General features: G+C 46.9%; 7 protein-coding genes and 1 long non-coding RNA gene across 9 annotated transcripts; 5 read left to right on the plus strand and 3 right to left on the minus strand.

Moving 5' to 3' along the window:
• Positions 1-5,713: 5,713 nt before the first annotated feature.
• LOC119095827 (uncharacterized) lies at positions 5,714-6,885 on the minus strand. The gene is made up of 3 exons (XR_005093936.1): positions 6,799-6,885; positions 6,333-6,533; positions 5,714-6,119 (listed from the first exon to the last, which is right to left on the minus strand). It is a non-coding gene; the product is annotated as an uncharacterized LOC119095827 (long non-coding RNA).
• Positions 6,886-11,043: 4,158 nt separating this feature from the next.
• On the plus strand, positions 11,044-26,610 carry LOC119095033 (uncharacterized). The gene is made up of 3 exons (XM_037217936.1): positions 11,044-11,072; positions 11,272-11,472; positions 26,398-26,610. Exons 2-3 carry the CDS (start codon positions 11,284-11,286, stop codon positions 26,608-26,610), a joined length of 402 nt encoding a protein of 133 aa, XP_037073831.1. The 5' UTR covers positions 11,044-11,072; positions 11,272-11,283.
• Positions 13,762-21,089, minus strand: LOC119095823 (secreted protein C-like). 2 transcript variants are annotated; one of them, XM_037218675.1, is made up of 3 exons: positions 21,026-21,089; positions 20,557-20,757; positions 13,762-14,060 (listed from the first exon to the last, which is right to left on the minus strand). In XM_037218675.1, exons 2-3 carry the CDS (start codon positions 20,743-20,745, stop codon positions 13,860-13,862), a joined length of 390 nt encoding a protein of 129 aa, XP_037074570.1. In that variant the 5' UTR covers positions 20,746-20,757; positions 21,026-21,089; the 3' UTR covers positions 13,762-13,859. The 2 variants fall into 2 exon arrangements, with proteins under 2 accessions (XP_037074570.1, XP_037074571.1); XM_037218676.1 differs by lacking the exons at positions 20,557-20,757; positions 21,026-21,089 and adding an exon at positions 14,313-14,506.
• Positions 26,611-31,949: 5,339 nt separating the features above from the next.
• On the plus strand, positions 31,950-32,894 carry LOC119095829 (uncharacterized). The gene is made up of 3 exons (XM_037218681.1): positions 31,950-31,964; positions 32,161-32,361; positions 32,554-32,894. Exons 2-3 carry the CDS (start codon positions 32,173-32,175, stop codon positions 32,752-32,754), a joined length of 390 nt encoding a protein of 129 aa, XP_037074576.1. The 5' UTR covers positions 31,950-31,964; positions 32,161-32,172; the 3' UTR covers positions 32,755-32,894.
• A 7,599-nt stretch (positions 32,895-40,493) lies between these two features.
• On the plus strand, positions 40,494-41,483 carry LOC119095830 (uncharacterized). Its single transcript, XM_037218682.1, has 3 exons — positions 40,494-40,522; positions 40,718-40,918; positions 41,111-41,483. Exons 2-3 carry the CDS (start codon positions 40,730-40,732, stop codon positions 41,309-41,311), a joined length of 390 nt encoding a protein of 129 aa, XP_037074577.1. The 5' UTR covers positions 40,494-40,522; positions 40,718-40,729; the 3' UTR covers positions 41,312-41,483.
• Positions 41,484-43,122: 1,639 nt separating this feature from the next.
• Positions 43,123-44,194, minus strand: LOC119095831 (uncharacterized). Its single transcript, XM_037218683.1, has 3 exons — positions 44,162-44,194; positions 43,693-43,893; positions 43,123-43,440 (listed from the first exon to the last, which is right to left on the minus strand). The coding sequence occupies exons 2-3, from the start codon at positions 43,879-43,881 to the stop codon at positions 43,240-43,242; spliced, it is 390 nt and encodes a 129-aa protein (XP_037074578.1). The 5' UTR covers positions 43,882-43,893; positions 44,162-44,194; the 3' UTR covers positions 43,123-43,239.
• Positions 44,195-53,017: 8,823 nt separating this feature from the next.
• On the plus strand, positions 53,018-53,657 carry LOC119095833 (nucleoporin NUP49/NSP49-like). The gene is made up of 2 exons (XM_037218684.1): positions 53,018-53,212; positions 53,405-53,657. The coding sequence occupies exons 1-2, from the start codon at positions 53,024-53,026 to the stop codon at positions 53,603-53,605; spliced, it is 390 nt and encodes a 129-aa protein (XP_037074579.1). The 5' UTR covers positions 53,018-53,023; the 3' UTR covers positions 53,606-53,657.
• Positions 53,658-58,643: 4,986 nt separating this feature from the next.
• LOC119095834 (uncharacterized) lies at positions 58,644-60,191 on the plus strand. Its single transcript, XM_037218685.1, has 3 exons — positions 58,644-58,796; positions 59,126-59,330; positions 59,621-60,191. The coding sequence occupies exons 2-3, from the start codon at positions 59,142-59,144 to the stop codon at positions 59,816-59,818; spliced, it is 387 nt and encodes a 128-aa protein (XP_037074580.1). The 5' UTR covers positions 58,644-58,796; positions 59,126-59,141; the 3' UTR covers positions 59,819-60,191.
• The last annotated feature ends 9,667 nt before the right edge of the window (positions 60,192-69,858 follow it).

Below are 69,858 nucleotides of genomic sequence, written 5' to 3' on the forward strand. Positions count from 1 at the left end.
TTGCTTGTTCGTCAAAAAGGGCATGCTATGGCTGCAGGAACAATGCCTCCTTGCCGCTGACGAAACGTGAAGCATCAAACGCCGCAAGCTCCAGACGATTTGTACTGGACCATCGGCAAGTGGTGGCGCCTGACCTCTGACCTCTGCTTTTGGAGTCGTGCGCCAACACAACTCACCGCCGCGTGGCCTATCACGGCTTGTCATCCCCCTATTTGGTGTCCACTTGATACGCGGCCAATGCAGGCGTTTGGGGAGCCATGTGCTTCTCGAGCTCTCTCACCGTGATCCGTTCTCAGTTCCTGGAATGGCATTGACTGAGCGTGCGATGGTAGCCAATTCATTGCTTAGCATCATTGGCCTGAAACCTAGTAGCCAAGGATGATTCTAGTCCTTGGCTGAGAACAGGGCTTCTCATTCAGCCACTGGCTATGCTGCACATATTTATGCTGCTTCAACAGGCCTCGACTTTAGTTGGAACGGGTGCATATGCTTACAAAGGGCTAAATTTTGTAAGGTATCTAGTATAAAATGAGAGCAGCAACTTTAGAAGCATATTTGCAAAACCAAAAGCAAAAAGGTGGCCCAGCTGGAGGCTGAAGGTTACGACCTTGCTGCTCGTTGTCATCAGTTAAATCGACCGAGTGGTGTTTATCGGCATATTCCTGTTCATTTCTAACCAAATCACAATGGCCCCAGAAATCCACAGCGTCTAGTTACCTTACACGACGCGTTATTTTCGAGAGCCAGTAAAAAAACCCAAAGAAACCTGCGTATACGGCTAACCTCACGCTCAATCGACATGTGGGGACGGAGCCTGGGTCTCGAGCTGACAGCGGGATCATGACGTGCGCGTTTTCCGTTGGGTCCTCCCCAGCCCTCCGGCCTTGTTTACCGGCGTTTGACAAGGGCCAGGTGGGGAGGGGTTTTCCAGCGTGCTGACCGCGGAAGAAAACAGATGCGTGGCCCCGGCGATTCACGTAGAGATGTGAGTGGACCTGCGCAACCCATCCAACGACGGAATGGACTCCACGTAATGGACTGATGGAAATCCAGAGCCATCACAGCCATCTTCGGCAGCGAGCTTTTTTATTTCGGTAGGTTAAGCTATATTTCCGGTCTAGCTTCCATCACTTAAAAATGTTTTTATTGAAAAAAATACTGTCATCCGGTCAATATAAAATGTCCCTTCACAACCTCACAAAGCTTCTCAACCTTTGTCACATTTAGCGAGCTCCGCATGAAAGTCGCTACACCGGGTTTCACCAGCGAAGAACTGCGCGTAAGATCACACCAGGCCTTCGCGTTGTTCTCTGGAGGTGATCAACTGAGCCGAACACAGTTTCTGCAGCGCACAGTGCAATCATTAAAGCCATTATTACAGTCCCGTGATAACGCGCTGATTCTGGCTGGCGCCAGGACGATGCGCGAAGTAACGGGGATGCATGTGGTTTTCGACCTTGACGCCGTCTCGTCGGCTGAACCACAGCTTAAGGACGTTTCGGTCGTGTTGGAAGCGCCTGGCTGCGACGCTGCTACATGGTCGTTACTTATACAAACAGGCTTTTTAGCCTTTCAGTTGTCTCATGCGCTAGTTATTTGCAATAGACTAAGGTACACCTAAAAAAAAATATTCAAAGTTGAACATAAACAGGAATCTAGAGCCAAATACGAACAGAGAAGAACCGGATTGTATATTGCAAAAATGCATCGCATGTCCTAATGGCAGCGGCGATAGAGACACTTGCCGAAGGAGGCCCGTGACGCGAAAAGGGGCTTCCTCACAGGGGCTCGTGAAGCGGGCGTTGAATGTGATTCAGCTGACATACAGTCACGTCGGTTGCACGTGATTCAGCTGACATACAGTCACGTCGGTTGCACGTGATTCAGCTGACATACAGTCACGTCGGTTGCACGTGATTCAGCTGACATACAGTCACGTCGGTTGCACGTGATTCAGCTGACATACAGTCACGTCGGTTGCACGTGATTCAGCTGACATACAGTCACGTCGGTTGCACGTGATTCAGCTGACATACAGTCACGTCGTCACAGCTGTAAGACAGATGATATGAGGTGTTAGGATGTGATAAGTCGGACATTGATGCTGCGCAGTGTCATCAGCATTTAAGGCAATGTAAAGTGTAATGAAGACTGAGGAGGATGCTTATTTTGCTAGCAAAGTGATACTGCGGCTGGTATATGGAGAACAGGAGGCTCTCTTCGTTTCAAGTGGCTTAGGACGCGGGTTCACCTCACTAGAAGACTTGCAACAAGCACAGAAGAGCACCCCCAAGCCACTATTAACCGTAATCGTCTCTAACGCGTCCCCATACATACACACACACACATCATATACTATATATATATATATATATATATATATATATATATGTGTGTATATATATATATATATATATATATATATATACACACATATACATATACATACATACATATACATATTCTCTATCACACATGACATTTATAGTTCCCATCGCAGGCACAACTACATTGTCGTCAATCGTACGGGTGAGCCACTTGCTCGCGTTTCATTGGAGCGCTTGTCTCGAATTCCAAACTAAGCCCAGAGCTGTCGCTGTCACCCCTCAGCGCCTTAAGTGTAATATAATTAATGAGAGATGCGCCTGGCCCTGCAGAGAAAGCCAGAGCATTTCACAGCGCAGGATACCAATGTACCAAAATACAAATCCGCAATCCGTGCTTCAGAGTGTGCCAGCAAAGCAGTGTGTCGTTCTCCATCCGCCTCTTTTACCACATGGCCGCGAATACCTCATCATGCTGCGGTAACTATACTCTATCCCACCGTTTGGCTGCTCGCAGGCCCGATGAAGATCCTAGCAGGCGCCCCATGCCTCGTTCTCCGAATCCCCTGCCTCGCGGCCACCCCGACCTTCTCCGAAGTCCCGTCTCGAAGCCTTTGTATGCGCTACTCTTGCTCCTTTGTCATGACCATCAGTCCCTCGACCGACCCTCTTTCAATCCATTGGAGTGCGTGCGCCTGCCGGGGGGGGGGGGGGGGGTTGGAGGGGGAGGGAGCTGGTAACACTGCCCGGAAGCGTTCATCTATTCCTGGCAGGCGGCCGAGAACGCTCATTAGTAGCGTCACGTGACGGGTGAGAGCTCACCCGCAAAAAGCGGGGGTCGTTTGCTGCCACCACGAGGGGTGGCACCTGGTTTTCCCCAGTCAGTGCGTGTTGTGAGAGAGGACATGCCAGACACCGGCATTCCAAGTAATTTTCCTCGGCTCGGTCGGGGAACGCGTCGTCCAAGCGGGTTAAAAAGCAATGGCTCGGTAAGGTGACGGACGGTGAGCCAGATGTTTTTATTCCAATCGTCCGGCGGGGATAAACTTTGCATACGTTGACCTGCAAGTGTGTTTTGTAAAACGATTAAAACTTGCACAAGTTTGAGATAGAAGACCCTGTCAATAGTGACATAAACATTTTTATTTTCCTTTTGCCAAAAACATTACTACGTAAGTATTTTTGGTATGAAACAGCGATTAGAAAAACGCTCGCAAAGTTTCGGTGGATGATAATATTGTATTTAAGGTAACCTTAGTTCAGTTGTTTGGAAATAATCAAACGAATCCGTCGGAGCAGTTCTTGTTAAACGGGCGTTTCTTGCGGACAAATTTACCTCTCCAGGTAATATCATGTCACGATCTTCTGACAGCCTGATTATTTCGTGGCCACTGGTCATCTAATCGTTTTGACAAGCCAGCTTTCCGAGGCCTTTTTACGAGACATAAGCCCACAAAGTCTTCCATTTTAGTGGCCAAATAGCCAGGGCTCTAACCATCTAATTTTCGAAGATGGCAACTCTACACGTGTTTGCGTGAATATATGAAAGAACCAATTATCACAAGTAGTAAAGTCTGTTTACTTTCCCTTTTTGTGTGAGGCTCCAGAGGTGCCAATAGGATCCTTAACTCTAAAGATGACCAATTGATTGACACGGTCATCACTGTATCATGGTTTGCGTAATGTATTGGGCCAAATCGAGCCATACCCATTACTTCATGTCATTGTGCCTCTCGAGCCACATTTCCATGTTTATTGAAAAAAGGCTTAAGCTTGGACCGTCCTTAAAGTGCATGCTTGCGCTGAAATAATTGAAGTACATCGGAAACAGCTGACGACTATCTCACATCAACATGGAACCATCGTCACCATGCTGTGAATGATTAATTTCAGTAATTATGCTGCATCATTCGTTATGAATATTTGTTATAAATATGTTAACATAAACGCTGCAATGCATAATGAACGTAAACGTAAGTACTTAAGTCAAAATGCCTACCTTAGAGAAGAGTGCGTCACAAAAGGAAAGAAAGGATTTTGCCTGATAAGAGAAGACGCGTGTCTGTCCACTGTCTGACCTCTGTCTGACAGTGGACAGATGTCGCTTATCAGTCCGTCCGTCGCTTATCAGATGAGGACAGTCCGTCGCTTATCCGCTGAGCAAACCACATCGTGGTCAGATGACACCCATTTGTCGAGCGCCACCGCCGAGCTGCTATCAGAGGTCAGCCGTTGTCGGGCGGTGAGTGAGTGGGATAAATTTGGGGATGGCTTCGCCGGTCGTGAGCATGTTAACGTTGCCATGGCCATCGCCGAAGAGAGGAATGGCTGACATGTTATGGTCAGTCGAAGTGTTGAAAGATGAGAGCATTGCTCGAGCTGGTGCAGTGCTCATGTTGCAGAGCAATTGTAAGCAAACATGAAGTGCTCGCGCGTTTCAAGGGACGTCCAATGAGCAGAAAAAACTTGTGATTTTGAGTATTTGGATGGGGAACTGGTAGACATGTGGTGTGGTCATACCCAGTTGTAGTGTATTTTACCCAGTTAAATCACTCAGTTGTAGTGTTGTAGTGCACGAGGTGTATTTTCTAATCTTGAGCCGACGGAGTGGCTGGTTCGTGGATTGGCTATTCCAAAGCGTAACAGGATTGGTGAACAGCGAAATAACTGAAGAAAAGCAATGACGTACAGAAATTGACCGTAATGGAAAACGTAAAAAAGCATGTGACGAATGGACTTCTTTCCATTCTACAATGCTACACACCACGGCAGTAACGGGTTGAATTTCCGCGATGCCACATGGACGAGAAACAGCTCATAAAACATGCGGAGGAGAAAACAGAAACAGAGGGACCAAAGGCTAGTGGACCCCATCGCTTGCTACGCACGTGTACCACCAACATTCAAACTTTTTGCGAGCCTACACGCAGCCCGCCGCACAGGGCAGCAGCTCCAATTTTATCAGCGATATAATCATCGGGGCCATGACCTATAATTGGTATATGATATAATCCAAAAATATAATCCAACACCTGCAGATTTATCAGCAATATCCAGCCGTCAGTTATCTACGAGCAACTCAGCAAGAATATACCTTCTACTTTAAATGGCATTGCTTAGGTCGTTTTAACTTACATGGCTGGCAACAGCGATACGCTTTTAACGGCCCCTTATGCAAGAAACGCATAGCATTCAGTGTTCTAGCCCGCGAGAGTTTAACAGAACTTCGCGAGGCCGTTGGCTCACATTGTGCTGCTGAATTATATTGCAATAATGGTGAACTCCAGCGATGATCGTGCTCAACTTTTGGATTCGGCTACATTAATGGACTTGGCTTTCGTTCATATGTGCAGTGTGCATTAGAAATACATGCTACCAAAAGGCGCCCATAATCAATGAAGTCAATTTATTTTAGCTGCAACGATGAAATACAAGCAAGATCATGGATGTGGTAACTATACGAAAGTCAGTACATCGGTTACGAACACTCATCTCTAATATGTCATAAGGTGCCACTTTGGTCGCGATACACAGGTCTTGCGCAATGCACAAATGCAAAACAGTTTCAGCGGCTATTAGTCTATTAAACTAACACTAGAAGAAGTTCGGCCTGCGGTACTGCCGCCGGAATTGACCGATCGGCCGCTGGTAACTTCCGCGAAGTCCACCACCGAACGTCTGCTGGTTGGAGACGGCGTTGGTGTTTGAGAACTCCTGGTTGCCAAACAGTCCCGAGGAAACAGCGTTGGTGGCGCTGGCGGAGTTGGAGCTTACAGCATTGCCTCGAGCAGAACCCTGAAACAACATGTTACTGCTGAAACTTTGCATTGATGAATTACGGTTGTGATGGGCGCACAATTGAGACATTGTATTTCTCAAACGCAGTAAATATATCACAGATGCTGCAGACGCAACCTAAGTTGTACCTTTCTATTCATGTTTAAAGAACACAATGCTGCAGCTTTTCCCGGTTTTCCCTAGATATGTATCCAGTACAGGCACACTTACTGAGGCGGTGGCGCTGACTTGCGTGATCCGGGAATTCTGGAAGGGACCACTGCTGACCCCAGACACCACATTGCCGGCGGCATTTCCGGTCGCCTGGCTGTTCTGACCAAACAGACGTCCCGGGAAAAAGCCCTGCGGCGACGCAGCGGCGCCAGCAACTACGCAGAGCAAGATGGCGACGGTCTTCATTGTTGGAGGGAGCTGGAAACGCGATGGCAGGTGATGAGAGCTGGCAATAAACATGCGTGGTATTCAAGAAACGTTTGTTTATTTTCGACAACAGGAAGCCGGCAGTGGATCCATGGAATTAACATAGATGATTGCTTCCAGATTCAACACTTTCATACTGAAAACGAGAAATTATGAACAGTTGATATAACATTTACCAAAAAGCTCCAGATCGGAGATGGTACGTGATCTGACTCCACAGGCTGCCCACGGCATCCAACGCTGCACGACCACTCACCGTAGAGAGATGATTTAGAAGGCAGGAGGGATGGAAGCTGTCTGAAGGTGGTCTTCTCCCACCCCGGCTTATATACGGTGAGCCAGGTTCGGGCCAGTCCCACCAGTGGATCTACGCATGAAATTCCCTGATCAGGTATGCCGTTGGCTGTTCGCAGAAGGCACCGGGGCTACCGACGAGTTTGATAGAGGTGCGCATGGCTAGTGTACTGTCACCATCGGTCGGGAAGAGGGACTTTCGGTGTATACGCGGCGACCCGAACGACAAAAAATCTATCCCGTCGACGTCATTCAAGACGCCATGGATAATAAAAGTAACATAGTTACTTAGCAACATAGTTGGTTGGAACTTCCATCATAACATAGTTAAGTTACTTCTGAAGCTTTTGTTTTTCGCAGCGAGCAGGAAGACAAAGATTCCACACGACACTTAGCAGAATTTCTGCTGGACTTGCAGAATCTTTTTTTCTTTCCTGATCTAAGTGGGCAGAAATGACTGTTCGTCCGCGGACGGTCATCGAACGCCCCCCGCGGGCCTGGGGGCGTTCGGCCGTAGCACCGGGGGCTGCTGTGGAGCGGCCCGCCGGGTCGCCGTACAGCGGGTGCTGTCAGCTGAGGCGGCAACTGCATCCGAGCTGCGTGCGGGAGAGTCTTCAGCTGCTAGAACCCCTGCTGAGGCGTCATCTGCGACGGGACTTTGGTTGGGGCACCGGGGGAGGCAAAGCGGTCAGCCGGGCAGTTGTCTGTCCAGCAGCTGCCTGCTGAGCCGCTGGCTGGCGAGGCTCCTTCGCCTTCCGGACTTCCTGCCGGGATAGGTCACGCAGATGAAACCAGCAAAACCGCCGGTTAGTGTCTAATGTAAGTAAACCCCAGGTTGTTGCCAAATAAAAAAGCCAAACTAATTCCCTGTATCTTGTGGGAATCTTAGTGGCTGCAGTCTAACCAAAACGTCAAATTAAAGTATTTTTCAAGTGGAAGTTTTTGTGTCATCTGTATTGTTCAATATGTAAGTGGCTTTTGCATTTTCTTAGTCACACCGCTACGGACACCCCTTAAATATCGTCAGTCAATCTTGACCAAGTGGCCTGGTACTAGTACCATTGCATATTGTGATTTTTTCGATTGTTCCGTCTACAGAGTTTTCCTTTTTTGAAACTTGTGCGCTCAGCGCCGCGGGCTGCTGCCGCTCAGACCACCGGCGGGCCAGGTCGTGCCGATATCTGTTTATGCTAGTTTTTGTTCTTTTTTGAGTGTGAAAAAAATGGTCTAGCAACTCGCGCATGTGTCTGGGTACCACACACGCTCATCGCTCTTTGTCTTATATAGAAACAGCTGATCACTATCAAGCCTCGTGCAGTTGGCATTCAGTGAGGTTTTCTGTTTTTCCAGCGCACGCAACGCACACACACACACACGCACGCACGCAAGCACACGCGCACACACACACACCTGTCCATGCGCGAGCGCACATGCACCCTTGCACCTATTTACTGTTGATGAAACCGTCTAAATCATGACTTAGCTCAGATCTATGTCTATAAACCACCGCGGTCTAGCGGAGCAGCATAAAAGACGAGATGTAAGTAACTTCGTAAAGAATTCTGGGTTTCACATCACATTTCTTCATGATACCCTCATGGTTGCACGCAACATTCCACTTTTCAACACGCCTCGGTATGGCAAAGGCTATCGTTCCTGTAAAGCATGAAAGAGCCGAGGAACTGCAATTTTGTATAAAAAACTGCGTGCATCACGAGCTGTTGCTTGAAAGATACTGTCCCAATGGGAACCTCATTGTCATAGGTTGTAAGATAAACTCGATATTTACACTTTCATTAGCATATATGGCTCGAACGAGGATGTCCCTGCGTTCTTTCAGTCAATTGATGCCGAGCTAGAAAGTGTCCCGCCGGCTAACACCGTAATTAGTGGCGACTTTAACTTCGTTATGAATCATAGACCGGGCTCAAATTACGTACATGAATAAACGTAAATGGAAAAACTCCATTTCCGGAAGTTGCCATTGCGTAAGCGAGCGACCTGCGAGCGACCAGTTGAAAGGGACCATTTATTTAATTACACCACAAGCAATGCGATTTAAACAGGCTATAGAGCAAATCATAACATAGAAACATTTAAACTAAAAGAACCTTAGTAACAAAGAGGACCAGGATCGTGGAAGTGCAATGATTCATTGTTAATAGATGGTAACTTTGTAGTGACCGTTAAATGGTGCACAAGTAATGTAATCAAGCAACATGCTGTTCCATTCTATGGCGAAACTTACTTGGAAAATCCGCTTAATTTCGAAAATGTCAAGTTCATAGTAGATATAGCTGTGTTAAAACACGCTGTTGCTGGTTCGAGGCGAAACCGTAAAATACTCTAAATGAGAACAAATCGTGAAAGAGAGCAATATCAGGTAATCGTCATCGAACTGAGCGGTTTACATAAAAGGTTCTCAACCACTAAATCAGAACAAGACGTTAACTTGAATACATACGCGCAAACCAACCAGGAGATCTTTAGGAAGCCGAAACTTCAAGGCGTAATAACCAGGTCTAGAGCAGCATGGCACGATCACGGTGAGAAAAACACATAGTATTTTCTATCTTTAGAAAAAAAGAAGTAAAACTCAAAAATATATTCAGTGTCTGAGTCTGGGCATCCAAATCATTAAAAATAAAGGGCAAATATTAAATGAATTCACATCTCACCTGTCATCAAAGTACCGCGAGAGAAGCGATGGGACGGACTGCTCCGCATGTTTAAAAAAGTACCCCTGCGCTTATCTGCGGGGATCAGCCAATGCTGGCTGAACCTGCGCTCATGCCCGTTACCCGTAATTTTCCAATTGCACCCTGGCCTGATCCGAAACTGTCCAGCTAATGCACCGAGTCACAAACTCAAAAGGGTTTTCGTACTAGCGACAGTCAACTTTTACTTTGCCGTGCTCATTGAAATAATGTTTGCTCCAGACCATTGCTCATGCATTTATGACCTGAATGGTAAAACTGGAGAAATTTGGCATTAATATCAAATTCAAAAGCATGGTCAAGTAAAACCTGTTGGCGTATTTGTGTAACACTCTCCGCAAGGGCTTAGGTCATTAGCTTAGGTTTCGCGACATTGAGCATAACGCTTCAAATGCATGAACCGTTAATGCTTCACAGCAGCCCACATGTCTATATCTGTGTTTGTTCCAGAAATCAGTCATCCTATAAAAATTCGCGTATCGTTTTTTCAGGATTGCCTTATCCGCGTCCAATGATGAAAAAGGACAAGGTGGACAATCTACCCGTAGCACATGTGGCTGTGCCCACATCCACACGCTACCAATTCTTAATATTGTGAAATGGGAGTTCTTATCCTGACGAAAATCGACAATGAGTTTACGAGATTGTGCAAAGGTAAAAGCAGCGCGAGCAGTAACATTTTTGAATATTTTTTGAAGTGTCTACCCGACATTTTGCACCATTGCACCTATACCAACACCCATATCACTAATTTTCCCCAAATTTGCTGGCAACGTAACCTGTCATACATTATGTATTGGTCGGTACCCACGATTTTATTCAACCAGTGAGGCCTTTTAATTTACGGCACAACCTTGTCTTTTGTATTTTATGACAAATGCGAATAAGAAAGTTGGCAGATTAAAACAAGCTGATGACAAATGATTGATAGATAGTGACCGATAAGACGGGCCAAGACCCTCAAAGGACCTCCTGCGGAAATGCTTTGATATAGGTTTAGACAAACCGATTATAAAACATAGTGAATGTCCTCAAGTAACAACAATAAACTTGTCTAATAAACGCTCGCAATGACCTGGTGTGTGCACTCCATATCATTGTGTTGCCCTGCTGGACGTTAAACATTGGTTTTCAAACGTATGAATCGTCATAACCTTACAGCAACGAGTTTTTTGACATTCATGGGCAACAGTAATTTGCAACGCAGACATCCATAAAGTGCGTATCCGCAAATACAGTCGCTGCAAGAGTAAACCAAGCTTCACTGAAGTGCAGGTACCGGGACTACTCCCGATGGGTGATGGTAAGCTGGTCCATGCGCACCTCTAGCGGAAGCCTTCGGCCGGGCCGTGCGTTTTCTCTATATGATCCGCGACACGCTCCGGTCAGGGAATCCCGCCTACACGCCCAATCAGTGGAACAGGCCCGAATCAGGCCCCTGGTATATAAGCCAGGTTGGGAGGAGGGCAGCTTCAGACACTTCCCACTTCTTCAGGACAGCACAACTACCTTTCCTCCGGTGAGTGATCCATATCCTAAAAACAGAAAACTCACAGCTTTGGAGTGGCCCGTCCCCCGAGTTCATCAGTTTTGAAATGGCGCGCTTACACCGACGTAAGTCATCCGGTCATTGGTGGTTGGCACGTCCACAATTATGTCTTGCACGCTTTCGACCGATGATAGTTTCCGCATCTTAACATCCGCCGTCACATTTCCAGTTCCCTTCAGAGATGAAGACCGTTGCCATCTTGCTCTGCGTGGCTGCTGCCGCCGCTGCATTGCCGCAGGGCTTCTTCCCAGGTGGTCTGTTTAGTCAGAACGGCCAGGCGACCGGCAGTGCCGCCGGCAATGTGGTGTCCGGGGTCAGCAGTGATCCCTTCCAGAACTCTCGGATCACACAAGTCAGCGCCACCGCCTCGGTAAGTGTCCCTGCTACTGGGTACATCGCTAGAGAGTGTTACAATAAGAGCTTCGGCGTAATGGTCTTTCAACAGATACGGACACTCCCTTAAATGTCATCCACGTCATCCGAGTTTTTACATCAGTCACAGGAGTCATTACTTTGGTTTTGCAAATGTGTATCTGCCGTTTCAGGGTTCAGCCAGAGGCAATGCTGTAAGCTCCAACGTCGCCAGCGCATCCAACGTCGTTTCCTCGGGGTTGTTTGGCAACCAGGAGTTCTCAAACACCAACGCCGTCTCCAACCAGCAGACGTTCGGTAGTGGACTTAGCGGAAGTTACCAGCAGCCGATCGGTCAATTCCGGCGGCAGTACCGCAGGCGGAACTTCTACTAATCATGATCTAGCTGGTCCAGCGTTCGGGGAGTTGTTAGGGCATCTGTTAATAGTGTGTAGCGATGTGCGTGTCACGGATAAAAGAGCATTCCGTTTGTAATAATTGCATTCGTACTCCTCGTCGTTTTCAAACTCACATGACCCTAATTGTGTTCCATTGTCATAGCATGAAATAAATGAACTATCTGACGAATTTGGATGTTTGGAGCTAACTGATCCCAGGCTAGCTGCAAACATAGGGGTGCCACTTCTATCTGCAGCAAGTATGTAAGAACGGCGCAGTATGTGCAAATATGTATGCAAGTATGTATGAATGGTGTAGAATGGCAAGTCTGTAAAAAGCAGTTGAAATGAGCCATTATTAAATGCTCGAACTAGTCTGCTTCAACGACACTTATACGATATAGTTTATTTCGCCCTCACTCCTTTTGACCAGACCTCGTTGGTCAATTTCAGTCATTCAGAATCGCATTTGTTGATATTCACCAGTGGCGATCTCGGGGCGATAGCAAGATCCATTCCGCTTTGAGATAGCATGCGGACTCTACAAAGAGCTAATTGAAGGTCGTGGCCTCATATGGCCGGTCAAATATTGCATTCACTATCGTTTGGTCATATTTTTCTGGTGCGGCTTGACGGGATCTGCCAAATGCCACCACCCTGTGGCTCTAGCGTGCTGAGTCTTGGAAGGGAGAGGTGATGGTTGTGCTGACATCCATATGAGCACTGCATGAAATGTTTTGTAGATATCACTTTAGGATCACAGTCCATGCCAAGCAAATTTTGCTACAAAGATGCTGACGACTGCAGCGGAGTAATTTTGGTTCAAGCAGTTCAATGGACAATTTTGTGACCCGACCTTACTTCGCAACGCCATGCCGTGATTTGGTCGATACCAGCCTAATCCTCCCATGACCCGCCTGCATTTGACTGCCCTTAGTAGGTCAAAGTTTTGAAAACTAACTTCTCAGACGTGAGCTCACTTAGTCGATCACTCTTGTGGTAAGATGTCCAGGACCAATGCTATATAGGCCACGGACGCGACAACGTCATTCGTTTTCGTCAGCTTGAAATCAGGAAGGAGTTGACAACTGTACAAGTAGTAGCTTGCTTTCCCTTACGTGTGTGCTGGGCTTCAAAAGCACTAGCAATACCATCAGGTTTAACAATGATGAAATCGTTGAAAAGGTAACCATCATATCAAGCCTGAACGAATCCTTTGCTCCAATTGCATCAGATCGGTTGCCTCATGCCAAATGTTTTTCTCTCATGTTCTTTGCTTCTGGCAATGGAAATAAGGTAAAACGCGAAGGCCATACCGACGAGGAACAATTCAGAGAACATACGGAGGACTATACAAAAGCGGACAGGCCAAACTTGTATTTATGCACCGGTATCATTAAATGCGAACTGTAAATGGGATCGAATGTAAACCGTTTCTGGTGTCGATTTGACCACCGACACATTCATTTTGGTAATAACCTATCAAGTGCCACCTTGCTAGTCAACAAGACACATCTGTCAATTATTCAAAGCACCACGGCAAACTAAATGCCTACTTTATCCACCAATCCTGAAACTCTCTTCACGAAGCGGGTGGCAACAATTTTGCTCCCCCTGCTTATAACTATTCAGTTATGACAGATGCATAGTGGTCTGTATCTTATCTTATCAGGGCTTTGAAAAATGTTAGCGAACGTTGATTCACATTGCTGTGCTCAAATGCTTCGTGCTAATGGGGAATCTATGAATCATTCGCGTGCGTGTTTTGCATCTCAGCTAGGTGTGGAAGTGTCTTTTCAATGCCCATAGCTGACACCAAAAATGCATGGTTTCAAAAGGCATCAGTTAGATATTGTGTATATTTGTTTATATTTATTGTGTATATTTCGTGAAGGTGAAACACAGCCATGATCATGCATCTAGTCATTATGCGAATGTCGATACATTATGTACGCGAGTAACATATATCCTGGCGACTTCCCGAACACTAGGCCAAGCTAGATCATGACTAGTAGAAGTTCCGCCTGCGGTACTGCCGCCGGAATTGACCGATCGGCCGCTGGTAACTTCCGCTAAGTCCACCACCGAACGTCTGCTGGTTGGAGACGGCGTTGGTGTTTGAGAACTCCTGGTTGCCGAACAGCCCCGAAGAAGCGACGTTGGAGGCGCTGGCGACGTTGGAGCTTACGGCGTTGCCACTGGCTGAGCCCTGAAACAACACGTGAGTTTTTATGTAAGATACAGCTGGCATACACCAATGGAGGTGATGACAACTATGTCAATTCAGATACTGTGATTCTTGGATTATGCAATTTCATCATAAGTGTCCTGAGGTTCAATCAACAGTATATCGTCCACAGCTACATGAAGAACATTATACCGACATTGCTTAGCTCAACCAGTCTACTGGGGCTAACTTCATGTAATCCCTAGTGGTATCACCAATAGCAGGTCAGCTTACCGAGGCGGTGGCGCTGACTTGCGTGATCCGAGAGTTCTGGAAGGGACCGCCGCTGACCCCGGACACCACATTGCCGGCGGCACTTCCGGTCGCCTGGCCGTTCTGACTGAATAAACCACCTGGGAAGAAGCCCTGCGGCAACGCAACGGCGCCAGCAACCAGGCAGAACAAGATGGCGGCGGTCTTCATTGTTGGATGGAGCTGAAAACGTGACGGCGGATCATAAGATGACGAAATTCACATGCATGTTTTCTGTAAGTCATTTCAGTGTCAAGCGATAAAGTACCATGCAATTACCGAATACACCACACGGTGCCTTTGTAAGCAATTTGATCGTTGCCAGGCATGCATTTATTTACGAGCAACACCAAGCGGCTTTAAGTCAGCAAAATCTCCATTCAAATTCGGGGAAAGTACGTCAGCTGACGTCATTGACCTCAACTGAGTTCATCGAGTCCTGCTCACTAGCCGTGAGGAGTTAGTGTGCTCAGCGGTAGAACGGAATAGCTTCTGAAGCTGCTCACACAATTTCCTGGCTTATATGCGACCAAACGGGTTTGGGGTGGTCCCACTGAACGGGCGTATACGTGGGATTCCCTAGCCAAGGTACGCCGCTGGCTGTTGGCGGAAGACTCGCTGTGCGGCCTTTGGCTCTGTTTAGAGGAGCGCATGGCTCATCCGTGGCGCCAGTCATTTCAGTGACTGAGGAGATGATGGCGGGGGTGTCGGGTCGAAATATTATATCATCTACCCATGGACCCGCGTCACTTGCTGCTGTCCCAATATGACATGTTTCGTGCTGTGTTTATGGTGACGATTCTAGTCACGAGCAAGGGCTTGTCGCGACGTGCTCGAGCACAACCTGAAACGTTGAGCTTGATTAATAAAGCAACGTGTTCTTTGCTAGCATCGTGAAACCAGCGCCAACCGAAATGTAAGAGTGAACATTGTGGTTGGATTTGGATGAGAAGAAGAACTTTGAGCTAGTAATGCCAACAAATATGAGCTTAAAGCACTGTTTCTGCATCAAGCCTTGCTCATCAATCATACGCACTCTGTAGCCTCGCGTTTGGGCCTCCCAGGCTCTTTTGCTCTTGCTGAAAACTTACTCTCATAGCCTTGATTACTGAAAACCAGAGCGTACTGTGAGTGATGTAATCAACGTTAAAAAAGCAGCACATACAGTAACATTTTGAAGCATTCTTTGGAAGCGTCTACCCGATATTTGCGCCATAGTGCTTATCGCATCACCCATATCAATCATTTTTCGAAAGCTGGGTCTAACTTAATCCGTTATACAAATTAGATTGGTATGTACCTATAATTTTACCCAACCAAAGAGTCTTTTATGCTGCGGTGCAACCTTCAATCAACATACGACAAATGCGTATAATAAATGTGTTCAGAGGACAGAAAGCTTATGACAAAGGAAACATTGATAAGGCATGCCAGCGGAGTTACACAATATAATGACGGACAATATTTTGGGATTAGCTTATGAAAACTTATTCAAAAGCATAGTGCTTGCTCTTATTTAAGATACAAACACCTTGTATTCACTTACAATTGCAAACGTAAAGCAGACAGTCCACAACCAAAGGAATTGATCTTTAAAAAAGGCGCCAGTTGATCTTTCCAACAATTTGCATCACAACCTTGCATTACGCAACAGCTGTAAAGGTGAAGAAGCCTTCTCTCACTCTCTAAGAACGCACACGGTATCTGGAGCCGACCAACGTGCGGCGAGCCGACGCATGACTGTGGAAGACCAACATCCGTCTTAAGCACACGACGGAGTCGTGATGATGGTCGAGTTGTGCACGGTGGTGATGTCCTGCTCATAGGCAGCGAATGCGTGGTGCGCGGTTTCAAACGGACGAGCAGTGGCGTAAGTTGTTCTCTGGGACTCAACCCGCAACTACTCGTGGGCCTTCGCTTAATACCTTTCCAATTGTGTGTGGTGTCTTTGGATGCATTCACCCACACTGCAGTGCAGAAGACGGGGAAGTCAAACTATCGAATGTTGGTGGAGAACATCAGCCCGTTTGAAAACGTGGGGAGAGCTGCAGTTTTGTTGCGGCTGCGACGTTTTGCTGCATATGCACACACCTCTGAAGGTGTTCCAAACACGGTAGTATATGTCCAACATTGTAAACATGCATGACACTCTAATCCATTCACCACGTGATGTGACGAACACATAGAATAGAAAACAGAAAGCAGATGCGATAAAATTGTTCTACTTGGCCTCGGGCATATGGATTCAATTTTTGCCGCACTTATCTAAAACCGGTGTGACTATAGGGTTGTATGGTGCAACTGTGCGGGTTGTGCGCCCTCGCCCTCGCTCTCTTCCGAGCTCTGTATCTGACTGGGTGTCGGGGGGCGTCACGTGACTGTGGGTCTTCCGATTCGCCCGGGGTCAAGGGTCGGCCGCTGAGGCGGCGGCAGGGACCCGAAGCTCGCAGGTGCCAGTCGGATTTTGGACGAGTCTAGGCGGATACATCGCTACGTTCTCTTACATGTCCTTCAACCACAGTCGTTTCAACTTTGCAGTTCAAAACGCCACACAAACTGTCCTTGACGCACTTTATCAAGGACTGTTGTTCATATACATGACCAACAGTCAACAACAGCGCACACCCGTCATCACATTACGTACCTGCAATGACAGTCGTCTATAAGAGCAAATTGAGCTTCATTGAAGTGTAGAGACCGGACCGGCGCCCGGTGGGTGGTGGTGAGCTCGACCATGCGCTCCTCTAACGGAACTCGTCGGCCGGATCGTGCGTTTTCTCCTTACGTCCCGCGACACGCTCCGGTCAGGGAATCCCGGGTACATGGCCATTCAGTGGGACTTGCCCGAATACGGCTTTTGGTATATAAGTCAGAATCGGAAGAGGGCAACTTCAAACACTTCCCAGCTCTTCTGTACAGCACAGCTACCTTTCCCCCGGTAAGTGACCAGTATGCTAAAAACGGATAACTTGCAGTTTTGGGGTGACCCGTCCACCGAGAGCATCAGTTTTGAAGTGGGACGCTTATACCGATATGAATCATCCGGTCAATGGTGTACATCAGCCATTATGTCTTGCACGCTTTCGACCGATGAGACAGTTCCCGCATCTTACCTTCCGCCATCACGTTTCCAGCTCCCTTCAAAGATGAAGACGGTCGCCATCTTGCTCTGCGTGGCTGCTGGCGCCGCTGCGTTGCCGCGGGGCATTTTCCCAGGTGGGCTGTTCAGTGAGAACGGCCAGGCGACCGGAAGTGCCGCCGGAAATGTGGTGACCGGGGTCAGCGGCGGACTCTTCCAGAACTCCCGGATCACGCAAGTCGGCGCCACTGCCTTGGTAAGTATGCCTGCTACCGGATCTACCGCTAGAAAGAGTCACAATAAAAGCTTCAGCTTAATGTTTTTTGATCAGGCATAGACCCTCTTGCTTTGCTTAAACGACTCCGTTATCTGGATGTCTACATCAGTTACAGGAGTCATCCATATACTCACGTTATGTTTGCTTGTAAATATCCATGTGGTGTTTCAGGGTTCAGCCAGCGGCAACGCCGTAAGCTCCAATGTCGCCAGCGCCTCCAACGTCGCTTCTTCGGGGCTGTTCGGCAACGAGGAGTTCTCAAACACCAACACCGTCTCCAACCAGCAGACGTTCGGTGGCAGACTTAGCGGAAGTTACCAGCGGCCGATCGGTCAATTCCGGCGGCAGTACCGCAGGCCGAACTTCTACTAGTCATGACCTAGCTGGCCCTGTGTTCGGGAAGTTGTTATGGTATCTGTTAATAGTGTGTAGCGATGTGTGTGTGTAGCGGATGAAGAACCATTCAGTTTGCAATAGTTGCATTCATACTCCTCGTCTTTTTCCAACTCACATGACCCTAGTTGTGTTCCATTGTCATAGCATGCAATAAATGAACCATCTGACGAATTTGGATGTTTGGAGCTATCTGATCCCAGGCTAGCTGCAAACATAGGGGTGCCACTTCTATCTGCAGCAAGTATGTAACAATGGCGCAGTATGTGCAAATATATATGAAAGTATGTATGAATGGTGTAGAATGGCAAGTATGTGAAAAGCAGCTGAAATGAGCCAGTATTAAATGGTCGGAATATTCTGTCTCATTTTCAACTGCTTCAACCACACTTGTACGATATGGTTTAATTCCTCCTCGCTCTTTTTGACCAAAGACCTCCTTAGTCAATTTCAATAATTCAGACTCGCATTTGTTGGTGTTCACGAGAGGCGATCTCGGGGAGATTTCTAAGATGCATCCAGCGCCATCTTTCTCAATGTCGAGGCATATTATTTTCTGAGATAACAGGCGGACTCTACAAAGTGCTAACTGAAGGTCATGGCCTCACATGACCGGTCAAATATCACGTTCACTATCGTTTAGTCATATCTTTCTGATGCGGCTTGACAAGAGCGGCCAAATGTCATTATCCTGTGGCTCCAGCGTGCTGGGTACCTGAAATGAAAGGTGATAGTTGTGCTGACATTTCTATAAGCACTGTATGAAATGTTCTGTAAATCTGACTCTGGGATCATAGTCGCTGCCAAGCAAATCTTGCTGCAAAGATGCTGACTACTGCAGCGGAGTAATTGCGGTTTAACAAGTTCGATGGATAATTTTGTGACCCGACGTTACCTTGTGACGTCATACCGTGATTTGGCCGATACCAGCCAGATCCGTCCGTGACCAGCCTGCATTTGACTGTCCTTAGAAGGCCAAATTTTTGAAAACTATTTTCTGGGACGCGAGCTCACTTTGTCGATCACTTTTGCCGTAAGATGTCCATGACTAATGCTATATAGGCCACGGACGCGACAACGCCTTCCGATTTGGTCAGTTTGAAACTAGGAAGGAGTTAACAACCGTACAATTAGTAACTTACTTTCCCTTACATGTGTATTGGGCTACAAAAGTTCTAGCAACGCCATCAGGTTTAACAATGATGAAATCGTTAAAAAGGTAACCATCATAACAGACCTGAACGAATCCTTTGGTCCAATTGCATCAGATCGGTTGCCTCATGTCAGTTGTTTTTATCTCATGTTCTTTGGTCCCGGCAATGGAAATAAGGTAAAACTCGAAGGCCATACCGACGAGGAACATTTCAGAGAACATACGGAGGACTATACAAAGGCGGACAGGCCAAACTTTTATTAATGTACCGATATCATTAAATGTGAACTGCAAATGGGATCGACTGTAGACCGCTTCTGGTGTCGATTTGACCACCGACACATTCATTTTGGTAATAACCTATCCAGTGCCACCTTGCTAGTCAACAGGACACATCTGTCAAATATTCAAAGCACCACGGCAAACTAAATGCCTAGTTTATCCACCAATCCTGAAACTCTCTTCACTAGGCGGGTGGCAACAATTTTGCTCCTCCTGCTTGTAACTATTCAGTTATGACAGATGCATAGTGGTCTGTATCTTATCTTATCAGGGCTTTGGAAAATGTTAGCGAACGTTGATTCACATTGCCATGCTCAAATGCTTTGTGCTAATGGGGAATCTAAGAGCCTTTTGTGTGCGTTTCTTGCATCTCAGTTGCATGGGTGAAAGTGATTTTTCACTGTCTCCAGCTGACACTAGAAATCTATGACTTCAAAAGGCGTCCTTCAAGTACTGTATATATTTCATCTCATGACGATGAAACACAACCATGATCATGAGTATAGCCACAATGCAAATGACGATACATCGCGTGCGCAAAGAACATATGCCTTAACAATATCCTGAACGCAGGGCGAGCTAGATCATGACTAGTAGAAGTTCGGCCTGCGGTACTGCCGCCGGAATTGACCGATCGGCCGCTGGTAACTTCCGCTAAGTCCACCACCGAACGTCTGCTGGTTGGAGGCGGCGTTGGTGTTTGAGAACTCCTGGTTGCCGAACAGCCTCGAGGAAGCGACGTTGGAGGCGCTGGCGACGTTGGAGCTTGCGGCGTTGCCACTGGCTGAGCCCTGAAACAACACGTGATTTTTTTGTAAGATACAGCTGGCATACACCAATGGAGGTGATGACATCTATGTCACTTCAGACACTGTGTTTCTTGAATTATGCAATTTCATCATAAGTGTCCTGAGGTTCAATCAGTAGTATATAGTCCACAGCTGCATGAAGAACATTATACCGACATTGCTTAGCTCAACCAGTCTACTGGGGCTAACTTCACATAATCCCTAGTGGTATCACCAATAGCAGGCACACTTACCGAGGCTGTGGCGCTGACTTGCGTGATCCGAGAGTTCTGGAAGGGACCACCGCTGACCCCGGTCACCACATTGCCGGCGGCACTTCCGGTCGCCTGACCGTTCTGACTGAATAAACCACCTGGGAAGAAGCCCTGCGGCAACGCAGCGGCGCCAGCAACCAGGCAGAACAAGATGGCAACGGTCTTCATTGTTGGATGGAGCTGGAAACGTTACGGCGGATCATAAGATGACGAAATTCACATGCATGTTTTCTGTAAGTCATTTCAGTGTCAAGCGATGAAGTACCATGCAAATACCGAATACACCACACGGTGCCTTTGTAAGCAATTTGATCGTTGCCAGGCTTGCATTTGTTTACGAGCAACACCAAGCGGCTTTAAGTCAGCAAAATCTCCATTCAAATTCGGGGAAAGTACGTCAGCTGACGTCATTGACCTCAAATGAGTTCATCGAGTCCTGCTCACTAACCGTGAGGAGTTAGTGTGCTCAGCGGTAGAACGGAATAGCTTCTGAAGCTGCTCACACAATTTCCTGGCTTATATGCGACCAAACGGGTTTGGGGTGGTCCCACTGAACGGGCGTATACGTGGGATTCCCTAGCCAAGGTACGCCGCTGGCTGTTGGCGGAAGACGCGCTGTGCGGCCTTTGGCTCTGTTTAGAGATGCGCATGGCTCATTCGTGGCGCCAGTCATTTCAGTGACAGAGGAGATGATGGCGGGGGTGTCGAGTCGAAATATTATATCATCTACCCATGGACCCGCGTCACTTGCTGCTGTCCCAATATGACATGTTTTATGCTGTGTTTATGGTCACGATTCTAGTCACGAGTAAGGGCTTGTTGCAACGTGCTCGAGCACAACCTGAAACGTTGAGCTTGATTAATGAAGCAACGTATTCTTTGCTAGCATCGTGAAACCAGCGCCTACCGAAATGTAAGAGTGAACATCGTGGTTGGATTTGGATGAGAAAAAGAACTTTGAGCTAGTAATGCCAACAAATATGAGCTTAAAGCACTGTTTCTGCATCAAGCCTTGCTCATCAATCATACGCACTCTGTAGCCTCGCGTTTGGGCTTCCCAGGCTCTTTTGCTCTTGCTGAAAACTTACTCTCATGGCCTTGATTACTGAAAACCAGAGCGTACTGTGAGTGATGTAATCAACGTTAAAAAAGCAGCACATACAGTAACATTTTGAAGCATTCTTTGGAAGTGTCTACCCGATGTTTACGCCATAGTGTTTATCGCATCACCCATATCAATCATTTTATCGAAAGCTAGATCTAACTCAATCCGTTATACAAATTAGATTGGTATGTACCCATAATTTTACCCAACCAAAGAGTCTTTTAAGTTGCGGTACAACCTTCAATCAACATACGACAAATGCTTATAATAAATTTGTACATAGGTCAGAAAGCTTTTGGCAAAGGAAACATTGATAAGGCATGCCAGCAGAGTTACACAATATAATGACGGACAATATTTTGGGATTAGCTTATGAAAACTTATTCAAAAGCATAGTGCTTGCTCTTATTTAAGATACAAACACCTTGTATTCACTTACAATTGCAAACGTAAAGCAGACAGTCCACAACCAAAGGAATTGATCTCTAAAAAAGGCGCCAGTTGATCTTTCCAACAATTTGCATCACAACCTTGCATAACGCAACAGCTGTAAAGGTGAAGAAGCCTTCTCTCACTCTCTAAGAACGCACACGGTAGCTGGAGCCGACCAACGTGCGGCGAGCCGACGCATGACTGTGGAAGACCAACATCCGTCTTAAGCACACGACGGAGTCGTGATGATGGTCGAGTTGTGCACGGTGGTGATGTCCTGCTCATAGGCAGCGAATGCGTGGTGCGCGGTTTCAAACGGACGAGCAGTGGCGTAAGTTGTTCTCTGGGACTCAACCCGCAACTACTCGTGGACCTTCGCTTAATACCTTTCCAATTGTGTGTGGTGTCTTTGGATGCATTCACCCACACTGCAGTGCAGAAGACGGGGAAGTCAAACTATCGAATGTTTGGTGGAGAACATCAGCCCGTTTGAAAACGTGGGGAGAGCTGCAGTTTTGTTGCGGCTGCGACGTTTTGCTGCATAGGCACACACCTCTGAAGGCATTCCAAACACGGTAGTATATGTCCAACATTGTAAACATGCATGACACTCTAATCCATTCACCACGTGATGTGACGAACACATAGAATAGAAAACAGAAAGCAGATGCGATAAAATTGTTCTACTTGGCCTCGGGCATATGGATTCAATTTTTGCCGCACTTATCTGAAAGCGGCGTGACTAAAGGGTTATGTGGTGTGATTGTGCGTGGTGTGCGCCCTCGTCCTCGCTGTCTTCCGAGCTCTGCATCTGACTGGGTGTCGGGGGGCGTCACGTGACTGTGGGTCTCTCGATTCGCCCGGGGTCAAGGGTCGGCCGCTGAGGCAGCGGCAGGGACCCGACGCTTGCAGGTGCCAGTCGGATTTTGGACGAGTCCAGGCAAATACATCGCTACGTTCTCTTACATGTCCTTCAACCACAGTCGTTTCAACTTTGCAGTTCAAAACGCCACACAAACTGTCCTTGACGCACTTTATCAAGGACTGTTGTTCATATACATGACCAACAGTCAACAACAGCGCACACCCGTCATCACATTACGTACCTGCAATGACAGTCGTCTATAAGAGCAAATTGAGCTTCATTGAAGTGTAGAGACCGGACCGGCGCGCGGTGGGTGGTGATGAACTGGTCCATGCGCTCCTCTAACGGAACTGGCCGGCCGGACCGTGCGTTTTCTCCTCACGTCCCGCGACAGGGTCCGGCCAGGGAATCCCGCGTACACGCCCAATCGGTGACACAGGCCCGAATCAGCTCCCTGGTATATAAGGCCGATGCATGATACATACATGTATATGGCTAGTCAAAGATCGCATTCACTTCTGTTTAGTCATGTATTTCTGATGCCGCTTGACGATAGCTGCCCAATGCCCGTACCCTGTGACTCTAGGTTGTTGAGTTCTGAAGATTACGCTGAAGGTTGTGCTGACATTTCTATGGGCACTGTATCACATGTCTTGTAGATATGATTGTGAGATCATGGTCCCCACCAAGCAAATATTGCTGGCAAGATCCTGACAGCTCCAGCAGAGTAATTTTGGTTCAGCCAGTTCGACGGATCATTTTGTGGCCCGACTGCATCTTGCTACGTAGTGTTATGATTCAGCTGATACCAGGCTGATACTTCCGTGACCAGCTGACAATCGATTGTATTGAGTAGGCCAAATTGGTGGAAACACTTCTGAGATGCGAGCTCACATAGTCGACGACTCTTGCGATCCGGTGTTCATGATTACTTCTATCTGAGCTGCGCAAGCGGAAACGTCTTTTCTTGCCGTCAGTTTGAGATAAGGAAGCAGGTAATAATCGTAAGAGAATTATCTTGTTTTCCTTTGCGTGCGTGTGTTAGCCTTCAAATGTACTAGCAGTGCTATCAGGCCTAAAATGACTAAATCAACAACTAGTCAACCATTTTATCAGACATTGCCGAATCCATTTCGCCATGTTGCACCAGAGCGGTTGCCTCATGCCCATCGCTTTTTTGGATGGTTTTATCTCCCGGTAGTGAAAATAATGTAAACTTTGAAGGCAATTCCATATCAATGGCAAACACCTATGTTAATATACTTGAGAGTAAAAAATAGCGGACAGACAGGGTGTGTTGGCATGCACATGAACTCACTTAATTCAAAAGTTTGAGGTTCCTATTGCACGACTTTCAGGTTAAATAAAGTCAAACAATGTCAAACTCCAGCTTGGTGTCCGAAGTGGCTCCATAACCTAAATGCATGTTCTAAGCAAAAGGTCACATCCTCATTTCGAACCAGTAGCCTTGTTGGACTTCTCGGAAATAATGGTGACCGAAATCATGCAAGAATACTTTGAGTTTTGCATTTGAATAGCCCACAAAGGTGACGCTAGGCAGTATGCCCCTAAAAACAAACGGTTGATCTGGGCCATTTTTGGTCAGTGAAATATTCTGACTCAAAAGATGTTCATGGAAGATGTATAATGCGGTCCTTTCTATCAATCAATTCGACATGAGCACTAGAAACTACCCCATGCAACAGCCCCTAATGTAATAGCACAGTTTGGTTTTGACCTTTGTCTGAATTTCGTACCTGACCCTCAGTCAATGTGATTTGCTTATTCAGGTGCTGTATTGGCCAATAAAGTATCTCAGAGATGTATGGTTTCGTGTAACACTCCGTTGTTGTATTAGATTGAGCGATTCCCTAGCAATTAACTTCGCTGAATCGATGCCTGATTTTGACCTGCCCTAGGTCAATGACTTTACAAGGTCAATCTAATTTTTCAGAAAAAATCAAGCTACACGCTATTCAATTGTGTATGAATATGCAAACTTTGGCATTTCAACACCTCGTCGTTCGGAAACCATTTTGGGAAAACCTTCGGACGTGTTAATTTGAACTTTACCAGAGCGTATGTTAAATGTTTTGTGGAGCACAGCAGTATGTGCAAAAACAAAAAACATGAGGTGGGCTGCAGTTGTGCTGCAGCAGCCACACTTGGCTGCCGAAGCGCACACCTCTGAACGTGTCCCAAACTAAGCAGTCTAAGCCCAAAATTATAACCATTAAGGACACCTTAATATTCTGAATCACTATAAGTGATTAAGAATATTAAAGTGTCCATTTACCACACCTTGCGACGAACAAATGTAAACGAAAGCAGAAAACTGTAATGCATCTGACTTAAGTCGCACTCATCTTAAAGCAGTCTGACTTCAGAATTGTTCAGCCATGGTTGGACCAAACTTGACAGTTTGAAACGCCACCGAAACGGTCCTTGACGCACGTTGTCAGTGACGATTGTTCGCATATATGAGCAACAGCCATTAACTCTGCAGACACGTCGTATCAATTGCGTATCTACGTATGTAAGTGACAATCATCTGTAAGAGAAAATTAGCTTCAATAAAGTGCAGGTATCGGGACTACTCCCGATGGGTGATGGTAAGCTGGTCCATGCGCACCTCTACCGGAAGCCTTCGGCCGGGCCGTGCGTTTTCTCCAAATGCTCTGCGACACGCTCCGGTCAGGGAATCCCGCGCACACGCCCAATCAGTGGAGCAGGCCCGAATCAGCTCCCTGGTATATAAGTCAGGTTGGGAGGAGGGCAGCTTCAGACACTTCCCAGCTTCTTCAGGACAGCACAGCTACCTTTCCTACTGTGAGTGACCCATATCCTAATAACATAAAACTCACAGCTTTAGAGTGACCCTTCCCCCAAGCACATTACTTTCGAAATGGCGCGTATACCGACATAAATCATCCAGTTAGTGGGGTTCGTACATCACCAATTATGTCGTGCACGCTTTCAACCGATGATAATTTCTGCATCTTACAATCCGCCGTCGCGTTTCCAGCTCCCTTCAGAGATGAAGACCGTCGCCATCTTGTTCTGCGTGGCTGCTGGAGCCGCTGCATTGCCGCAGGGCTTCTTCTCAGGTGGTCTGTTCAGTCAGAACGGTCAGGCGACCGGAAGTGCCGCCGGCAATGTGGTGTCCGGGGTCAGCGGCGGTCCCTTCCAGAGCTCTCGGATCACGCAAGTCAGCGCCACAGCCTCGGTAAGTGTGCCTGCTACCGGATCCACCGCTAAAAAGAGTCGCAATAAAAGATTCAGCTTAATGCTCGTTGATCAGGCACGGACCCTCCTGCTTTGCTTAAACGACCCCGTTATCTGGATGTCTACATCAGTTACAGGAGTCATTCATATACCCACGTTATGTTTGTTTGTTAATATCCATGTGTTGTTTCAGGGATCAGCCAATGACAACGCCGTAAGCTCCAACGTGGCCAGCGCCTCCAACGTCGCTTCTTCGGGGCTGTTCGGCAACCAGGAGTTCTCAAACACCAACGCCGTCTCCAACCAGCAGACGTTCGGTGGCGGACTTAGCGGAAGTTACCAGCGGCCGATCGGTCAACTTCCGGCGGCAGTACCGCAGGCCGAACTTCTACTAGTCATGACCTAGCTGGCCCTGTGTTCAGGAAGTTGTTATGGTATCTGTTAAAAGTGTGTAGCGATGTGTGTGTGTAGCGGATGAAGAACCATTCAGTATGCAATAGTTGCATTCATACTCCTCGTCGTTTTCAAACTCAGCATGACCTTAATTGTGTTCCATTGTCATAGCATGAAATAAATGAACCATCTGACGAATTTGGATATTTGGAGCTATCTGATCTCGGGCCAGCTGCAAACATGGAAGCACCGCTTCTATCTTTACCAAGTGCGTAGAAATGGCGTAGGATGTGCAAGCACGTATGCATGGCGTACAACGGCAAATATGTAAAAAATACAGTTGAAATGAGCCTATTATGAACTGCTCGAAATAGTCTGCTTTAACCACACTTGCACAATATAGTTTATTTTGCCCTCGCTCCTTTTGACCAAAGACCTCCTTGGACAATTTCATAGTCATTCAGGCTCGTGTGTGTGTGTGTGTTCACGAGGGGCGATCTCGGGGAGTTTTCCAGGAGCTAATCAACGCCATCTTCATCAATTTCAAGGCATTTTATTTTTTGAGAGAACAGCAAGACTCTACAAAGTGCTAATTGAAGGTCGTGGCCTCATATGACCTGTCAAATATCGCATCCACTATTGTTTAGTCATATCTTTCTGGTGCGACTTGACGAGAGCCGCCAAATGCCATTACCCTGTAGCTCTCTCTAGCGTGCTGAGTGTTGGAATTAAAGATGATGGTTGTGCTGACATCTCTAGTGAGCATTGTATCAAATGTTTTGTAGATATGACTTTGGGACCACAGTCCCTGCCAAGCAAATCTTGCTGCAAAGATCTTGGCCACTCCAGTGCGATAATTTCGATTTAAACAGTTCAATGGATCATTTTGCGACCCAACCTTTCTTTGTTACGTCATATCATGTCTTCGCCGATACCAGTCTGATCCTTCCGTAACCAGCCTGCATTTGACTGTCCTTAGGAGGCCAATTTTTTGAAAACTTACTTCTGGAACGTGAGCTCACTTAGTCGATCACTCTTGTGGTCAGATGCTCATGACTAATGCTACGTAGGCCACGGACGTGACAACGTCTTTCGTTTTCGTCAGCTTGAACTTAGGAAGGAGTTGACAACCGTACAAGTAGTAACTTGTTTTTCCTTACATGTATGTTGGGCTTGCAAAGTATTCGCAATGCCATCAGGTTTAGCAATGATGAAATCAATAAAAGGGTAATCATCATATCATACCTGGCCCAATCCATTTGGTCCAATTGCATAAGATCGGTTGCCTTATGCCAATTGTTTCCTCCCATGGTCTTTGTTCCTGGCAATGGAAATAAGGTAAAACTTGAATGCCACATCGACGTGAAACGTTTCATAGAACATAAAGAAGACAGGCCAAACTCGTATAGATCCACTGCTATTACTAAATGCGAACTGTTTATGATCTCTAAACGGGATCGACTGTAAAATAACTACCTAAACGAACTAAATGTCTAGCTTATCCACGGATCCTGAAACTGTTTTCACTAGGCGGGTGGTAACAATTTTATCTTCCTATTTATAACTATCCAGCTATGACAGATGCATAGTGATCTGTATCTTATCTTACCAGGGCTTCGAAAAATGCTAGCGAGCGTTGATTCACATTGCTGTGCTCAAATGCTTCGTGCTAATGGGGAATCTATGAATCATTCGCTGTGCGTGTTTTGCATCTCAGCTAGGTGTGGAAGTGTCTTTTCAATGCCCATAGCTGACACCAAAAATGCATGGTTTCAAAAGGCATCAGTTAGATATTGTGTATATTTGTTTATATTTATTGTGTATATTTCGTGAAGGTGAAACACAGCCATGATCATGCATCTAGTCATTATGCGAATGTCGATACATTATGTACGCGAGTAACATATATCCTGGCGACTTCCCGAACACTAGGCCAAGCTAGATCATGACTAGTAGAAGTTTGGCCTGCGGTACTGCCGCCGGAATTGACCGATCGGCCGCTGGTAACTTCCGCTAAGTCCACCACCGAACGTCTGCTGGTTGGAGACGGCGTTGGTGTTTGAGAACTCCTGGTTGCCGAACAGCCCCGAAGAAACAGCGTTGGAGGCGCTGGCGGAGTTGGAGCTTACGGCGTTGCCACTGGCTGAGCCCTGAAACAACATGTGAGTTTTTCATGTAAGATACAGCTGGAATATACTAATGGGGGTTATGTCAACTATGACACTTCAGACACTGTGATTCTTGGATTATGCAATTTCATCATAAGTGTCCTGAGGTTCAATCAATAGTATATCGTCCACAGCTGCATGAAGAACATTGTACCGACATTGCTTAGCTCAACCAGCCTACTGGGGCTAACTTCACACAATCCCTAGTGGTATATCTAGTAGCCGACACACTTACCGAGGCGGTGGCGCTGATTTGCGTGATCCGGGAGCTCTGGAAGGGACCACCGCTGACCCCGGACACCACAGTTGCCTGCGGCACTTCCGGTCGCCTGGCCGTTCTGACTGAATAAACCACCTGGGAAGAAGCCCTGCGGCAACGCAACGGCGCCAGCAACCAGGCAGAACAAGATGGCGGCGGTCTTCATTGTTGGATGGAGCTGGAAACGTTACGGCGGATCATAAGATGACGAAATTCACATGCATGTTTTCGGTAAGTCAATTCAATGTCAAGCGATAAAGTATCATGCAAATACCGAATACACCACACGGTGCCTTTGTAAGCAATTTGATCGTTGCCAGGCTTGCATTTATTTACGATCAACACCAAGCGGCTTTAAGTCAGCAAAATCTCCATTCAAATTCGGTGAAAGTACGTCAGCTGACGTCATTGACCTCAAATGAGTTCATCGAGTCCTGCTCACTAACCGTGAGGAGTTAGTGTGCTCAGCGGTAGAACGGAATAGCTTCTGAAGTTGCTCACACAATTTCCTGGCTTATATGCGACCAAACGGGTTTGGGGTGGTCCCACTGAACGGGCGTATACGTGGGATTCCCTAGCCAAGGTACGCCGCTGGCTGTTGGCGGAAGACGCCCAGTGCGGCCTTTGGCCCTGTTTAGAGAAGCGCATGGCTCATCCGTGGCGCCAGTCATTTCAGTGACTGAGGAGATGATGGCGGGGGTGTCGAGTCGAAATATTATATCATCTACCCATGGACCCGCGTCACTTGCTGCTGTCCCAATATGACATGTTTTATGCTGTGTTTATGGTCACGATTCTAGTCACGAGTAAGGGCTTCTTGCAACGTGCTCGAGCACAACCTGAAACGTTGAGCTTGATTAATGAAGCAACGTATTCTTTGCTAGCATCGTGAAACCAGCGCCAACCGAAATGTAAGAGTGAACATTGTGGTTGGATTTGGATGAGAAGAAGAACTTTGAGCTAGTAATGCCAACAAATATGAGCTTAAAGCACTGTTTCTGCATCAAGCCTTGCTCATCAATCATACGCACTCTGTAGCCTCGCGTTTGGGCTTCCCAGGCTCTTTTGCTCTTGCTGAAAACTTACTCTCATGGCCTTGATTACTGAAAACCAGAGCGTACTGTGAGTGATGTAATCAACGTTAAAAAAGCAGCACATACAGTAACATTTTGAAGCATTCTTTGGAAGTGTCTACCCGATGCTTACGCCATAGTGTTTATCGCATCACCCATATCAATCATTTTATCGAAAGCTAGATCTAACTCAATCCGTTATACAAATTAGATTGGTATGTACCCATAATTTTACCCAACCAAAGAGTCTTTTAAGTTGCGGTACGACCTTCAATCAACATACGACAAATGCTTATAATAAATTTGTACATAGGTCAGAAAGCTTTTGGCAAAGGAAACATTGATAAGGCGTGCCAGCAGAGTTACACAATATAATGACGGACAATATTTTGGGATTAGCTTATGAAAACTTATTCAAAAGCATAGTGCTTGCTCTTATTTAAGATGCAAACACCTTGTATTCACTTACAATTGCAAACGTAAAGCGGACAGTCCACAACCAAAGGAATTGATCTTTAAAAAAAGGCGCCAGTTGATCTTTCCAACAATTTGCATCACAACCTTGCATAACGCAACAGCTGTAAAGGTGAAGAAGCCTTCTCTCACTCTCTAAGAACGCACACGGTAGCTGGAGCCGACCAACGTGCGGCGAGCCGACGCATGACTGTGGAAGACCAACATCCGTCTTAAGCACACGACGGAGTCGTGATGATGGTCGAGTTGTGCACGGTGGTGATGTCCTGCTCATAGGCAGCGAATGCGTGGTGCGCGGTTTCAAACGGACGAGCAGTGGCGTAAGTTGTTCTCTGGGACTCAACCCGCAACTACTCGTGGGCCTTCGCTTAATACCTTTCCAATTGTGTGTGGTGGTCTTTGGATGCATTCACCCACACTGCAGTGCAGAAGACGGGGAAGTCAAACTATCGAATGTTTGGTGGAGAACATCAGCCCGTTTGAAAACGTGGGGAGAGCTGCAGTTTTGTTGCGGCTGCGACGTTTTGCCTGCATAGGCACACACCTCTGAAGGTGTTCCAAACACGGTAGTATATGTCCAACATTGTAAACATTTATGACACTCTAATCCATTCACCACGTGATGTGACGAACACATAGAATAGAAAACAGAAAGCAGATGCGATAAAATTGTTCTACTTGGCCTCGGGCATATGGATTCAATTTTTGCCGCACTTATCTGAAACCGGTGTGACTATAGGGTTGTATGGTGCAATTGTGCGGGTTGTGCGCCCTCGCCCTCGCTCTCTTCCGAGCTCTGTATCTGACTGGGTGCCGGGGGGCGTCACGTGACTGTGGGCCTTCCGATTCGCCCGGGGTCAAGGGTCGGCCGCTGAGGCGGCGGCAGGGACCCGAAGCTCGCAGGTGCCAGTCGGATTTTGGACGAGTCTAGGCGGATACATCGCTACGTTCTCTTACATGTCCTTCAACGACAGTCGTTTCAACTTTGCAGTTCAAAACGCCACACAAACTGTCCTTGACGCACTTTATCAAGGACTGTTGCTCATATACATGATCAACAGTCAACAACAGCGCACACCCGTCATCACATTACGTACCTGCAATGACAGTCGTCTATAAGAGCAAATTGAGCTTCATTGAAGTGTAGAGACCGGACCGGCGCCCCGGTGGGTGGTGGTGAGCTCGACCATGCGCTCCTCTAACGGAACTCGTCGGCCGGATCGTGCGTTTTCTCCTTACGTCCCGCGACACGCTCCGGTCAGGGAATCCCGGGTACATGACCATTCAGTGGGACTTGCCCGAATCCGGCTTTTGGTATATAAGTCAGAATCGGAAGAGGGCAACTTCAAACACTTCCCAGCTATTCTGTTACAGCACATCTACCTTTCCCCCGGTAAGTGACCAGTATGCTAAAAACGGAAAACTTGCAGTTTTGGGGTGACCCGTCCACCGAGCGCATCAGTTTCGAAGTGGGACGCTTATACCGATATGAATCATCCCGTCAATGGTGTACATCAGCCATTATGTCTTGCACGCTTTCGACCGATGAGACAGTTCCCGCATCTTACCTTCCGCCATCACATTTCCAGCTCCCTTCAAAGATGAAGACGGTCGCCATCTTGCTCTGCGTGGCTGCTGGCGCCGCTGCGTTGCCGCGGGGCATTTTCCCAGGTGGGCTGTTCAGTGAGAACGGCCAGGCGACCGGAAGTGCCGCCGGAAATGTGGTGACCGGGGTCAGCGGCGGACTCTTCCAGAACTCCCGGATCACGCAAGTCGGCGCCACTTCCTTGGTAAGTATGCCTGCTACCGGATCTACCGCTAAAAAGAGTCACAATAAAAGCTTCAGCTTAATGTTTTTTGATCAGGCATAGACCCTCTTGCTTTGCTTAAACGACTCCGTTATCTGGATGTCTACATCAGTTACAGGAGTCATCCATATACTCACGTTATGTTTGCTTGTAAATATCCATGTGGTGTTTCAGGGTTCAGCCAGCGGCAACGCCGTAAGCTCCAATGTCGCCAGCGCCTCCAACGTCGCTTCTTCGGGGCTGTTCGGCAACCAGGAGTTCTCAAACACCAACGCCGTCTCCAACCAGCAGACGTTCGGTGGCAGACTTAGCGGAAGTTACCAGCGGCCGATCGGTCAATTTCGGCGGCAGTACCGCAGGCCGAACTTCTACTAGTCATGACCTAGCTGGCCCTGTGTTCGGGAAGTTGTTATGGTATCTGTTAATAGTGTGTAGCGATGTGTGTGTGTAGCGGATGAAGAACCATTCAGTTTGCAATGGTTGCATTCATACTCCTCGTCGTTTTCCAACTCACATGACCCTAGTTGTGTTCCATTGTCATAGCATGAAACAAATGAACCATCTGACGAATTTGGACGTTTGGAGCTATCTGATCCCAGGCTAGCTGCAAACATAGGGGTTGCCACTTCTATCTGCAGCAAGTATGTAAGAACGGCGCGGTATGTGCAAATATGTATGAAAGTATGCATGAATGGTGTAGAAGGGCAAGTATGTGGAAAGCAGCTGAAATGAGCCATTATTAATGGTCGGAATATTCTGTCTCATTTTCAACTGCTTCAACTACACTTGTACGATTGTAGTTTAATTCCTCCTCGCTCTTTTTGACCAAAGACCTCCTAGTCAATTTCAATAATTCAGACTCGCATTTGTTGGTGTTCACGAGAGGCGATCTCGGGGAGATTTCTAAGATGCATCCAGCGCCATCTTTCTCAATGTCGAGGCATATTATATTTCTGAGATAACAGGCGGACTCTACAAAGTGCTAACTGAAGGTCATGCCTCACAATGACCGGTCAAATATCACGTTCACTATCGTTTAGTCATATCTTTCTGATGCGGCTTGACCAAGAGCGGCCAAATGTCATTATCCTGTGGCTCCAGCGTGCTGAGTACCTGAATGAAAGGTGATGGTTGTGCTGACATTTCTATAAGCACTGTATGAAATGTTCTGTAAATCTGACTCTGGGATCATAGTCGCTGCCAAGCAATCTTGCTGCAAAGATGCTGACTACTGCAGCGGAGGTAAGTAATTGCGGTTTAACAAGTTCGATGGATGATTTTGTGACCCGACGTTACCTTGTGACGTCTATACCGTGATTTGGCCGATACCAGCCAGATCCTTCCGTGACCAGTCTGCATTTGACTGTCCTTAGAAGGCCAAATTTTTGAAAACTATTTTCTGGGACGCGAGCTCACTTTGTCGATCACTTTTGCAGTAAGATGTCCATGACTAATGCTATATAGGCCACGGACGCGACAACGCCTTCCGATTTGGTCAGTTTGAAACTAAGAAGGAGTAACACCGTACAATTAGTAACTTACTTTCCCTTACATGTGTATTGGGCTACAAAAGTTCTAGCAACGCCATCAGGTTTAACAATGATGAAATCGTTTAAAAGGTAACCATCATAACAGACCTGAACGAATCCTTTGGTCCAATTGCATCAGATCGGTTGCCTCATGTCAATTGTTTTTATCTCATGTTCTTTGGTCCCGGCAATGGAAATAAGGTAAAACTCGAAGGCCATACCGACGAGGAACATTTCAGAGAACATACGGAGGACTATACAAAGGCGGACAGGCCAAACTTTTATTTATGTACCGATATCATTAAATGCGAACTGTAAATGGGATCGACTGTAGACCGCTTCTGGTGTCGATTTGACCACCGACACATTCATTTTGGTAATAACCTATCCAGTGCCACCTTGCTAGTCAACAGGACACATCTGTCAAATATTCAAAGCACCACGGCAAACTAAATGCCTAGTTTATCCACCAATCCTGAAACTCTCTTCACTAGGCGGGTGGCAACAATTTGCTCCTCCTGCTTGTAACTATTCAGTTATGACAGATGCATAGTGGTCTGTATCTTATCTTATCAGGGCTTTGGAAAATGTTTAGCGAACGTTGATTCACATTGCCATGCTCAAATGCTTCGTGCTAATGGGGAATCTAAGAGCCTTTTGTGTGCGCTTCTTGCATCTCAGTTGCATGGTGTGAAAGTGATTTTTCACTGTCTCCAGCTGACACTAGAAATCTATGACTTCAAAAGGCGTCCTTCAAGTACTGTATATATTTCATTTCATGACGATGAAACACAACCATGATCATGAGTCTAGCCACAATGCAAATGACGATACATCGCGTACGCAAAGAACAGATGCCTTAACAATATCCTGAACGCAGGGCGAGCTAGATCATGACTAGTAGAAGTTCCGCCTGCGGTACTGCCGCCGGAATTGACCGATCGGCCGCTGGTAACTTCCGCTAAGTCCACCACCGAACGTCTGCTGGTTGGAGACGGCGTTGGTGTTTGAGAACTCCTGGTTGCCGAACAGCCCCGAAGAAGCGACGTTGGAGGCGCTGGCGACGTTGGAGCTTACGGCGTTGCCACTGGCTGAGCCCTGAAACAACACGTGATTTTTTTTGTAAGATACAGCTGGCATACACCAGTGGAGGTGATGACATCTATGTCACTTCAGACACTGTGTTTCTTGAATTATGCAATTTCATCATAAGTGTCCTGAGGTTCAATCAATAGTATATAGTCCACAGCTGCATGAAGAACATTATACCGACATTGCTTAGCTCAACCAGTCTACTGGGGCTAACTTCACGTAATCCCTAGTGGTATCACCAATAGCAGGCACACTTACCGAGGCTGTGGCGCTGACTTGCGTGATCCGAGAGTTCTGGAAGGGACCGCCGCTGACCCCGGTCACCACATTGCCGGCGGCACTTCCGGTCGCCTGGCCGTTCTGACTGAATAAACCCCTGGGAAGAAGCCCTGCGGCAACGCAGCAGCGCCAGCAACCAGGCAGAACAAGATGGCAACGGTCTTCATTGTTGGATGGAGCTGGAAACGTTACGGCGGATCATAAGATGACGAAATTCACATGCATGTTTTCTGTAAGTCATTTCAGTGTCAAGCGATAAAGTATCATGCAAATACCGAATACACCACACGGTGCCTTTGTAAGCAATTTGATCGTTGCCAGGCTTGCATTTGTTTACGAGCAACACCAAGCGGCTTTAAGTCAGTAACAGCTCCATTCAAATTCGGGGAAAGTACGTCAGCTGACGTCATTGACCTCAAATGAGTTCATCGAGTCCTGCACACTAACCGTGAGGAGTGTGCTAGTGTGCTCAGCGGGAGAACGGAATAGCTTCTGAAGCTGCTCACACAATTTCCTGGCTTATATGCGACCCCAAACGGGTTTGGGGTGGTCCCACTGAATAGGCGTATACGTGGGAATTCCCTAGCCAAGGTACGCCGCCGGCTGTTGGCGGAAGACGCGCTGTGCGGCCTTTGGCTCTGTTTAGAGATGCGCATGGCTCATCCGTGGCGCCATTCATTTCAGTGACTGAGGAGATGATGGCGGGGGTGTCGAGTCGAAATAGTATATCATCTACTCATGGACCCACGTCATTTACTGTTGTCCTCAATGTGACATGTTTTCATGCTGTGGTTTATGGTCACGATTCTAGTCACGAGCAAGGGCTTGTCGCGACGTGCTCGAGCAGAACTTGAAACGTTGAGCTTGATTAATGAAGCAACGTATTCTTTGCTAGCATCGTGAAACCAGCGCCTACCGAAATGTAAGAGTGAACATCGTGGTTGGATTTGGATGAGAAGAAGAACTTTGAGCTAGTAATGCCAACAAATATGAGCTTAAAGCACTGTTTCTGCATCAAGCCTTGCTCCTCAATCATAAGCACTCTGTAGCCTCGCGTTTGGGCTTCCCAAGCTCTTTGCTCTTGCTGAAAACTTACTCTCATGGCATTGATTACTGAAAACCAGAGCGTACTGTGAGTGATGTAATCAACGTTAAAAAAGCAGCACATACAGAAACATTTTGAAGCATTCTTTGGAAGTGTCTGCCCGATGTTAACGCCATAGTGTTTATCGCATCACCCTATCAATCATTTTATCGAAAGCTAGATCTAACTCATTACGTTATACAAATTAGTTTGGTATGTACCCATAATTTTACCCAACCAAAGAGTCTTTTAAGTTGCGGTACAACCTTCAATCAACATACCACAAATGCTTATAATAAATTTGTACATAGGACAGAAAGCTTTTGGCAAAGGAAACATTGATAAGGCATGCCCGCAGAGTTACACAATATAATGACGGACAATATTTTAAGACAAGTTTATGCGAACATATTTAGAAGCATAGTGGCTTGCTTTGATATAAGATACAACCACCTTGTATTCACTCACAATTGTAAACATAAAGCAGACAGTTCACAACCAAAGGAAATGCTCTTCAAAAAGGCGCCAGTTGATCTTTCCAACAATTTGCATCACAACCTTGCATTACGCAACAGCTGTAAAGGTGAAGAAGCCTTCTCTCACTCTCTAAGAACGCACACGGTAGCTGGAGCCGACCAACGTGCGGCGAGCCGACGCATGACTGTGGAAGACCAACATCCGTCTTAAGCACACGACGGAGTCGTGATGATGGTCGAGTTGTGCACGGTGGTGATGTCCTGCTCATAGGCAGCGAATGCGTGGTGCCGCGGTTTCAAACGGGCGAGCAGTGGCGTAAGTTGTTCTCTGGGACTCAACCCGCAACTACTCGTGGGCCTTCGCTTAATACCTTTCCAATTGTGTGTGGTGTCTTTGGATACATTCACCCACACTGCAGTGCAGAAGACGGGGAAGTCAAACTATCGAATGTTTGGTGGAGAACATCAGCCCGTTTGAAAACGTGGGGAGAGCTGCAGTTTCGTTGCGGCTGCGACGTTTTGCTGCATAGGCACACACCTCTGAAGGCATTCCAAACACGGTAGTATATGTCCAACATTGTAAACATGCATGACACTCTAATCCATTCACCACGTGATGTGACGAACACATAGAAATAGAAAACAGAAAGCAGATGCGATAAAACTGTTCTACTTGGCCTCGGGCATATGGATTCAATTTTTGCCGCACTTATCTGAAAGCGGCGTGACTAAAGGGTTATGTGGTGTGATTGTGCGTGGTGTGCGCCCTCGTCCTCGCTGTCTTCCGAGCTCTGCATCTGACTGGGTGTCGGGGGGCGTCACGTGACTGTGGTCTCTCGATTCGGCCGGGGTCAAGGGTCGGCCGCTGAGGCAGCGGCAGGGACCCGACGCTTGCAGGTGCCAGTCGGATTTTGGACGAGTCCAGGCAAATACATCGCTACGTTCTCTTACATGTCCTTCAGCCACAGTCGTTTCAACTTGCAGTTCAAAACGCCACACAAACTGTCCTTGACGCACTTTATCAAGGCCTATTGTTCATATACATGACCAACAGTCAACAACAGCGCAGACACGTCATCACATTACGTACCTGCAATGACAGTCGTCTATAAGAGCAAATTGAGCTTCATTGAAGTGTAGAGACCGGACCGGCGCGCGGTGGGTGGTGATGAACTGGTCCATGCGCTCCTCTAACGGAACTGGCCGGCCGGACCGTGCGTTTTCTCCTCACGTCCCGCGACAGGGTCCGGCCAGGGAATCCCGCGTACACGCCCAATCGGTGACACAGGCCCGAATCAGCTCCCTGGTATATAAGGCCGATGCATGATACATACATGTATATGGCTAGTCAAAGATCGCATTCACTTCTGTTTAGTCATGTATTTCTGATGCCGCTTGACGATAGCTGCCCAATGCCCGTACCCTGTGACTCTAGGTTGTTGAGTTCTGAAGATTACGCTGAAGGTTGTGCTGACATTTCTATGGGCACTGTATCACATGTCTTGTAGATATGACTGTGAGATCATGGTCCCCACCAAGCAAATCTTGCTGGAAAGATCCTGACAGCTCCAGCAGAAGTAATTTTGGTTCAGCCAGTTCGACGGATCATTCTGTGGCCCGACTGATATCTTGCTGCGTGGTGTTATGATTCAGCTGATACCAGGCTGATACTTCCGTGACCAGCTGACAATCGATTGTATTGAGTAGGCCAAATTGGTGAAAACACTTCTGAGATGCGAGCTCACATAGTCGACGACCCTTGCGATCCGGTGTTCATGATTATTTCTATCTGAGTTGCGCAAGCGGAAACGTCTTTTCTTGCCGTCAGTTTGAGATAAGGAAGCAGGCAATAATCGTAAGAGAACTATCTTGTTTTCCTTTACGTGCGTGTGTTAGCCTTCAAATGTACTAGCAGTGCTATTAGGCCTAATATGATTAAATCAACAACTAGTCAACCATTTTATCAGACATTGCCGAATCCATTTGGCCATGTTGCATCAGAGCGGTTGCCTCATGCCCATTGCTTTTTTTGATTGTTTTATCTCCCGGCAGTGAAAATAATATAAACCTTGAAGGCAATTCCATATCAATGGCAAACACTTAAGTTAACATACTGGAGAATAAAAAATAGCAGACAGACAGGGTGTGTTGGCATGCACATGAACTCACTTAATTCAAAAATTTGAGGTTCCTATTGCACGACTTTCAGGTTAAATAAAGTCCAACAATGTCAAACTCCAGCTTGGTGTCCGAAGTGGCTCCATAACCTAAATACCTGTTCTAAGCAAAAGGTTACATCCTCACTTAGAACCAGTAGTCTTGTTGGACTTCTCGGAGGTAATGGTGACCAAAGTCATGCAAGAATACTTTGAGTTTTGCATTTGAATAGCCCACAAAAGTGACGCTAGGCAGTATGCCCCTAAAAACAAACGGTTGATCTGGGCCATTTTTGGTCAGTGAAATATTCTGACTCAAAAGATGTTTATGGAAGATGTATAATGCGGTCCTTTCTATCAATCAATTCGACATGAGCACTAGAAACTATCCCATGCAGCAGCCCCTAATGTAATAACACAATTTGGTTTTGACCTTTGTCTGAATTTCATACCTGACCCTCAGTCAATGTAATTTGCTTATTCAGGTGCTGTACTGGCTAAGAAAGTATCTCAGAGATGTATGGTTTCGTGTAACACTCCGTTGTTGCATTAGATTGAGCGATTCCCTAGAAATTGACTTCGCTGAATCGATGCCTGATTTTGACCTGCCCTAGGTCAATGACTTGACAAGGTCAATCTAATTTTTTAGAAAAAAATCAAGCTACACGCTATTCAATTGTGTATGAATGTGCAAAATTTGGCATTTCTACACCTCGTCGTTCGGAAACCATATTGGGAAAACCTTCGGACGTGTTAATTTTAACTTCACCAGAGCGCATGTTAAATGTTTTGTGGGGCACAGCAGTATGTGCAAAAAACAAAAAAAACATGAGGTGGGCTGCAGTTGTGCCGCAGCAGCCACACTTGGCTGCCGAGGCGCACACCTCTGAACGTGTTCCAAAATAAGCAGTCTAAGCCCAAAATTATAACTATTTAGGACACCTTAATATTCTGAATCACTATAAGTGATTAAGAATATTAAAGTGTCCATTTACCACACCTTGCGACGAACAAATGCAAACGAAAACAGAAAACTGTAATGCATCTGAATTAAGTCGCACTCATCTGAAATCAGTCTGACTTCAGAATTGTTCAGCCATGGTTGGACCAAACTTGACAGATTGAAACGCCACCGAAACGGTCCTTGACGCACGTTGTCAGTGACGATTGTTCACATATATGAGCAACAGTCATTAACTCCGCAGACACATCGTATCAATTGCGTATCTACGTATGTAAGTGACAATCATCTGCAAGAGCAAAATTAGCTTCAATAAAGTGCAGGCATCGGGACGGCGCCCGATGGGTGATGGTAAGGTGGTCCATGCGCACTTCTACCGGAAGCCTTCGGCCGGGCCGTGCGTTTTCTCTATATGCTCCGCGACACGCTGCGGTCAGGGAATCCCGCGTACACGCCCTATCAGTGGAGCAGACCCGAATCAGCTCCTTGGTATATAAGTCAGGTTGGGAGGAGGGCAGGTTCAGACACTTCCAGCCCTTCAGGATAGCACAGCTACCTTTCCTACTGTGAGTGACCCATATCCTAATAACATAAAACTCACAGGTTTAGAGCGACCCTTCCCCAAGCACATTAGTTTTGAAATGGCGCTTATACCGACATAAATCATCCGGTTATTGGGATTCGTACATCACCAATTACGTCGTGCACGCTTTCAACAGATGGTAATTTCTGCATCTTACAATCCGCCGTCGCGTTTCCAGCTCCCTTCAGAGATGAAGACCGTCGCCATCTTGCTCTGCGTGGCTGCTGGCGCCGCTGCGTTGCCGCAGGGCTTCTTCCCAGGTGGTTTATTCAGTCAGAACGGTCAAGCGACCGGAAGTGCCGCCGGCAATGTGGTGACCGGGGTCAGCGGCGGTCCCTTCCAGAGCTCTCGGATCGCGCAAGTCAGCGCCACAGCCTCGGTAAGTGTGCCTGCTACCGGATCCACCGCTAAAAAGAGTCACAATAAAAGATTCAGCTTAATGCTCGTTGATCAGGCACGGACCCTCCTGCTTTGCGTAAACAACCCCGTTATCTGGATGTCTACATCAGTTACAGGAGTCATTCATATACCCACGTTATGTTTGTTTGTTAATATCCATGTGTTGTTTCAGGGATCAGCCAATGACAACGCCGTAAGCTCCAACGTGGCCAGCGCCTCCAACGTCGCTTCTTCGGGGCTGTTCGGCAACCAGGAGTTCTCAAACACCAACGCCGTCTCCAACCAGCAGACGTTCGGTGGCGGACTTAGCGGAAGTTACCAGCGGCCGATCGGTCAATTTCGGCGGCAGTACCGCAGGCCGAACTTCTACTAGTCATGACCTAGCTGGCCCTGTGTTCGCGAAGTTGTTATGGTATCTGTTAAAAGTGTGTAGCGATGTGTGTGTGTAGTGGATGAAGAACCATTCAGTATGCAATAGTTGCATTCATACTCCTCGTCGTTTTCAAACTCGCATGACCTTAATTGTGTTCCATTGTCATAGCATGAAATAAATTAACCATCTGACGAATTTGGATGTTTGGAGCTATCTGATCTCGGGCCAGCTGCAAACATGGAAGCACCGCTTCTATCTTTACCAAGTGCGTAGAAATGGCGTAGGATGTGCGAGCACGTATGTATGGCGTACAACGGCAAATATGTAAAAAATACAGTTGAAATGAGCTATTCTGAACTGCTCGAAATAGTCTGCTTTAACCACACTTGCACAATATAGTTTATTTCGCCCTCGCTCCTTTTGACCAAAGACCTCCTTGGACAATTTCATAGTCATTCAGGCTCGTGTGTGTGTGTGTGTGTTTACGAGGGGCGATCTCGGGGGGAGTTTTCCAGGAGCTAATCAACGCCATTTTCATCAATTTCAAGGCATTTTATTTTTTGAGAGAACAACAAGACTCTACAAAGTGCTAATTGAAGGTCGTGGCCTCATATGACCTGTCAAATATCGCATCCACTATTGTTTAGTCATATCTTTCTGGTGCGACTTGACGAGAGACGCCAAATGCCATGACCCTGTAGCTCTCTCTGGCGTGCTGAGTGTTGGAAATTAAAGATGATGGTTGTGCTGACATCTCTATGAGCATTGTATCAAATGTTTTGTAGATATGACTTTGGGACCACAATCCCTGCCGAGCAAATCTTGCTGCAAAGATCTTGGCCACTCCAGTGCGATAATTTCGGTTTAAACAGTTCGATGGATCATTTTGCGACCCAACTTTTCTTTGTAACGTCATATCATGTCTTCGCCGATACCAGTCTGATCCTTCCGTGACCAGCCTGCATTTGACTGTCCTTAGGAGGCCAAATTTGTGAAAACTTACTTCTGGAACGTGAGCTCACTTAGTCGATCACTCTTGTTGTCAGATGTCCATGACTAATGCTACGTAGGCCACGGACGTGGTAACGTCTTTCGTTTTCGTCAGTTTGAACTTAGGAAGGAGTTCACAACCGTACAAGTAGTAACTTGCGTTTCCTTACATGTATGTTGGGCTTGCAAAGTATTCGCAATGCCATCAGGTTTAACAATGATGAAATCAATAAAAGGGTAATCATCATATCAGACCTGGCCCAATCAATTTGGTCCAAATGTATCAGATGGGTTGTTGTATGCCAATTGTTTTTCTCTCATGGTCTGCTCCTGGCAATGGAAATGAGGTACAACTTGAATGCCATATCGACGAGAAACGTTCCAGACAACATAAAGAAGACAGGACAAAATTGTATAGATGCAATGATATTACTAAATGCGAACTGTTAACGAGTCTAAACGGGATCGACTGTAAAACAACTACCTAAACGAACTAAGTGTCTAGCTTATCCACGGATCCTGAAACTGTTTTCACTAGGCGGGTGGTAACAATTTTATCTTCCTATTTATAACTATCCAGCTATGACAGATGCATAGTGATCTGTATCTTATCTTACCAGGGCTTCGAAAAATGCTAGCGAACGTTGATTCACATTGCTGTGCTCAAATGCTTCGTGCTAATGGGGAATCTATGAACCATTCGTGTGCGTTTTTTGCATCTCAGCTACGTGTTGAAGTGTCTTTTCAATGCCCATAGCTGACACCAAAGATGCATGGTTTCAGAAGGCATCAGTTTGACATTGTGTATATTTCATTTCGTGAAGGTGGAACACAACCATGATCATGCATCTAGTCATCATGCGAATGTCGATACATTATGTACGCGAGTAACATATATCCTGGCGACTTCCCGAACACTAGGCCAAGCTAGATCATGACTAGTAGAAGTTTGGCCTGCGGTACTGCCGCCGGAATTGACCGATCGGCCGCTGGTAACTTCCGCTAAGTCCACCACCGAACGTCTGCTGATTGGAGACGGTGTTGGTGTTTGAGAACTCCTGGTTGCCAAACAGCCCCGAGGAAGCGACGTTGGAGGCGCTGGCGACGTTGGAGCTTACAGCACTGCCCCTGGCTGAGCCCTGAAACAACATGTGAGTTTTTATGTAAGATACAGCTGGCATATACCAATGGGGGTGATGACAGCTATGTCACTTCAGACACTGTGATTCTTGGATTACGCAATTTCATCATAAGTGTCCTGAGGTTCAATCAATAGTATATCGTCCACAGCTGCATGAAGAACATTATACCGACATTGCTTAGCTCAACCAGCCTACTGGGGCTAACTTCACGTAATTCCTAGTGGTATATCTAGTAGCAGACACACTTACCAAGGCGGTGGCGCTGACTTGCGTGATCCGGGAGCTCTGGAAGGGACCACCGCTGACCCCGGACACCACATTGCCGGCGGCACTTCCGGTCGCCTGGCCGTTCTGACTGAATAAACCACCTGGGAAGAAGCCCTGCGGCAACGCAGCGGCGCCAGCAACCAGGCAGAACAAGATGGCGACGGTCTTCATTGTTGGATGGAGCTGAAAACGTTACGGCGGATCATAAGATGACGAAATTCACACGCATGTTTTCTGTAAGTCATTTCAGTGTCAAGCGATAAAGTACCATGCAAAAACCGAATACACCACACGGTGCCTTTGTAAGCAATTTGATCGTTGCCAGGCTTGCATTTGTTTACGAACAACACCAAGCGGCTTCAATTCAGTAACAGCTCCATTCAAATTCGGGGAAAGTACGTCAGCTGACGTCATTGACCTCAAATGAGTTCATCGAGTCCTGCTCACTAACCGTGAGGAGTTAGTGTGCTCAGCGGGAGAACGGAATAGCTTCTGAAGCTGCTCACACAATTTCCTGGCTTATATGCGACCAAGCGGGTTTGGGGTGGTCCCACTGAATGGGCGTATACGTGGGATTCCCTAGCCAAGGTACGCCGCTGGCTGTTGGCGGAAGACGCGCTGTGCGGCCTTTGGCTCTGTTTAGAGATGCGCATGGCTCATCCGTGCCGCCATTCATTTCAGTGATCATCTACTCATGGACTCGCGTCATTTATTGTTGTCTTAATATGACATGTTTCATGCTGTGTTTATGACCACAGTTCTAGTCACGAGTAAGGGCTTGTCGCAACGTGCTCTAGCACAACTTGAAAACGTTGATATTGATAAATGAAGCAACGTCTTCTTTGCTAGCATCGTGAAACCAGCGCCTACCGAAATGTAAGAGTGAACATTGTGGTTGGATTTGGATGAGAAGAAGAACTTTGAGCTAGTAATGCCAACAAATATGAGCTTAAAGCACTGTTTCTGCATCAAGCCTTGCTCATCAATCATACGCACTCTGTAGCCCCGCGTTTGGGCTTCCCAAGCTCTTTTGCTCTTGCTGAAAACTTACTCTCATGGCCTTGATTACTGAAAACCAGAGCGTACTGTGAGTGATGTAATCAACGTTAAAAAAGCAGCACATACAGTAACATTTTGAAGCATTCTTTGGAAGCGTCTGCCCGATATTTACGCCATAGTGCTTATCGCATCACCCATATCAATCATTTTATCGAAAGCTAGATCTAACTCAATCCGTTATACAAATTAGATTGGTATGTACCCATAATTTTACCTAACCAAAGAGTCTTTTAAGTTGCGGTACAACCTTCAATCAACATACGACAAATGCTTATAATAAATGTGTTTAGAGGACAGAAAGCTTATGACAAAGGAAACATTGATAAGGCATGCCAGCAGAGTTACACAATATAATGACGGACAATATTTTGGGATTAGCTTATGAAAACTTATTCAAAAGCATAGTGCTTGCTCTTATTTAAGATACAAACACCTTGTATTCACTTGCAATTGCAAACGTAAAGCAGACAGTCCACAACCAAAGGAATTGATCTGTAAAAAAGGCGCCAGTTGATCTTTCCAACAATTTGCATCACAACCTTGCATAACGCAACAGCTGTAAAGGTGAAGAAGCCTTCTCTCACTCTCTAAGAACGCACACGGTAGCTGGAGCCGACCAACGTGCGGCGAGCCGACGCATGACTGTGGAAGACCAACATCCGTCTTAAGCACACGACGGAGTCGTGATGATGGTCGAGTTGTGCACGGTGGTGATGTCCTGCTCATAGGCAGCGAATGCGTGGTGCGCGGTTTCAAACGGACGAGCAGTGGCGTAAGTTGTTCTCTGGGACTCAACCCGCAACTACTCGTGGGCCTTCGCTTAATACCTTTCCAATTGTGTGTGGTGTCTTTGGATACATTCACCCACACTGCAGTGCAGAAGACGGGGAAGTCAAACTATCGAATGTTTGGTGGAGAACATCAGCCCGTTTGAAAACGTGGGGAGAGCTGCAGTTTTGTTGCGGCTGCGACGGTTTGCTGCATGGGCACACACCTCTGAAGGCATTCCAAACACGGTAGTATATGTCCAACATTGTAAGCATTTATGACACTCTAATCCATTCACCACGTGATGTGACGAACACATAGAATAGAAAACAGAAAGCAGATGCGATAAAATTGTTCTACTTGGCCTCGGGCATATGGATTCAATTTTTGCCGCACTTATCTGAAACCGGTGTGACTATAGGGTTGTATGGTGCAATTGTGCGGGTTGTGCGCCCTCGCCCTCGCTCTCTTCCGAGCTCTGTATCTGACTGGGTGTCGGGGGGCGTCACGTGACTGTGGGGTCTTCCGATTCGCCCGCGGTCAAGGGTCGGCCGCTGAGGCGGCGGCAGGGACCCGAAGCTCGCAGGTGCCAGTCGGATTTGGACGAGTCTAGGCGGATACATCGCTACGTTCTCTTACATGTCCTTCAACCGCAGTCGTTTCAACTTTGCAGTTCAAAACGCCACACAAACTGTCCTTGACGCACTTTATCAAGGACTGTTGTTCATATACATGACCAACAGTCAACAACAGCGCACAACCCGTCATCACATTACGTGCCTGCAATGACAGTCGTCTATAAGAGCAAATTGAGCTTCATTGAAGTGTAGAGACCGGACCGGCGCCCGGTGGGTGGTGGCGAGCTCGACCATGCGCTCCTCTAACGGAACTCGTCGGCCGGATCGTGCGTTTTCTCCTTACGTCCCCGCGACACGCTCCGGTCAGGGAATCCCGGGTACATGACCATTCAGTGGGACTTGCCCGAATACGGCTTTTGGTATATAAGTCAGAATCGGAAGAGGGCAACTTCAAACACTTCCCAGCTCTTCTGTACAGCACAGCTACCTTTCCCCCGGTAAGTGATCAGTATGCTAAAAAACGGAAAACTTGCAGTTTTGGGGTGACCCGTCCACCGAGAGCATCAGTTTTGAAGTGGGACGCTTATACCGATATGAATCATCCGGTCAATGGTGTACATCAGCCATTATGTCTTGCACGCTTTCGACCGATGAGACAGTTCCCGCATCTTACCTTCCGCCATCACGTTTCCAGCTCCCTTCAAAGATGAAGACCGTCGCCATCTTGCTCTGCGTGGCTGCTGGCGCCGCTGCGTTGCCGCGGGGCATTTTTCCCAGGTGGGCTGTTCAGTGAGAACGGCCAGGCGACCGGAAGTGCCGCCGGAAATGTGGTGACCGGGGTCAGCGGCGGACTCTTCCAGAACTCCCGGATCACGCAAGTCGGCGCCACTGCCTTGGTAAGTATGCCTGCTACCGGATCTACCGCTAAAAAGAGTCACAATAAAAGCTTCAGCTTAATGTTTTTTGATCAGGCATAGACCCTCTTGCTTTGCTTAAACGACTCCGTTATCTGGATGTCTACATCAGTTACAGGAGTCATCCATATACTCACGTTATGTTTGCTTGTAAATATCCATGTGGTGTTTCAGGGTTCAGCCAGCGGCAACGCCGTAAGCCCCAATGTCGCCAGCGCCTCCAACGTCGCTTCTTCGGGGCTGTTCGGCAACCAGGAGTTCTCAAACACCAATACCGTCTCCAACCAGCAGACGTTCGGTGGCGGACTTAGCGGAAGTTACCAGCGGCCGATCGGTCAATTTCGGCGGCAGTACCGCAGGCCGAACTTCTACTAGTCATGACCTAGCTGGCCCTGTGTTCGGGAAGTTGTTATGGTATCTGTTAATAGTGTGTAGCGATGTGTGTGTGTAGCGGATGAAGAACCATTCAGTTTGCAATAGTTGCATTCATACTCCTCGTCGTTTTCTAACTCACATGACCCTAATTGTGTTCCATTGTCATAGCATGCAATAAATGAACCATCTGACGAATTTGGACGTTTGGAGCTATCTGATCTCAGGCTAGCTGCAAACATAGGGGTGCCACTTCTATCTGCAGCAAGTATGTAAGAACGGCGCAGTATGTGCAAATATGTATGAAAGTATGTATGAATGGTGTAGAATGGCAAGTATGTGAAAAGCAGCTGAAATGAGCCATTATTAAATGGTCGGAATATTCTGTCTCATTTTCAACTGCTTCAACCACACTTGTACGATGTAGTTTAATTCCTCCTCGCTCTTTTTGACCAAAGACCTCCTAAGTCAATTTCAATAATTCAGACTCGCATTTGTTGGTGTTCACGAGAGGCGATCTCGGGGAGATTTCTAAGATGCATCCAGCGCCATCTTTCTCAATGTCGAGGCATATTATTTTCTGAGATAACAGGCGGACTCTACAAAGTGCTAACTGAAGGTCATGGCCTCACATGACCGGTCAAATATCACGTTCACTATCGTTTAGTCATATCTTTCTGATGCGGCTTGACAAGAGCGGCCAAATGTCATTATCCTGTGGCTCCAGCGTGCTGGGTACCTGAAATGAAAGGTGATAGTTGTGCTGACATTTCTATAAGCACTGTATGAAATGTTCTGTAAATCTGACTCTGGGATCATAGTCGCTGCCAAGCAAATCTTGCTGCAAAGATGCTGACTACTGCAGCGGAGTAATTGCGGTTTAACAAGTTCGATGGATAATTTTGTGACCCGACGTTACCTTGTGACGTCATACCGTGATTTGGCCGATACCAGCCAGATCCGTCCGTGACCAGCCTGCATTTGACTGTCCTTAGAAGGCCAAATTTTTGAAAACTAGTTTCTGGATCGCGAGCTCACTTTGTCGATCACTTTTGCAGTAAGATGTCCATGACTAATGCTATATAGGCCACGGACGCGACAGCGCCTTCCGTTTTGGTCGGTTTGAAACTAGGAAGGAGTTAACAACCGTACAATTAGTAACTTACTTTCCCTTACATGTGTATTGGGCTACAAAAGTTCTAGCAACGCCATCAGGTTTAACAACGATGAAATCGTTAAAAAGGTAACCATCATAACAGACCTGAACGAATCCTTTGGTCCAATTGCATCAGATCGGTTGCCTCATGTCAATTGTTTTTATCTCATGTTCTTTGGTCCCGGCAATGGAAATAAGGTAAAACTCGAAGGCCATACCGACGAGGAACATTTCAGAGAACATACGGAGGACTATACAAAAGCGGACAGGCCAAACTTTTATTTATGTAGCGATATCATTAAATGCGAACTGTAAATGGGATCGACAGTAGACCGCTTCTGGTGTGGATTTGACCACCGACACATTCATTTTGGTAATATCCTATCCAGTGCCACCTTGCTAGTCAACAGGACACATCTGTCAAATATTCAAAGCACCACGGCAAACTAAATGCCTACTTTATCCACCAATCCTGAAACTCTCTTCACTAGGCGGGTGGCAACAATTTTGCTCCTCCTGCTTGTAACTATTCAGTTATGACAGATGCATAGTGGTCTGTATCTTATCTTATCAGGGCTTTGAAAAATGTTAGCGAACGTTGATTCACATTGCCATGCTCAAATGCTTCGTGCTAATGGGGAATCTAAGAGCCTTTTGTGTGCGTTTCTTGCATCTCAGTTGCATGGGTGAAAGTGATTTTTCACTGTCTCCAGCTGACACTAGAAATATATGACTTCAAAAGGCGTCCTTCCAGTACTGTATATATTTCATTTCATGACGATGAAACACAACCATGATCATGAGTCTAGCCACAATGCAAATGACGATACATCGCGTACGCAAAGAACAGATGCCTTAACAATATCCTGAACGCATGGTGAGCTAGATCATGACTAGTAGAAGTTCGGCCTGCGGTACTGCCGCCGGAATTGACCAATCGGCCGCTGGTAACTTCCGCTAAGTCCACCACCGAACGTCTGCTGGTTGGAGACGGCGTTGGTGTTTGAGAACTCCTGGTTGCCGAACAGCCCCGAGGAAGCGACGTTGGAGGCGCTGGCGACGTTGGAGCTTACGGCGTTGCCACTGGCTGAGCCCTGAAACAACACGTGAGTTTTTTTTGTAAGATACAGCTGGCATACACCAATGGAGGTGATGACATATATGTCACTTCAGACACTGTGTTTCTTGAATTATGCAATTTCATCATAAGTGTCCTGAGGTTCAATCAATGGTATATCGTCCACAGCTGCATGAAGAACATTATACCGACATTGCTTAGCTCAACCAGTCTACTAGGGCTAACTTCACGTAATCCCTAGTGGTATCACCAACAGCAGGCACACTTACCGAGGCTGTGGCGCTGACTTGCGTGATCCGAGAGTTCTGGAGGGGACCACCGCTGACCCCGGTCACCACATTGCCGGTGGCACTTCCGGTCGCCTGGCCGTTCTGACTGAATAAACCACCTGGGAAGAAGCCCTGCGGCAACGCGGCGGCGCCAGCAACCAGGCAGAACAAGATGGCAACGGTCTTCATTGTTGGATGGAGCTGGAAACGTTACGGCGGATCATAAGATGACGAAATTCACATGCATGTTTTCTGTAAGTCATTTCAGTGTCAAGCGATAAAGTACCATGCAAATACCGAATACACCACACGGTGCCTTTGTAAGCAATTTGATCGTTGCCAGCCTTGCATTTGTTACGAGCAACACCAAGCGGCTTTAAGTCAGTAACAGCTCCATTCAAATTCGGGGAAAGTACGTCAGCTGACGTCATTGACCTCAAATGAGTTCATCGAGTCCTGCTCACTAACCGTGAGGAGTTAGTGTGCTCAGCGGTAGAACGGAATAGCTTCTGAAGCTGCTCACACAATTTCCTGGCTTATATGCGACCAAGCGGGTTTGGGGTGGTCCCACTGAATGGGCGTATACGTGGGATTCCCTAGCCAAGGTACGCCGCTGGTTGTTGGCGGAAGACGCCCGGTGCGGCCTTTGGCTCTGTTTAGAGATGCGCATGGCTCATCCGTGGCGCCATTCATTTCAGTGACTGAGGAAATGATGGCGGGGGTGTCGAGTCGAAATATTATATCATCTACTCATGGACCCACGTCACTTACTGCTTGTCTCAATGTGACATGTTTCATGTTGTGCTTATGGTCACGATTCTAGTCACGAGTAAGGGCTTGTCGCGACGCGCTCGAACACGACTTGAAACGATTGAGATTGATTAATTAGGCAACGTCTTGTTTGCTAGCATCGTGAAACCAGCGCCTACCGAAATGTAACAGTGAACATTGTGGTTTGATTTGGATGAGAAGAAGAACTTTGTGCTAGTAATGCCAACAAATCTGAGCTTAAAGCACTGTTTCTGCATCAAGCCTTGCTCATCAATCAGACGCACTCTGTAGCCTCGCGTTTGGGCTTCCAAAGCACTTTTGCTCTTGCTGAAAACCTATTCTCATGGCTTTGATTACTAAAAACCAGAACGTAGTGTGAATGAGATAATCAACGTTAAAAAAGCAGCACATGCAGTAACATTTTAAAACTTCTTTTTTGAATTGTCTTCCCGATATTTGCGCCACAGTACTTGTCCCATCACCCATGTCAATCATTTTCTCGGAAGCTGTATCTAACTGAATCCGTAACACAAATTATATTGGTATCTAACCATAATTTTGCCCAGCCAGTGAGGTCTTTTAAGTTGCGACACATCCTTCAATCAACTTACGACAAATACGTATATTAAATTTGTGCAGAGGACAGAAAGCTTATGACAAAGGAACGTCCATAAGGCAGGCCAGCACAGTTACACAATCTGATGACGGACAGTATTTCAAGATGAGTTTATGGGAACATATTGAAAAGCATAGTGTTTGCTCTGATATAAGAGCCATAAGAATGTCTAGTCAACGCTCGCAAAGACCTCGAGCATGGATTCCATAACATTGTGTCACTTCAGGCTTTCAGGCATTTAAGATTATTTTGCAAACGCATGAATCGCCATAACATTGTAGCAACAAGAAATAATCTGACCTCGAAAATACATGGCATGTACAACCACCTCGTGTTCACTTACAATAATTGTAAACGCAAAGCAGACAGGCCACCGTTTAAGGTATTGCTCTTTATAAAAGGTGCGAGTTGATTTTTCGAACAAACAATTTGCAGCAAATTCTTGTATTAAACAACAGCTGAAAAGGTCAAGAAGCCTGCTCTCACTCTCTAAGCGCACACACGGGAGCTGGAGCCGACCAACGTGCGGCGTGCCGACGCATGACTGTGGAGGACCACCATTCGTATGAGCCACACGACGAAGTTGTGATTGTGTGGATGTTTGTGGATGGTGATGATGTCGCACTGACAGATAACGACTACGTGGTGTACGGTTTCAGACGGGCGAGCAGTGGCGTAAGTTATTTTCTGGGGTTCAGGCCGCAGCAGTCTGTGGACCTCGTCTTAATACCTTTCCAATCGTGCGTCGTGTCTTTGATTGCATTCACCCACGCTGCAGTGCAAAAGACGGGAGAAGTTAAGCATCGATTATAGAATGTTTGGTGGAGCACATCAGCCTGTTCAAAAACATGGAAAAAGCTGCAGTTGTGTTGAAGCAGCGACGCTTTGCTTCAGAGGCGCGCAACTCTGAACGTGTTCCAAGCTGAGCAGTCTACGCCCAACATTGTAATAATTATGACACTGTAATCCATTCACCACGGAATGTGAAAAACACATAGAATAGAAGCAGAGAGCAGAAGCAGTACAATTGTTCTACTTGGCCCCCATCATAATAACTTGGATTTTTGCCACGCTTATCTTAAAGCGGTTTGACTACAGGGTCATATCAATACGGTTGGATAAAACTTTGCAGCTCAAAACGCCACACAAACTGTCCTTGATGCACTTTATCAACGACTTTTGTTCACATATATGAGCAACAGTCAACAACAGCGCAGACATGTCATTGCGTTACGTATCTGCAATGACAGTCGTCTATAAGAGCAAAATGAGCTGAGTCATCGAACTGTACAGACGGGAACGGCACCCCGTTGGTGGTGGTGAGCTGGTCCATGCGCACCTCGACCGGAAGCCCTCGACCGGACCGTGCGTTTCTCCCTATGCTCCGCGACGCGCTCCGGCCAGGGAATCCCGCCTACGTGGAACAGGCCCGAATCAGCTCCCTGGTATATAAGTCAGGTTGGGAGGAGGGTAGCTTCAAACACTTCCCAGCTATTCTGGACAGCACAGCCACCTCTCTTTCGGTGAGTGATCCATATCCTAAAAACAGAAAACTCACAGTTTTGGAGTGGCCTGTCCCCCAGCACATCAGTTTTGAAATGGCACGGTTATACCGACGTAAATCACCCGGTCATTGGGGTTCGTACATCACCAATTATGTCGTGCACGCTTTCAACCGATGATAGTTTTCGCATCTTACAATCCGCCGTCGCGCTTCCAGCTCCCTTCAAAGATGAAGACCGCCGCCATCTTGCTCTGCGTGGCTGCTGGCGCCGCAGCGTTGCCGCAGGGCTTCTTCCCAGGTGGACTGTTCAGTGAGAACGGCCAGGCGACCGGAAGTGCCGCCGGCAATGTGGTGACCGGGGTCAGCGGCGGTCCCTTCCAGAACTCTCGGATCACGCAAGTCAGCGCCACAGCCTCGGTTAGTGTGCCTGCTACCGGATCTACCGCTAAAAAGAGTCACAATAAAAGCTTCAGCTGAATGTTCTTTGATCAGGCATAGACCCTCTTGCCTTGCTTAAACGACTCCTTTGTCTGGATGTCTTCGTCAGTTACACGAGTCATTCACATACCCACGTTTTGTTTGTTTGTAAACATCCATATGTTGTTTCAGGGTTCTGCTCGAGGCAACGCCGTAAGCTCCAACGTCGCCAGCGCCTCCAACGTCGCTTCCTCGGGGCTGTTCGGCAACCAGGAGTTCTCAAACACCAACGCCTTTTCCAATCAGCAGACGTTCGGTGGTGGACTTAGCGGGAGTTACCAGCGGCCGATCGGTCAATTCCGGCGGCAGTACCGCAGGCCGAACTTCTACTAGTCATGATCTAGCTCGCCCTGCGTTCAAGATATTGTTAAAGCATCTGTTCTTTGCGTACACGATGCATCGTCATTCGCATTGTGGCTAGCCTCATGATCATGGTTGTGATTCATCGTCATGAAATGAAATATATACAGTACTTAAAGGAAGCCTTTTGAAGTCATAGATTTCTAGTGTCAGCTGGAGACAGTGAAAAGTCGAGGAGTTTTCCAAGATGCATTCCGCTTTGAGATGACATGCGGACTCTACAAAGAGCTAATTGAAAGTCGTGGCCTCATATGGCCGGTCAAATATCGCATTCATTATCGTTTAGGTCATATCTTTCTGGTGCGGCTTTACGAGGGCTGTCAAATGCCACCACCCTGTGGCTCTAGCGTGCTGAGTCTTGGAAGGGAGAGGTGATGGTTGTGCTGACATCTTTATGAGCATTGTATCAAATGTTTTGTAGATATCACTTAAGTCCGTGCCAAGCAAATTTTGCTGCAAAGATCCTGACGAATCCAGTGGAGTAATTTTTATTTAAGCAGTTCAAGGGATCATTTTGCGACCCAACTTTACCTTGCAACGTCATATCATGACTTGGCCGATACCAGCCTGATCCTTCCGTGACCAGCCTGCATTTGACTGTCCTTAGAAGGCCAAAAATTTTAAAAACCTATTTCCTGGGACGTGAGCTCACTTAGTTGATCACTTTTGTGGTAAGTCGTTGATGACTAACGCTATATAGGCCACGGATACGACAACGTCTTTCGTTTTCGTCAGTTTGAAATTAGGAAAGAGTTGACAACCGTGCAAGTAGAAACTTACTTTCCCTTACGTGTGTGGTAGACTTGAAAAGTATGTGTGTATGTATGTATGTGTGAAAAGCGTGCTGGACCTGGCCGAATCAATTTGGTCCAAATGCATCAGATAGGTTGTTTTATGCCAATTGTTTTTCTCTCATGGTCTTTGCACCTGGCAATGGAAATAAGGTACAACTTGAATGCCATATCGACGAGAAACGTTCCAGACAACATAAAGAAGACAGGACAAAATTGTATAGATGCAATGATGTTACTAAATGTGAACTGTTTACGAGTCTAAACGAGATCAGCTGTAAACTACCTACCTAAATGAACTAAACGTCTAGCTTATCCACGGATCCTGAAACTGTTTTACTAGGCGGGTGGTAAAAATGTTATCTTCCTTTTTATAGCTATCCAGTTATGACAGATGCATAGTGGTTCGTATCTTAACATATCGGGGCTCAGAAAATGTCAGCGAACGTTGATGCACATTGCTCTGCTCAACTTCTTTGTGCTAATGGCGAATCTAAGAACCTTTCGTGTGCGTTTCTTGCATTTCAGCTGCATGTGTAAGAAGCGACTTCAGCGCTCATAGCTGACACCAGAAATGCATGGTTTCAGAAGGCAGCAGTTAAATATTGTGTTATTTCATTTCATGAAGGTGAAACACAACCATGGGCATGAATCTAGTCACTATGCGAATGTCGATACATTATGTACGCGAGAAACATATATCCTGGCGACTTCCCGAACACTAGGCCAAGCTAGATCATGACTAGTAGAAGTTCGGCTTGCGGTACTGCCGCCGGAATTGACCGATCGGCCGCTGGTAACTTCCGCTAAGTCCACCACCGAACGTCTGCTGGTTGGAGACGGCGTTGGTGTTTGAAAACTCCTGGTTGCCAAACAGCCCCGAGGAAGCGACGTTGGAGGCGCTGGCGACATTGGAGCTTGCGGCGTGGTCACTAGCTGAACCCTGAAAGAACGGGTGAATTTGATGTAAGATACAACTGGCATATACCAATGGAGGTGATGATAAATATGTCCATTCGGACACTGTGATTCTTGGATTGTGCAATTTCATCGTAAGCATTCTGAGGCTCAAGCAGTAGTATAGCGTCCAAAACTGCTTCAAAAACATGATACCAAAATTTCCGTGCTTTCCCAGTTTACTGGGACTAACTTTCAGTATTTTTTGCGGTTTATCCGGTAGCAGGTACACTTTCCGAGGCTGTGGCGCTGACTTGCGTGATCCTAGAGTTCTGGAAGGGACCGCCGCTGACCCCGGACACCACATTGCCGGCGGCACTTCCGGTCGCTTGGCCGTTCTGACTGAACAAACCACCTGTGAAGAAGCCCTGTGGCAACGCAGCGGCGACAGCTACCACGCAGAACAAGATGGCGACGGTCTTCATTGTTGGAGGGAGCTGGAAACGTGGCGGCGGATCATAAGATGAGGAAACTCGCACACATATTTTTGCAAATCAATTCAGCAACAATTGGTAAAACATCATGTAAATACCGAACAGAATACATGGTACCTATGAAAGTAATTTGATCATTGCTAGGATTGCGTCTGCTTACGACTAACGCCACATGCCCTTAAGGCAGTAGCGGTTACATTGAAAATCGCGGGAAGCATATTGGCTTACGTCATAAGCATTAAAGGGAGCTCATCGAGTTCTGGTCACTAACCGTGAGGAATTAGTGTGCTCGGCGGGAGAGCTGAATAGCTTTTGAAGTTGTTCAGACGCTTACCTAGCTTATATGCGACGAAACGGGTTGGGGGGGGGGGGGTGGTCCCACTGAATGGGCGTGTACGTGGGATTCCCTAGCCAGGGTACGCCGCTGGCTTTTGGCGGAAGACGCCCGGTGCGGCCAGTCGTTCGGACTAGAGATGCGCATGGCTCATCCGTATCGCCATTCATTTCGGTGACCGAGGGCATAATGGTGACCATTGGTTTCGAGCCTAGATGTTATGCACTCATGGACTCGCGGCCAGTGATAGTGTAGTATGGCGTGAACTGTCGTGATGAAATATTTCGTGGAAGGTTATTACAAGTGCCCATATGTTAACAAGCTCAAACTTCAGGTTGGTGGCCAAGCTTTCCTCAGAGCTCCTCATGCATTTACCTTTAGCCTAGATACCTGTACTCATCAAAAATTACTGGAATGCATTTGATGTTAGTGACCTTATTTGACCAAAAACTGTGAGATTGTTTATATTTTTAACTTCACTAAACGTCTAGGATTGGGCCAGACGGTATGCTGTTAGAAACAAAGGATTTATTGGGGTCATTCTAGGCCAGTGACCACCTATGATCTGTATGAAGTTCAAAAGCACAGTTTCTGACCTCCCTGTGATCCATAAATCAAAGTGAGCGTCAGAAACTACCCGAAATGGTAAGGTTTTGACGGAAATGCAATTTTAAACTCGACCTGGCCTTCATACCTTGTTCGAGATCAATGGAATAACCCGCGATTTTTAATTTCATTGTCTGATATTCAGAGAAACCACCTCAAAGATGTATGACTTCCACAAAGACCCTGCTGTCGTATCCGATTGAACGATTTCTCTAGGCATTGCCGTCCTTTAGAGCCGTGACCTGACTTTAATCCGCCATAGGTCAGCGAACTTGCAAGGCACATCTAACTTTCTACATCACACGATTGGTTATTTAATTGGCTACAGTACTGCAAAATTTGGCGTGACCATGCTGCATCATTCGGAACTTAGTTTTGAGAAGCAGCCGGGGGCCCAAATTTCCCCCCAGCGCGTGTTAATGCTGCTGCGTCGCTGTTTCCGTGCGCTTGCAGCGTCTCTAGGGCTTCGGTTATGCAGCAGCCTTGCAGGCTATGTGGTGATACCACACCTTTGGCTATCGGTGCAGATTGCGCCGCACTGCTCAGTTTTATTTTGGCGCATTTATTACCATTCACTTAATCTATTCACGTGGCTTATGGTTACATTGTTAGATGCACCGCTTGTCCTCGAATTGGTGGACCTCGACTCTTAGTGATAACAAAGTGCTTCTGATTGTATTTTTCCCAAGATGAGCGGAAAACACGGACACCAAAAAGATGTTTTCAAATCACCCGTGCCACATGTGCGAAGATATCGCCGCTTTTATACCGTCTCCATACCACTACGTGTGTGATGTCCGACTTTCATTAACCCCCTACTCAGACCCACACTCTCAAAATTTTGGCGGCCGAAGAAAGCATCGTGGCAAAGAAAAGCGTGCCAGATGAATCAGGAAAGCATAATGCGCATCACCCCAAAGTTCATTTTGATAAATTACTCTGTAGACCCTCCTCTCTAATACCCTGGACTCTAGCTATCCTTTTTATTGCACAGTCACAGTGCCATTTCTTAATACCTTCCTTTTGTGATTCTTGACTTTCGCTGATCACACTTGCTCTGCTTCCTAAGCTCCATCGGCTATCGCCCAAACCCATTTTGTTTTCATTTAAAATACTGCCGTCGGAATATCCATGATAAACATTGTAGCATTCGCGGGTTTTGCATCAAATTCACCCTGACTCCCAAGTTTTTGGAAACGGAAATGCTTTGTTTTGTGAATCGGATTTGTGGGTCGGGTGATGATCGGTCGCAAAACACAATGGTTTTGTGACGATTTGATCAAACATAAATTACGCCAGGAATGGGTTGACGGCGCCTAGAGGTCTACAAAGAGTAGAATATGTCTGTTTATTTGAGGACATGAGTTGTTTGTTGAAAAGGATAAGGTGATTGTCACCGAGCAAAAGGGGTAGTGTAAGCGGAAAACAACGTTTTACAGCGTGTCGCGTAAGGGACCACACTGGGATTAAAACAGGGCCAGGCAATGCGCATGCATGCTTAGTGAGAAACGGCAGTGGAATGGGGGAACATAATGGAGGAGGGCCGTCCTTCTTCACTTCGTTTTTCATGTTGACTTCTGACTGCGCTTGCGTGCGCAAGAATGCTGCTGCGCTGCAGTTCCTGCGCGCTGAGTGCGTGTATAGGAGCGGTATTTCGCTGTTGTGGTACTACACTGCGAGTACATCTGACGCGTCGGTCAGTTGACGTGACTTGTCATTTGATCGTGAGCTATTTCAAATAGAACTAAACATTAGTTAAAGAATGTGAAAATTCTTCTGAATGTAAAATGGCTCCGTTTCCGCTTCGTGGGGTACGCTGTGAGCAGTGCGCATGGACCATGCGCACCTCTAACGGCTACCGCCGGCCGGCGCACCCGTCTTCCACTTGATGGCCCGAGGCACGCTCCGGCCAGGGAATCCCGTCTTCACACCCACTCAGTGGGACTTGGCCGAATCAGGATCCTGGCATATAAGTCAGGATGGGGAGGGAGCAGCATCAGACACTTTCCAGCTCTCCTGGCCTGCGAAGCTACCTCCTCACGGTGAGTTCTTCAAAGCTCGACGTGACTTTCAAATGCGGGAGCCATCTTGAGCATTGGCAGTGTTTAGAGCCGCTCCCGGAGCTTATGCTGTCATTCTGCTGAAACGTAACAGACTTGATCAGACACCATATCCTTCAGGCGTTGTTTATCCTGCGGCACACGCATTTGGTGACAAGCAGGCGATTTTTGCCAAACGAGCACCCTAACGCACGTGCTCCACATGCAAGCTTTTAGTAAACCTCATCATGTTTACAGCTCGCCAGCCATCTAAATGACCTTATCAGGTCTACAGCTCTCCAGCCATCAAAATGACCTTATCATGTTTACAGCTATCCAAGCATCAACATGAAGACCTTTGCCATTGTGCTCTGCCTGGTTGCTGGTGCCGCTGCGCTGCCACGGGGCTTCTACTCAGGTGGTCTGTTTGGCCAGGGAGGTCAGGCGACCGGAAATGCTGCTGGCAATGTGGTGTCCGGGGTCAGCGGTGGTCCCTTCCAGAACTCCCGGATCACACAAGTCAGCGCCACCGCCTCGGTAAGTGCAGATAGGTAGAGATTGCTTGGATACAAATTGTGGACTAATACTGTTAAAAGGCTGCAGGCTGAACATTACCTTGACTTCATCAATTGCCCAAATTACATGTAACCATCCATATATATATACTTTTATATACCTATTGCATAGCGTGGACAAAGAACACAATACTTCTGTGCTGTTCTTTTTCTATGATTCCACCTGGCATACCGAGAGGCAAGAACCACTGTGTTTCATTCTGCGTGACAATCACATTCGTTCATATTAATAACGGCGATGTGTCGTTTCAGGGCTCAGCGCGAGGCAATGCCCGGAGCACCAACTCAGCCAGCGCCACTAACTTCGGCTCGTCGGGACTGTTCGGAAACCAGCAGTTCTCCAACACCAACGCCGTCTCCAACCAGCAGTCGTTTGGCGGCGGCTTCGGTGGTTACCAGCGGCCGGCTGGCTTCGGCTACCAACAGTACCCCAGGCGGGGCTACTACTAGTGGATGCCCTGCGCCTTTCTTTTAGTGGCGTGTGTGATGGATTATCAGAAGCTCAGTTGTTGATCTGTTCATAAGACGTATGAACATAACGTGACGTCGTCATCGTTCATATCCTTGAGCGACCCGAATATGGCGGTAATGGAAGGCATTGATCCACCACTGGCATAGTTTGGGATGATTTTTTCATCTCATGGAGGGCGGTGTATAGTACACGCAAATGGCGGAATGCTTTATTTATCCCCGATGCGTCTGAGCTAGCTGTCTCCAATGACGCGTGCTGATGTCTGATCGAGACAGGCGAGGCAGCATTGATCATCTGTTGCTCGATCTCACCTGTGGTGTGGTGTTAGGTGAATAAACGCCCATACGACTGAACAAAGTTTTCTGTCGCCTCCATGGCCAACCACGTCCACTGCTGATGCCGGGTAGAGAGTGAGGAAGCTCAGAAAATGTGCAGAGTGCAGCGTGCTCAGCCACAGCGGACACCAAAATGAGAGCATTGATCATTCACTTGGGTATGAGTTCAGACGCATGCATCATCATGCTGACCTGCGACATTCAGCTGGCGCTCTGCCATGGTGAGCGAATCAGACAAAACTGCAATCTTCGGTATCTTAAATCGCAGCTTGAGAACATAGCAGGCAGAAAGAAGCTAGTTTCGCTTCTGGGCTTGACCTTTTTGGTGGATGAATAAGACAAGCATGCAAGTGCATACGGAGATGCCCCGAATCTGAGAAGACGGTGACGGGAAAACGATATCCGAATAATGAATGATTCAAGCTCGCTGATCCTGTAGCCCAATTCACTATATGGTGCGTATTCACTAATTCACTATATACGTCTGATGCGTATTATGATGATTGTGGGAGTATGTACAAATGTGGCGCTGTGCGCACTTTGTGCGCCACGATTGAACAGCAGGTTGGAATGTCTGCATTCTGAACTGCCCCCCCCCCCCCCCCACACCCTCCCACCACCTTTCCGTGGCTGGGTGAGTTCGAGCCGCCTTAAGCGCTCGCTTTTTTGTCCCTGACTGGAATGGCTGCCGTGGCCGGTGGCAGCGGACGCACCAAAGGTCAGGTGGCTTCAGAACGCAGGATATGAGTAGTGCCTACCGCTGCGGCACGCTAAGCTTTCGTCACAAAATCGTGCCTTTGGCCCGACATTTCACGATCGAATGGTAGAGCTGACACAGGGCTCAGTGGAGTTGACACAGTTGACACAGGGCCCACGCCTCAGGCTCGTGAGATTTGCTATCGCTCTAGCTATTCAGGTCCCAGATATTCTCAAATTGCGGATCTTTTCACAAGGATAACTCGATTCGGGTGGGCCTGGGCCCACTCTGAAATGTGAAAAATCCGCGGCGATGTTGACAAGAAATAGATCCTTATTTTAACAGATTATAAGATATATTATATTATTTATATTATCTAGATTATAAGAGATTGTTCCACATTTGAAGATATTGATGCAAACATCAGACATGACGTTGGAAAAGGCTGCTCTAGACAACGCCATTTCTCCTATGGGTAAATATGCCCTTAAAAACTTCATTGTTTGATTGCGTCATCATACCTTGCATAACAATAATTGAAAGTTATTGGAAGGCCGATATATCTGGAAATCGTGCTCACAAACACCAGATATGGAAAACTGGATATTTATATTTTCTTAGCCTTGATCAGCACATGGCCAATGGAATGACAGAACGTGACTGATTTTATTATGGCGTGATGGATGCCTGGGTGACCTTTAAAAACTCTTCCCGAAATACTGTGCAGATCTTTGGGGACGTATAGCTCAGAAATTAGAGGGCTTTCGTCTTAAAGGCAGGGATGTAAACTGCAGCGAATGATCTCCAAGATGGCTGTTTTAGTTCAAAACCCCATGCAATTGTCGAGCACTCCTTAACTGCAGCATAGTCGGCAGAGCCGCGGCTGAGCTACATATAAAATCACAACCGACGCATGCTGAAAACGAGAGATTTTCTCGCAACCAACACCAAGCTAAGCCAATGAGTAATGCAACCCACAAGTCTTGCGAGTGCAGACTGGAGGTGTGCTTCCAAAACCAAAATGATTTTCGTTTTGATTTTCGTAATATGCCGGCAAGAGAGCCAATGCTCGCGCCTGTTACAACTGCTGCTGTTCCGCTTATTAGTCATGCCATGCCACTCAGCTGTTTGTCCTCTGGTCGCGTTTCAAAGATGCCCCGGGCCCACAATACGTACGTGTGATGCCAAAGAATTGGTACTTAGGGTGCGTTTTTTTAGTGCGCACGGTCAGAAAATGTTTGCATGAACTGGGAATAGTTCTTTTGAACTCACAAGGCAAACTTCCATACGTTCGAAGCTAATCGCCGACAATCGGACAGCCCGTGTCGCATCAAAGGTACGCAACAAACGGAACACATAGGCTCGGTATGAAGCATGGATCTTACTGAAGGTCTTAGTGGTGTACCCCTGACTGCAAACCGTTACCTGTATACAGAATAAATGGTGCCGGATTCAGTTGTATACTATTCCTGCATCGAACGAAACAAATTTATTTCGTGATGCCATAGTTGTGTCAGCCGATACACAGAGTTATTCCACGTTCGAGGAATTATGGAATGCAGGATCTCAGTTCACGACACTCTCATTTACTAACATAAGTACCAGAGGTGCCGTTTTATGGAAGTTCTTGATTAAAGTCCAATCCATAGTCCAAGGATGAACAATTGTCCGTCCAAAAGGCGTGTAAATGATCAAGTTCCTCAAAATTTTGAAATTCGTCATATCAAATAACTCTTACCCTATCCACTTACCCCAATCACTACTTGTGCCGTTGCATTCACTCACGAAAATGGAATGAATAGAAAAGAAATATCGTGCGTAAGTGACGTGTATCTGCTTAAACAAGTCAAGGTGCAAAACACTGCAACGCGAGAGAACAATATTGGCTGTGCGCAAAATCCCAAGGATTGTCCGTCCATGCCCTTTCCTGCCCGTCCAATCTCCAAAATGAGTTTTGGAAATTTTTAGCGGCTTCAAAATTTTTGAATCCGCTAGATACCTCTACTTGGTACGACATAAAACCCCTTACAAATCAATCGGGTTATTTACGTGCATTACGGGCGCTTTATAACCATACTGGCATCAAATCACATAGCATCATCATGCCGTAAATTACACACACACAAACACAACCCACACACACACACACACACACACACACACACACACCCACACACACACACACACACCACACACACACACACACACACACACACACACACCCACACACCACCACACACACACACATACACGCTCACACATATAAATGTATATATATATATATATATATATATATATATATATATATATGTCACACACACATATTATGCCGCGAAGATTAGGTCTTTGCTTTTCCGTTCCCATATCGGTATAATCAAGACATGCGCCGGGCGTTCATTTTCTGATTCACTCCAAACTGGAGGTCTACCCCGGCTAGCCAAGCCCGTAGACATTGCGTGACCAGAAGACCAGCCTTGCACCGGCCCGTTGCTCATCGATTTTCTCCCCCGTGGTCCAGTCACGAGGATTTCTAACGTTCCCGCCCTTCGACTGAACGCCTCCTACAGCTCAGGCCCACTCACGCTGAGGCCTGAAGAGTTGACTCTGTGACCGGCCGGGCCGCTCGTGTGTGCGCCTTTCGCTCAGCCTCGAGTCAATAACCTCTGGAAAACCCGGCGCCGGCCCATACAGGCCAATAGCCCCAGGCTGTTTACCTCCGGATCACTCCTGGCCGGTAAGATCTGTTGCCACGCCGGGGAACGGCAGCAGAGTCAAGGCAGCCGACTGTGAACTCCGCCATCGCTCGGGTCGGAGAGGCGGCATGGCGCAAAAACCGCGCTGGTGAGTGGTAAACAGCTCTGGCCTCCGGCAGTTGATGCGCAGAATGAATGTGTAATGCCTGGTACCATTCGAGCAAATGACTCATGCGAATACTTGCTTAAAAAACGCGCCCAAGTGAGATCAGTTTTCCACCCAAAGGTTTCTCAACATAATTGCCAAAACTTTTCATAGCTTTAGCCAATTAAAATACCTGATGTTTTTGGCTTAAAAATGGAATTATCTTGTATAGTCGCTGATCTATGGAAGGTCAAGGTCAACCCATGCTGTCAGCGAATGCAATCCCAAAGATATCGGTTAATCTGATGCGACAACGGAGTGCTGGACATAGCAGTACGTCTCTGAGACGGGTTCCTTCTAACCATACGATTGAATTTAGGATTACCTCCTAACTTTGTTACCTTGGGTCAGGCATGAAAGTCAGGTCGAGGTCAAAACCCTATTGTTTTCTTAAAGAGACCTTACGTAGTGGGGGTTGTTTTTGACGCTCATTTTGAAGTTCTTGCTGACGGAAGCCACAAATGTGTTATTTGAGCTTGATCAAGGTTAGAAGAGCTCACTAAGCTAGAGTGACCCAGATCATCTTTTTTGGACTGGCGTGATCCTTGACGCTGATTGAGATGAAAAAATCAGAACAATCTCGCAGGTTTTGGTCATCATGACCTTCTGAAGTTTTAATACAGTCACATACCTGAAATGAACACCAATGGCGTTTTGCTTAGTAAAGGTGTCCAGCTTCAAGTTGGTTGCGTAAAGTCTTAGCGAAAGCTGGACCATCGATCTGGAGTTTGACTTTGACCCCCACCCGAGAGACGTCGTATTCAGCCGGACGCCTTGGTGCGTGTTAAAAATCGTTGTCACGTTGGCGCAGCCTATTCAGTGACTTACTTAGAGCAAACGTGTTGACAAACTCATCCGGGCAGAAGTTTCGAATCACTTGTGGATAAGATTCGATGAGGCTGAAAATAACTGCTGGCGCGTTTTAAGCCGTTGCATGTCTTGACCTCGGACGGAAGCGATGCATTGGGACTTGGGAGTCCCATGATAACATGATATCACATGCTAACATGAGCTCCAATCGAAACTTAGCACTGACTGCCTTCTGCGGAAGGCGACTTGTCTGAATCATCTTGCAGTGGCTGACAGTCACTGTATTTTGCGGGAGCTGATTTACATTACACCTGTTCATATTCGCCAACTTGAAAACATAACACATGCTTGCATTGAGCGTATGTGCTTCATTCGAGATTTGTTTATATATGTTAGGTACATAGCTGGCAGTGACTCAAAATCACCGCTAAAGGCCCAAGTTCCACCTTAATTTTGTTCTGATGCAATCGGCTTATGTTTTTTTTTGCTGGGACCTCTAGTGCCTTGTGTCTTGTGTAAGTTATAATTATCCTGTTCTAGAGCTAAGTCACCGTATGATTGTGTTTACAGTTGCGGCGTACAGATTTCTTCAGTGTGTTGGGCGTGAGCTAAAAGCCGTGCTCATCCCGCGATTTCTCTCCACTGAAACTAGCAAGTTTACAACGGGATTGTCTCTCCGCGAAACTATGAGCTTGTATCTCGAGCGCCCTGCAGCCTACTCCATACCCTATCAAAAAACTGCTCGTATGGCATGGGCCAAAATAAAAAAATGCAGGTTTATCTTATCTGGCGACTACTTGTCTCGCAAACCTTGCATCGCGGCTTGCGCATCATCCTTTCATTCGTCCTTGCCCCTCTCATTCGTCCAAACCTTGTCATGCCCTTCTCGCCACAAGATCACTGTGGCAGCTTGGCGATATTTCGGTCGTTGAAGACTCATCACGATGAGTCAGCATGCTAAAACATGTACACCGGTGGATCCAGACTGAGCGCGTTCGCCCCGATTCCCCCTCGCTCCCCTTCGCTCACTCCGTTTCCTCCCTTCCCTGACCTCGGGAAAATCCGCCCAGCCTCGCCAGCGTCCGCTTATCGTGACATCTGCTTTTCGCTTCGTAGAGCTACACTCTCCATTCCCCCTGATGGCCCCACGCTGCTTCCGAGGACGATGGCAATCGGCAAGTCGTGACCTTGGGTCACGCGGGATCGTAGCGAGACAAACGCCCGCGAACCAAACCGTTACCTTGAATCTAGAATCATAATTATGTCCCACGTATTCGCCTTTGTTACGGATGCAGCAAACATAAGCGACTTGTGCAGCAATTTTTTGGGTAATCTAGACGGGGTATTAGTATAACGAACGTGATGTTTAACATATGTACAAGCACACAAGACAGTTCTTGTGGCAGATATTGACACACACCGAGGGAGGATAGCCCGGAGAGCTATCTCAGCCGAGTTATGTAAGTATGGTCAAGTAGACCTAGAGTATGGTGCACAAAAATATGCCGCACGCAGATAAACAAAATCTGAGAGAATATGATTTGTGCTGCACATCCTTCACCTCTTCGGTGACAGCGATCGCCTACGGAGGGGGGAGGAGGACCACCCATTGCCCCGTATCCTATCATCGCCGGCGCTGCTCCTGTGGCTCCTCGTCTATGGCCGTATGCGGGGGCATGGCGCAGAGGAAACATCCCCAGTTAAGGTGCATCCGACCAGCTGTGTGTAGACTGGATCACGGTTTCAGTTTTCCGCCAGGTAAACTTATCGCCTATATCATTTTTGGTCGAAGGATTAAGCATTTTACAGTGGTGATCGAAATGTGTCAAGGGAGCTGGTGTCAATTGGTGAAGACCACTTTGGCAAAAACGTCAGCTTTTTTCTTCCCGGCCGTGTTTTCCCCGTGAAGAAGTTTTGGATCATAGAGCAATGCTTTTCTCCATGACACCAGATTGCTGGTGGATTTCGGTCGTTTTAATGCCAAGTAAATATCATTGCTGACCGGGGACACGTATGAACGGCAGTGCAAGGCTTGCCATTAAGGGAGCTTGATACACTGGGTCAAATACCTGTGCACCGAACACCTTTGACCGTCGTTATCTGAAGGTGATGCATCATAACTGGCCGCCGGATAACCACATCTTCCATTTTAAGCAATGTGAGGAATGATGCAGCTGTCTGTCAATCATGCTGTCAGCCAGTGGCATACAAGTCTGGTTAATGCTGGCATTATAACGCGAACCCCTCTCCCTTCCCTCCACACTGAACAGTCGTCACCGAGGCCGAGCGGGAACTAACACGGCGCGTGCTGTCATCAGAGGACATCGCCACTCCACTGCGGAGCCGACGACGCCCGCTGGGGTACTGACGTGTATGTGGGCGTGGTGAGGGGGGGGGGGGGGCTGTAGCCGTGGCAGTCAATACAATGTCAACGCCACGGATTTCAGCCAGCGTAATGCAAAACGGCATCGACTAATTTTGATAAGCTAGAATGTGAGTCAACTGAAATTCTCACAGTGCTAGTTACCTGAAATTTTAATGTGAGGTACCTAAAACACGCTTACATCATTTCGTTGCTCCTGTTATCTGGGTTTTAGTGACCGGCTGTGCCTGGTGCGTGATTAAACTTACTCATGAATCATTATTGGCTTCCATTTTGTGCTTTGTATGCGTGGCCTGACTCGATGTCAACACGCCAGTGGAATCCCAGCATCCGGGGGAGCAGAGCGTCATCAGAGGACAAAACCGGTTTGTGAGCAAACGGGACCCAGGGGAGATAGAGAGAGAGAGAGAGAGGGAGAGAGATGAGAGAGAGAGAGAGAGAGAGAGAGAGAGAGAGAGAGAGAGAGAGAGAGAGAGAGAGAGGAGAGAGAGATAGGGAGGGAGAGAGATGGAGAGGATAGAGAGAGATAGAGGGATGTAGATCTCTTTCTCTATCGCTTCTCGCTCGCTTTCTTCCTCTATTCGCCGCTCTCTCTCTCTCTCTCTCTCTCTCTCTCTCTCGCTCTCGCGCTATCTCTCTCTCTCTCTCTCTCTCGCTCTCTCCTCTCTCTCTCTCTGCTCTCTCTCTGCTCTCTCTCTCTCTCTCTCCTACTGTCTCTCTGCTCTCCTCCTTCCCCCCTTCGCACCCCCTTTACTTGACTTGCGAGGCACTGCAGTTGGCAGGCAAAAATCGACTTTTGAAGGTGCGAATAACTAAGGTTGTTTATATCTACAGGCAATAGAGGACTGCTGTTTCCATCGCGCAGAATAGGTGCATGATAAGTGGTTTGAAACATCTTAAAATGCTTTGACTGTTAGTAGACAAGTTATACCTCATTGAAGGTGCTTTCTAAGAGTCGCTTTTACCGGAGATGTCTTCAAGCTCAGTCAGGCGGCTTGCGTAAGAAAGTGATGGTAAACGGTATGAAACAAAAGTGGACTTTGAGCGAGACTTTGCGAAAGTTTTTAAAATTTTGTAATGCCACGTACAAGGTGTTCATTGCCGTAGTCAGTTATCCGGGTCAGCCAGTTGCTACTCTTTTCTCATATGGTATGCCGCTGAGTCGGCTTCATGAATCCTTATATTCTATTGAATGATATCGGACCAATTTCACAGCATTATTGTGATATCCTCCATGTTGTATTCCACATAACAGTTGTTTAGAAGACATGTGCTTGGCCAATTATGAAGTTCGAATTCAACATCAAACATAAACTAAGTCTTTATTGAGCTATGATATAATCACTTACCTTGTTCATGCTATTCAGAGACGAAGCTGAGGCACTCAAATATCGACGAATTCAATCAAAACTGGAAAGTAGATGGCACAATGGCGTGCATAATATGACAGCTAGCACGTGCACCAAATGGAACACAGTCATAAGTAAATTGTTGCCGTAAAACCTAAATGAGCTACCGCCTTTACGAGGCCCATAGAAAAGCTTTTCTCAATGTTGAACTAAAATTTCTAAAAAGGTCGCACAGATTTGAATAGCATCGATTATGGGAATTAACGATATCTCATTCAGTTCTAACTGGGGTTATCCCAAGGTCCGATGTTATGTTAGAACGACACTTGTCGGTTCCTAACTGGAGTTAACCCAAGGTCCGCTGTTATGTTAGAACAACTCCGTCGGTGGAGCTTGGCCGACGTGCTGCCAGATGGCGCCACTGGAACCACGACGGCCCAGCCAAAGAGCAGATCAGAAACCTGTCATCTGTCCCCCGCTGGTTCTGCTGCCATGCGACGGAGTCGAACCATGTACCGCCGACGATAGCAGTTTGCTTTGCTGTGAAGCCAGCCAACTCATTCGGAAAATTCTTCTTGGTTTTGATAAGGTATGAAAATAAAATTGAGCTTCAAAGGGATTGTTTCACGTTGTTGTAGGCTTCTGAAACTGAAATGCCATCTGACGCAATGAAACAACGGGGTATTCAGGAGTATATGTACTAAAGAGAGAAATTGTATTTTCTGGAGGATTATTTTTACTTAGAAGTAAACCATTAGTTATAAGTTAGCTTATTTCATCATATCTGATGCTTGCTTTCATAGTATTCAATGTAGACCATTCACTTTAACCTGCTTCTCAATGCGCCTGACTTAGAGAGCATCTCATCCCTCATGGAAAGGCTTACTTCGCGAGAGCGACCGTCTAGCACCGGGGTTGGGCCCGACACTCAGTTCTGTCGGCTCTTGGAAAGCGTTCATCACGAGGAAACCCTGATTTGCCAAGACGGCCAATGGTATAGAGCACTGTTAAGAAAAATTCGTGCATTAAGACATCACCCCACCGGAAATTTAACGAAATGCTGTTAGTCATACGTGGGCTAAACTATATTGGGCAGGACAATTACCTTTTGTACTCGTTTCAAACCGAGGTGGCTAAGGTTACTGGTGAAAATAAATAGACCTTGCTCTCAATGAATAGTTTCATGACGCTGGCACGCATACAAGAGAAAGTGAGTTACAATTACTGAAACAACGAAGTGGCTGCACCAAGTGATGCCAGTCGGGTAGTCATGGGGCATAGTTGTTAAAAGTCAAGCAGTGTCTTGAAACACTGAGGCTGGATCTTAGCTGGTGAAAGGACGGCATTGATGTCATTAAGCAACAATTACCATATCCCTAGAGGTAGTCTAACCTTAAGTCCGTATGCTGTGCTGATAGCTACTTTCAAAAATATACTAGCATGGTGTATGGGAACTTGCGCACCTCCTGGTGCTGATTTCTTGGATTCCTTACCCAGTGATGAAGTCCGTAAGCTAAGCCAGCTTTGTTTCCTTCTAAACCCTCAC

This window comes from Pollicipes pollicipes, unplaced genomic scaffold, assembly GCF_011947565.3.
Source record: "Pollicipes pollicipes isolate AB1234 unplaced genomic scaffold, Ppol_2.1 Scaffold_4219;HRSCAF=4965_pilon_pilon_pilon, whole genome shotgun sequence".
Classification (NCBI taxonomy): Eukaryota; Metazoa; Arthropoda; class Thecostraca; order Pollicipedomorpha; family Pollicipedidae; genus Pollicipes; species Pollicipes pollicipes.

Coding starts and splice junctions, on each gene's coding strand:
- LOC119095033 (XM_037217936.1), top strand. CDS start 11,284: ATGAAGACCGTTGCCATCTTGCTCTGCGTGGCTGCTGCCGCCGCTGCA. Junction 11,473..26,397: donor AAGTCAGCGCCACCGCCTCG/GTAAGTGTCCCT, acceptor GTGTTGTTTCAG/GGATCAGCCAATGACAACGC.
- LOC119095823 (XM_037218675.1), bottom strand. CDS start 20,745: ATGAAGACCGTTGCCATCTTGTTCTGCCTGGTTGCTGGCGCCGCTGCG. Junction 14,061..20,556: donor AAGTCAGCGCCACAGCCTCG/GTAAGTGTGCCT, acceptor GTGTTGTTTCAG/GGCTCAGCCAGTGGCAACGC.
- LOC119095829 (XM_037218681.1), top strand. CDS start 32,173: ATGAAGACGGTCGCCATCTTGCTCTGCGTGGCTGCTGGCGCCGCTGCG. Junction 32,362..32,553: donor AAGTCGGCGCCACTTCCTTG/GTAAGTATGCCT, acceptor GTGGTGTTTCAG/GGTTCAGCCAGCGGCAACGC.
- LOC119095830 (XM_037218682.1), top strand. CDS start 40,730: ATGAAGACCGTCGCCATCTTGCTCTGCGTGGCTGCTGGCGCCGCTGCG. Junction 40,919..41,110: donor AAGTCAGCGCCACAGCCTCG/GTAAGTGTGCCT, acceptor GTGTTGTTTCAG/GGATCAGCCAATGACAACGC.
- LOC119095831 (XM_037218683.1), bottom strand. CDS start 43,881: ATGAAGACCGTCGCCATCTTGTTCTGCCTGGTTGCTGGCGCCGCTGCG. Junction 43,441..43,692: donor AAGTCAGCGCCACCGCCTTG/GTAAGTGTGTCT, acceptor ATGTTGTTTCAG/GGCTCAGCCAGGGGCAGTGC.
- LOC119095833 (XM_037218684.1), top strand. CDS start 53,024: ATGAAGACCGCCGCCATCTTGCTCTGCGTGGCTGCTGGCGCCGCAGCG. Junction 53,213..53,404: donor AAGTCAGCGCCACAGCCTCG/GTTAGTGTGCCT, acceptor ATGTTGTTTCAG/GGTTCTGCTCGAGGCAACGC.
- LOC119095834 (XM_037218685.1), top strand. CDS start 59,142: ATGAAGACCTTTGCCATTGTGCTCTGCCTGGTTGCTGGTGCCGCTGCG. Junction 59,331..59,620: donor AAGTCAGCGCCACCGCCTCG/GTAAGTGCAGAT, acceptor GTGTCGTTTCAG/GGCTCAGCGCGAGGCAATGC.